Source organism: Bos mutus, chromosome 1, assembly GCF_027580195.1.
Source record: "Bos mutus isolate GX-2022 chromosome 1, NWIPB_WYAK_1.1, whole genome shotgun sequence".
NCBI classification, from domain to species: domain Eukaryota; kingdom Metazoa; phylum Chordata; class Mammalia; order Artiodactyla; family Bovidae; genus Bos; species Bos mutus.
The window spans coordinates 141,968,279-142,038,731 of NC_091617.1; the positions used below are offsets into that span (position 1 = coordinate 141,968,279).

General features: G+C 50.9%; 2 protein-coding genes across 3 annotated transcripts in view; one reads left to right on the forward strand and one right to left on the reverse strand.

Annotated features, from left to right (window-relative positions):
* Positions 1-1,651: 1,651 nt before the first annotated feature.
* On the forward strand, positions 1,652-46,103 carry PKNOX1 (PBX/knotted 1 homeobox 1). Its single transcript, XM_070376715.1, is given in 13 exon segments — positions 1,652-1,818; positions 22,470-22,538; positions 23,471-23,577; positions 25,716-25,843; positions 27,858-28,029; positions 29,710-29,880; positions 33,416-33,515; positions 34,505-34,602; positions 35,907-36,035; positions 39,954-40,030; positions 42,106-42,278; positions 43,004-43,072; positions 43,075-46,103. Coding segments are annotated over 11 exon segments (1,308 nt in total). The 5' UTR covers positions 1,652-1,818; positions 22,470-22,538; positions 23,471-23,526; the 3' UTR covers positions 43,215-46,103.
* A 14,730-nt stretch (positions 46,104-60,833) lies between these two features.
* Positions 60,834-70,453, reverse strand: part of CBS (cystathionine beta-synthase) — a 22,224-nt gene continuing 12,604 nt past the window's right edge. For both annotated transcript variants that reach the window (XM_005907571.2, XM_070376733.1), the window contains exons 9-16: positions 69,757-69,882; positions 69,040-69,124; positions 68,629-68,734; positions 66,794-66,871; positions 66,492-66,626; positions 65,572-65,680; positions 63,530-63,614; positions 60,834-61,673 (exon numbers count right to left, since the gene is read on the reverse strand). In XM_005907571.2, coding sequence (XP_005907633.1) covers positions 61,516-61,673; positions 63,530-63,614; positions 65,572-65,680; positions 66,492-66,626; positions 66,794-66,871; positions 68,629-68,734; positions 69,040-69,124; positions 69,757-69,882 — 882 coding nt within the window. In that variant the 3' untranslated portion in view covers positions 60,834-61,515. The remainder of the gene's footprint in view (positions 61,674-63,529; positions 63,615-65,571; positions 65,681-66,491; positions 66,627-66,793; positions 66,872-68,628; positions 68,735-69,039; positions 69,125-69,756; positions 69,883-70,453) is intronic.

Genomic DNA, 70,453 nt, shown 5'->3' on the forward strand with positions numbered 1-70,453 from the left:
GGGGAGGCCATGGGTGGAGGCAGAGGAAAGCAAAGGCCCCACTTCTACCTCATTTTCATTTACTTTTCCTAAAGAGGGCTCCCAGATGTGTGAGCCTCTGGGCCAGTGTCACTGACGATGCTTCCAGCCCTTTCTCCTCTGGAGCTGGCCCCGTGAAGAGAAGGAAAGGAAGGGCAGGCAGATCATGGGGGGCCCGGGTAGAGGAGGCCAGGCGCAGAGGCCAGACAGGGGTGCAGGGCCTGGGTCTCAACTGCCTTGGGACTTGTTTCAGGTCATCAGGGGACAGCACACTCCCGGGTTCTCCTGGACAGAGACCTCTGCCGCCTCACACACTTGATGGGAACCAGGTGAAAGCTTCAGTCCCAGGTGGGGAGAGGGTGAGGCCAGCCAGGCCAGGGCTGCTTCATGGTGCCTGTGAGCAGTGCCATCAGTTGGGGCCCCAGCCGGGTATAACCTCCTGTCCCTGCCTTAAAATTCTTAGCGACTCTTGAACAAGGGACCGTTCATTCCGACTTTGCACTGGGCCCTGCAAACACAGGTAGCTGGTCTGCACCACTGAATTGTGGGGGTCCCTTCCCTCCAACTCTCCACTGGTCAGTGGCTCACTGCACCCTAGCCCAGGTGCTGCTATCACAGCCTTCTCTCTGGAAAACGGAGCATTTCTGCAGGACCACGAAGAGTGGTGGAGTCCTGAAGACTTAGCAGGGAGGTCCTTCCTGGTGGCTCCTGACTGACTCCCTCCTGAATCACCAGGCATCCTCCACGAGTTCCAGTCCTGGGTCCCGGGGCAGTGCGCGAGCCCTTCTCCAGACAGAGATCCCACCGAGGAACGTTTCTGTAGAAATGGACAGCCGTTCGGGCCCCATGCCTCTGCGGTAGGAAAGGCCTTGCTGGGACCCGCGGGCCTGCTGCAGCACCGTGTCTGAAAGTCCACCTTGAGATACACCATACTTTCCGCGTCTTCCTAAGGGGTGCCACTTCACTGGCAGATGGGGCCTGCGTGGGCCACCGGGGGACAGGTGCCTGACGGCAGAGCGCGGTACCAGAGGCGAGCCTGCAGCGGTGGCTGGAGCCCAGACCGCGGCTGAGAGCGCCGGGGGTCAGGCTGGTGGCTGGCCACTGCCGCCGCTCTCGGGGCGCACGTGTGCAACCTCCGGGAAGAAATCAGGGGACTGCCTCGGACCTGCACACCAAGGGGGCGCCGCGCAGAGTAGGGGCCTGGGCGCCAGACGCCCGCACGGCCCGGCCTCCGAGGACAGCCCGGGGCTGGCCTGCCCTGCATCTCCCGGGCGCGCATTCAGGACTCCTCCCGCGGATGGTACAGCCCGCCCTCCCCGCCTGACCGTCGCGGGTGGTTTCGCCCACCCAAGCCCGCTCCACACACTTCCCCCGGTCTCTGAGGAAAGAGCGGAGGGGGCGTGACGGTAGTAGGCCACGCCCTCAGCTGCATACTAGTGAGGCGGGGCTCGCGGCCTGCGGGGCGGGACGCTCTTCGCGCCGCGGCGCAGCGTCTGGGGGCGGGTCCCGACTGCTAGGCGGGGGCGGGGCCGGCCGCCGCCCGCCCCCGGCTCACTCTCCGCCCCCGGCGCCCAGGCCCCGCCTCCAGCCGCCGCAGCGCAAGGACGGGGCGGGGCCCGGGACCCTCAGGCCCCGCCCTCACTGTGAATATTGATGCGGCGCGCGTCGGCGTCGCCCTCCTCCCATTGAGCGAGACTGTGTCGCGTGGCCCAGCGTCGGCGTGACGGTTGGACGCGGGCGCGGCACTGCGGGTCCCGATTGCTGCAGCCGCTTGTCAGTGTGATGAAGATTGGCACCCAGGTAAGCTGTCACTCAACCGCTCCGCCGCCGCCGCCGCTCCGCCGCCCCGTCCCTATCAATCACGCCGGCCCGCCGGCGCCGCGGCCGCCGCCCCGCCGCCGCCAGCCGGGTCTCCGCGGGCCGCCGCCGCCCGGGAGGGCCGCGCCGGACCTGCCGCCCGGGGCAGGGGGCGGGGAGGGGGCGCGGGTGGGGGAGGGGAGCAGCGGCCGCGGGGAGGGGCGCTGAGGGCCGGGCCGGCGCGGGGGCGCGCCCTGCTTGTTTTTCGGTGTGGGCTTAGGGACGCGGAAATTTCTGGAAGGCTCCGCCGCCGCTGCCGCGCGGGGCCCGCGGCGAAGCGCGCGCTCCTAACCGTCCCTCTCGGAGCGCGGCGCGCGCCCCTGCGCGGGCGGGGCGGGGGGCGCGGGGCGCGCGGCGGGGGCGGGGCCGGGCTGAGGGTTCGCGCGGGGCGGGGCGGGGCGGGGCCGGCGTCCGGGGCGCGGGGGCGGGGCCGCGCGGGGGCGCGCGGGGCGGACGTTCGCGTGGCGGCGGCGGGGGTGCTCGGCGGCCGTGAGGCGGGGGCGTCGCGCTCCTCGGGCTTCCGGGGTCCCAGAGGCCGGGCGGTGGCCGGCGGGTCCCGGGTTGTTAGGGAGCCCGGGGTGCGCGGTGTCTGGAACGAGTGACACAGGCGTCGCGGGTGGTAAACAGCCGACTAGAACTAGAGGACGGCGGTGTGGGGCCCGGCCCGGCCGCCCGCTGGCTCCCACATTCCTTGAGGGAGAGGTCGTGAGTCACCTCAGGAGAGGCAGGGAAAGAGGAGTCTGCTTTATTTCAGCGCAGAGGCTGCTGGGACGCGGCGTCCTTAGTGGTTCAGAGGCTGGGCCCGTTAGGCTTTCCTTTGTGATGCATGACTCCTGAATCCGTCTTAGTGCGTGCTGCCCGGGTCGGAGTCCCGGGGTGAGGGCGGAAGGCGGATGCTGGGGAGGGGGAGGGGAGTACCTGTACTGACGCGAATGTGCAGTCGGTAACTTTGATCGCAGACCTGCACCATCCAGATTTAGGTAGATTTGCCGTTTGTAAGGAGGTTGTGATTAACAATTTTGATCCTAAGACTTAGTTTTCAGTAGAAGCTACTGGTAGGGATACTTCCCGCTTTATGCTAAATGAAACCCTCAGCTTTCGTTGGATATACTTGGATGATTTCTCCTGACATATTAAGAAAGGGCTTATGTACTTGCATAATGTTTTATGCAGTGTTTTCTGAATACTGTGTGGAAAAATCGAAGTGAAATGTGAAAATTCTGCCAGTACAGTTGCTGGTGATGCTCTCAAATCTAGGTGTACGTGGATTTGGAAGGTGGCCCACTGACTCCAATTTGCCTTTCATCGGTTTTTTCCTTCACTTTCCCAGCGTGGACAGAGTCGTGCGTTTCGTTCAGCACGGTTGTGGAATAGAGTTGTAGGACATAGGGCTTTCCGAAGGACCCTTCCTACTTCAGAGATTTACAAGTGGGGATTAGAGTTGGTGAAATATCGTATGAGGTTAAGACTGGAAAGGTGAACATCCCGTGCTAACAATCTAAGTGCGGACACTAGCGATACTGGGTGTTAACGCTGTCCTCTAGGGCACAGATATTTACATGTCTGTTTCAGTGTGGTAACTTTAGGAAAGTACCACTTAGGATCAATGAAAGGTACTGGGCAAATAGTAACATTCTAGCGTAACTCTTCCACTTTTGTTGCAACTAATTGAAACTGTTCAGAAGAACACTTTGAAACCTCTCAGTTCAGTTCAGTCGCTCATCATGCGCCCCAGGGGGCCTTTCCTGCCCTCCCCAGATCTCTGGTCTCCTCCTCCTCCTGGCACAAACGTTTTTAAAAAAACAAAATAGGATCAGGAAGAGAACCTATTATACTGAAATACAGTTATCAAAAATATTGAACTAAACTTGTGATGAATTTCCTGACCTGCTTTTTATTAGCTCACGTAGTAACAGATGGAACACCAAATCTAATTCTTTTTGAGTATTGATGAGTATAAGCGTCAGTTTGGGATTTTTGTACAGTGCTAATGTTTTGTGAAAATATCTGTGGTTTCTGTTGGTGAAGAAGTCACAGGTGCTGTGCAAATTCCAGGATTTTGTGACTACCTGTGGAATTGAATGAGTGCTAAATTTCAGCCAGACGTTATAAAGATGTGATTTTTTTCTCATTCAGGTTCACAGAGACTAAGAGCCTCTGCACTAGCAGTCAATTTGCTCCCAGTGCATCCTTTACTAGGAATATGTATGTACCCCCCTTTTTCTTCCTCATAGTGCTTGTGCTGAGGGCAAGGGCGCTGAGGGCAAGGGCGATGAGGAAGTAGAAACAGCACAACTCAGGGAACCAGAGCTGAACTGTCTGGGGTCACAGCAGGGTGAGTCATTGGAGTAACTGTCTGACACCAGTAGTGATGACTCACATGTGGGATGGGTTACAGTTCTGTCTTGTACAAGTTGTTTAGGAAGGTGGAGTATAGTGTTGAAAGGGTTCAGTTGAGAAATTGTTGGAGTCAACATTCAGGGACTGGGAGGCAGGGGCATTTGGTTGGAAAGACCTGGCTGTAGAGACTGTCAAATAAGGCCCCTCTGGCTCTATTGCACACCTGGCCAGCGAATGGTCAGAGTACCCTGCTGCTGGGTGCCCTTGGCTGGCAACTGTCCTCGTCTTGGTGTGTCAGCCTCACTGGTCTCCTCACTGTTTCTGGGAGGTTTGCAGACTGTGCCGGATGCTGGCCCAGCCAACTCTTTGTGTGACGAGGTGGTTTCAGACTCTGGATGTGGAAGCTCTGTGGCTCTGAGGTCACTTCTGGGGACCTGCGGAAGGGACAGAGTGGCTGCTTCATTCCATCTCAGCTTCCTTGGGGGAAAGTCCTCCAGCTCTTCTAGAATCTTGAAAAGCGCTGATCAGTCAGGTTTTGGGACTGAGGGCCTGTGCATTGGTGAACGTTTTCAGTTCCCATTGTCTTGAGCCTTCTCTTCAGTGTTAGGATGCACTCATCAGGACAGGTCCAGCCAGCAGCCCCCCAGCCCTCCCTTCCCCTCAGGGTGGTCTGCCCAGTGTGGGGTCATGCACTCCTGTCTGGGGATTATTCTACTCAGGGTGACCCTGCCACCCCACAGGTGTCTGTCATTTGGCGCAGCCTCCAGCCTTGTTGGGGAGAGGTCGCAGGGCATGTGGTGGGAAATGCCTCTGGTGTTTGCATCTTTAACGCCCGGCTGCCTTACTCAGGCCCTGGGGTGGCAGGCCGCAGGCTGACTTCACCGGCAGGTCACGCAGGAATAAGGGAGAAAGGAACCTAGTGGAGTCCAGTGACCCAGGTAGTGCTGGGCCTGGGGGTGGATGGAGTTGCAGCTTGGGGCCTGGCGGGATCTGGCTGCCACCCCGGCCTTGACCTTCCCGGCTTGCTCTTCCCTTGTTGATCTCGACCGTCTGCTGCTCCTGCACACTCTGCTCCTCAACTCTGCCTGCTTTATCCTCTTCTGTTCTCCTCACACACCCTGCCCACCCCAGAGACAGGGTGACGATTGTCTCGGCCTCCACCATGTCCCCCAGGTGCCCACCTGGTCCCCAAGCTCTCCCCAAGGAGGGGTGGGCTTTTGCCAGCTCACAGCCACTGCAGTGGGATGGGTCACTTGGAAGGGACTGTAGGTGGTAGGAACTGTGATTGCAGTTTCCTCAACAGTCTCGTTGGATTTGCAGAAAGTACCTTTATGAGAGCTTGGCAAGCCCTCAGTATATGCTATACTATAGCTGAGACATTTTATCAAGGTTTTTAATTTTTTTTTGCTTTAAAAAATCAGGAATTTAATTTTGTGTTATTATAAATTCAGTTATGTGTTTATACGAAGTATCTTTTTAAAAACAAGATAACAGTTTATTGCTGTATAAATGAAACACCCCTGTGATCCTCTGGGGCAGGGGTTCAAAGCTGGGCCCCTGTTGACTTTTGGGGCTGGGTACTTCTTGTCTTGTGCATTGTAGGATTTTAGCAGATGCCAGCGGGACCCCCACCAACAAGTGTAACAACCAAAAATGTCTTCAGATAGTGCCAAGCATTTGCTGGGGGACAAAAATTCCCCCTGGTTGAGAAGTAATGCCCTGGAACAGCATTTTCCAAACCACCTTGTGTGGAACCCAAGTTTAATGGGATAGGTGTAAGTTTTTACATATTCATCAGTGCAGCTATTTTAAGTTGTATTTTTAGTCAGTGTTATGTGTAGTTTCATGTTTTACATAATTGACGTGTTTCACATTTTCAGCATTTATCTATGGTCTTAATACAGTTCTGTGATTCTGGTTTCGTGTGTGTGGCTGTCCCTGCTGGTGTAGATGGAGCCTTTCAAGCACGTGGGTCTTGTTGTTTCCTGTGTTTATTTGATCATCCTCTGGCCTGCCAGGCTGAACGCCAGCCGGATCAGGGCAGGGACGAGGCTGCCAGGCCCAGGTCCACAGTGTTCTGTCGCTGAGCTCAGATGGTGCCCTTGGGAGAAAGATGGTACCATGATATAACCCTTGCCTTGAAGGGTTGGGGTTCCTATTGAACCTAAAACATACTCATTGACCATTAATAGCAAGTATATCATGAAAGTTTTAAATGTCAGTTTTTAATGATGAGAGTGGTAGTCATGGTTTTAAAAACAAAGCTGTGATTTGAGTTTAAATTCTACCACCTGTGATAGGCCTTCCAGCTCAGAATTTACTGAAATGGATTCTGAAACCATTAAACACCTTTGTTGTTGGAATTTTGCTGTGTCTCTCTTGAACATATGTGGTTGGCTTTTGGGGGCTAGATTTTGTTTTGACAGGATTTAACACCTGTGATTTTATTCGAATATTATGTTAAACTTCAAGTGGTGCCTCTCAAAACCTTGCTTGAAAAATAAAGTGATCTCTTGACAAACATTTCTCCTCAGAATGAGTTCTTGACTGACCATCTCACAGAGAGGGACCTGAAGGCAGATGGAAGGCGAGGGAGGAGGGGGCGCCCGGCGGGGTGGGAGGGGGGCAGGTGGCTGGTTCTCTGGCCACAGTCACAGCCCTTCCCATACAGGAATGAAGACTGATGGCGCTGTAGTGACCTACAGCTGCTATCCTCCAAGGGCATTGGAAAAGGTCTCTTGTTTTGAATATAGAATTTTGACAGTTTTCTTGGGGTCCTTAACAGCTGTCTCAGCTTTATTAATGCACCAGTTTGGTTTAGAGGAGGATCATCAATTCCGCATCCCCCCACCCCCAGTCTAAAGGTGTAGTTTGTACTGTCTTTCCATCGTCTTCTGGCTTCATTACCAGTTCTCACAGCCACTAAAACTGAAATTACCCCATAATTTCCTGCATTTCTGTGTGGATGGAATTGATCCTGCTCATAGAGCAATTTCCGAGAGTGGCTTGAGGACCCTCCCTGCTGGGAGACCTGAGCCTCTGTTGGGTGGGCCTGGCAACCAGGAAGGGAGGGAGCTGCCGGACACCTCAGCATGTGTGTGGATTAAATGAAAAATGCAAGAGACTGCGTCACTGAGGCTGAGTTAGAGCACGTTGTAGCTGGGGTTTGTGGCCCTTTTTGTGCAGTCCTGGAACCATCCTTGGTATACTGCAGAGGAAAAGAAGACGTGGTACATGCTGTGTGTGGCCGCAAAGCCGCACACGGTGACCAGAGGGCCCTCTTCAGGAGGAGTGCTGGCCGACTCAGCAGCTCCCCTGAAACCAGTAGGTCTGGATCTAGCTGGATCAAACAGTGTAACTGCTGGGGAAATATGACTAATAAAAGGGGAAGGGTAGGGTATTTTCTCTCAGTTCAGTTCAGTTGCTCAGTTGTGTCCGACTCTTTGCGACCCCATGAATCGCAGCATGCCAGGCCTCCCTGTCCATCACCAACTCCCGGAGTTCACTCAGACTCACGTCCATCGAGTCAGTGATGCCATCCAGCCATCTCATCCTCTGTCGTCCCCTTCTCCTCCTGCCCCCAATCCCTCCCAGCATCAGAGTCTTTTCCAATGAGTCAACTCTTCGCATGAGGTGGCCAAAGTACTGGAGTTTCAGCTTTAGCATCATTCCTTCCAAAGAAATCCCAGGGCTGATCTCCTTCAGAATGGACTGGGTGGATCTCCTTGCAGTCCAAGGGACTCTCAAGAGTCTTCTCCAACACCACAGTTCAAAAGCATCAATTCTTTGGTGCTCAGCCTTCTTCACAGTCCAACTCTCACATCCATACATGACCACTGGAAAAACCATAGCCTTGATTATACAGAACTTTGTTGGTAAAGTACTGTCTGTGCTTTTCAATATGCTATCTAGGTTGGTCATAACTTTTCTTCCAAGGAGTAAGTGTCTTTTAATTTCATGGCTGCAGTCACCATCTGCAGTGATTTTAGAGCCCCCAAAATAAAGTCTGACACTGTTTCCACTGTTTCCCCATCTATTTCCCATGAAGTGATGGGACCGGATGCCATGATCTTCATTTTCTGAATGTTGAGCTTTAAGCCAACTTTTTCACTCTCCCCTTTCACTTTGATCAAGAGGCTTTTTAGTTCCTCTTCACTTTCTACCATAAGGGTGGTGTTATCTGCATATCTGAGGTTATTGATATTTCTCCCAGCAATCTTGATTCCAGCTTGTGTTTCTTCCAGTCCAGTATTTTTCATGATGTACTTTGCATATAAGTTAAATAAGCAGGGTGATAATATACAGCCTTGACATACTCCTTTTCCTATTTGGAACCAGTCTGTTGTTCCATGTCCAGTTGTGATGACCAGTATGTAGTGTGATGGGTATCAACACAGCCTATGTAAATAGCTCTTAACTCTTAGATTCTAAAGGGATCCATGGGAATAAATGCTGGAAGCCTAAATCTAGAAACTTCTGTTCCAGTGGGTAGTTCCCAATGCCTCCTTGCTCTTTGATTTTTTTCTGTCATCTGAGCACCAAAAATCCATGCTCTCCAATGGAGTCAGTGTAGAGTGTCGAATTCTCTCTCATGCGTGCCCCTGCCTTGCCCAGAACCCCCTGTTCTGAGACCCTAGATGCCAGAGGCCTCTACATTGCCAGCTCCGGAGCTCCTGGCTGGAGAGCAGGCCAGCTAAGCTCCTGAGTGCCTGGAACCCAGGCTAGGGAAAGGACCGGAGCCTCATTCATGGCCTCTTTTTTTCTTTCTAGAATCTTTTTTTTTTTTTCCCTTGATCTTCATATCTCTTTGGGTGATTCTTATGTGAAAGGAATGAAAACAGGAGATGGAATAATTCTCAACTCTTTTTGAGTACTTTTCTGAGATTTGCTTTCTTATGGACCCTTTTGACTTGATAATGTTTATTTTTTTATTTTTTGGCCATGCTGCGTGGCACGTGGGATCTTAGTTCCCAGACCAGAGATCAAACCCCATGCCCCTGCAGTGAAAGTTCGAAGTCTTAATCACTGGACCACCAGGAAGGTCCCCTGGCGGGGGACTTAATGTTTAGTTAACTTGCCTGAGGACATACTTACTTTACCTATTGTTTATTTAGATGTTTATTTCTCATTTTTTTTTAAGCTTATTTATTTGGTTGCATTGGGTCTTAGTTGTAGCATGGGGGATCTTTGTTGCACGGACTCTCTAGTTGAGGAACAGGGCTTAAGTTGCTCCAGGGCATGTGGGTATTAGTTCCCTGACCAGTGATTGGACCTGCATCCCCTGCATTGCAAGGCGGATTCTTAACCACTGGACCACCTGGGAAGTCCCTATTACTCAGTTTCAATTTTAATGTTAGTCCAGTATATCCTGGGACTTTCTTGGTGGCTCAGATGGTAAAGAATCTGGTAAAGAAGGACCCAGGTTGGATCCCTGGGTTGGGGACATCCCTGGAGAAGAGAATGGCTACCCACTCCAGTATTCTTGCTTGGAGAATTCTGTGTACAGAGGAGCCTGCCGGGCTACAGTCCATGGGGTTGCAAAGAGTCAGACACAGCTAAGCGACTAACACTTTCACTTTCCGGTATATCCCAAGACTATAACCTGTAACTATTTTAAACTTTAAAAATCTCTCCATCTTTATGTATGTTATTTTTCCTGTTTTTTTTTGTTTTAAAGATTTTCTACGTGAATTCCAAGTGGAGAAATCAACTGTTGAATTTGATACATGGAGTGAAATACATATTATGGAATATTCCCAGTATTTCTGCCATCAAAACTTAAAGGAATGCTTTTCTAATGTCATTTTCTCATAAAATAAATAATATTGAAGGTGATGATTATAGTGCAGACAAAACATTTAAATATTTTCTCCTTTTAGCTAGAATGTCATTAAAATAATCTGAATTCTTGTCTAGACAAGTCAGAATAACCCACTGTTCAAAACTACTTACTGTAAGATGCTTTGCTAAGTTTGACTTGGTCCCCCATTAGAAGGAGGCAATGTTGTTAGCTCTGTGTTGCTGAACAAATTGAATATCAAATATACGTGTGCATGGGTATAAATGATATTAGACAGGTTACATACATGTCATTCATGAGAATGAAGCATTCAGTTCAGTTCAGTCGCTCAGTTGTGTCTGACTCTTTGTGACCCCATGAATCGCAGCACGCCAGGCCTCCCTGTCCATCACCAACTCCCGGAGTTCACTCAGACTCACGTCCATCGAGTCAGTGATGCCATCCAGCCATCTCATCCTCTGTCATCCCCTTCTCCTCCTGCCCCCAATCCCTCCCAGCATCAGAGTCTTTTCCAATGAGTCAACTCTGCATGAGGTGGCCAAAGTACTGGAGTTTCAGCTTTAGCATCATTCCTTCCAAAGAAATCCCAGGGCTGATCTCCTTCAGAATGGACTGGGTGGATCTCCTTGCAGTCCAAGGGACTCTCAAGAGTCTTCTCCAACACCACAGTTCAAAAGCATCAATTCTTTGGTGCTCAGCTTTCTTCACAGTCCAACTCTCACATCCATACATGACCACTGGAAAAACCATAGCTTTGACTACACAGACCTTTATTGGCAAAGTACTGTCTCTGCTTTTCAATATGCTATCTAGGTTGGTCATAACTTTTCTTCCAAGGAGTAAGCGTCTTTTAATTTCATGGCTGCAGTCACCATCTGCAGTGATTTTGGAGCCCAAAAAAATAAAGTCTGACACTGTTTCCCCATCTATTTCCCATGAAGTGATGGGACCAGATGCCATGATCTTCGTTTTCTGAATGTTGAGCTTTAAGCCAACTTTTTCACTCTCCCCTTTCACTTTGATCAAGAGGCTTTTTAGTTCCTCTTCGCTTTCTGCCATAAGGGTTGTGTCATCTGCATATCTGAGGTTATTTATATTTCTCCCGGCAATCTTGATTCCAGCTTGTGCTTCTTCCAGCCCAGTGTTTCTCATGATGTACTCTGCATATAAGTTAAATAAGCAGGGTAACAATATACAGCCTTGACGTACTCCTTTTCCTATTTGGAACCAGTCTGTTGTTCCATGTCCAGTTCTAACTGTTACTTCCTGACCTGCATATAGGTTTCTCAAGAGGCAGATCAGGTGGTCTGGTATTCCCATCTCTTTCAGAATTTTCCACAGTTTATTGTGATCCACACAGTCAAAGGCTTTGGCATAGTCAATAAAGCAGAAATAGATGTTTTTCTGGAACTCTCTTGCTTTTTCCATGATTCAGCAGATGTTGGCAAGTTGATCTGTGGTTCCTCTGCCTTTTCTAAAACCAGCTTGAACATTTGGAAGTTCACGGTTCACGTATTGCTGAAGCCTGGCTTGGAGAATTTTGAGCATTACTTTACTAGCATTATAGTCAGATAAACCCCAGATTATAAGTGTAACCTTTAAATGCCCTGAAGTTCATTTTAAAGGTTTAAAAAAATATCCTGAAATGGTCCTAGACACATTTGCCTTCGCAGATTGCTGTGTGCTCACTGCCAGCGCTGAGTCCCTGCTGCTAAGGAGCACAGATTCAAGTGTGAAATGATAATGCAGGTTGACGTTTTGTCGATGGAGCAAGGCTTGTTCTAGAAGCAGATTGGGATGTAGGTGTTAGTGTTGAGGTGGTGTGAGGTAACCAGTAGGAGACTGAAGGTAGAATATGTGACTCCCAGGTACCTGAGGGGAGAGTGGAGCAAAGAAGAGTTTCGTCATCTCAATAAAAAGGAATTCAGAAAAAAGAGGAGAATGAGGTTTGCTTGGTGTGTTAAAAACCAAACAATGTAAGATGGCATGAACAAGCCCAGAGACACCAAATAATGTAAAAGGGTTAGCTCTCCCAAGTGATAAAAACTCCAGATTTAGTAGAAAAATGAAATCTAGCTGATGCGGTATGTGAGCGACCTAAACAAGCGACCTTGTTTTATCTAAAGCTAAAACAAGAAGGTGGGAAACAAGGGATAGAAAACTGTTGTCAGCCCTACAGAAAGAAAGGTTTAGCAATACCAGTGTCAACTGAACTCAGGGCAAAAGCATGAGAAGAGCAGTTCTTTCTATCATAAGCTAATGTATCAGTAATGTAGCAATGTATCAACAATGTATCAAAATGTAGAAAAATTGGAAGGTTGATCCAAGTGGGAGAAGTTGACAGAGGGGCCCTCTGCTGCTGCTAAGTCGCTTCAGTCGTGTCCGACTCTGTGTGACCCCATAGACGTCAACCCACCAGGCTCTCCTGCCCCTGGGATTCTCCAGGCAAGAACACTGGAGTGGGTTGCCATTTCCTTCTCCAATGCATGAAAGTGAAAAAGTGAAAGTGAAGTCCCTCAGTCATGTCCGACTCTTAGCGACCCCATGGACTGCAGCCTACCAGGCTCCTCCATCCATGGGATTTTCCAGGCAAGAGTACTGGAGTGGGGTGCCATTGAGCAAGCCACAAAGCAGGTTAGACCAGAGAGAAGAGAAGGTGTGGAGGGCTTCTTAACTCAGTGCCACTGGCACCTTTGTGGGCGCTGTCCCATGCACTGTGGTAGGGTGAGCAGCGTCCCCAGCCGCTACCCACTGTGATAAGCAGAATGTTAATTGAAGTTGCCAAACGTCTCTTGGGGGCCAGAATCACCCCCAGTAGAGAACCGCTGATAGAAAGGATTCAAACGCTAGAACTGATGGATGTGCAGAAATTTGTGCCCAACAAACCTAAAGTATAGATTCTCAATTACACAGAACATTGAACAAAAACCAGCCACATATTAGGCCACAAAGAAAAATCCCGTTTCGAAAAGTCAATTCTATAGACCAGATTCTCAGACCACAGTGCAACCTGGACAGAACCTAAGAGTGAAAAGACAGCTAAAATATCCACCGGAAAACGCTAGGGCCCCGTTCTTTATAATGCTGGTTGAAGAGCTCAGCGTTCATTCTGTGAATGAAAGAAGACTGCCGAACACTATCCACGGGATGAAGCGAAACCAGCTCTCAGGAGGAACAAAGTGTGTAGACTCACCCATTTATTAGAGAACAAGAAAAAGAAATAAATTCAGCTTTCAACTCAAGAAACCAGGAAAATAAAGTTAAGGCAAATCTATTTTTGCTTTTTGCGAATCTGATTATGAGGAAATGAGAACACAGTATTTTAAAAGGGATGTGGCTATGGATATGAAAATTTTACAAATAATAACATGCATGTACAATTTGATGGTGGTAAATTTGAAGTGAAGTTGCTCAGTTGTGTCCAACTCTTTTGCGACCCCATGGACTGTAGCCTACCAGGTTCCTGGTAGGGATTTTCCAAGCAAGAGTACTGGAGTGGGGTGCCATTTCCTTCTCCAGAGCAGATGATAAAAAGACCAAGTATCTGATGTGAGTCGTTTATGAAGAAGGCATAAATGACCAGAATTGGCCTTGGAGGTAGAAAACTTGCACAGACCAGTAACTTTAGATGAGATGGAGAAGGAAGTCAAGATTTATCTTTTTGGACTCTTTGGTGGTCCAGTGGTTAAGAATCTGCTTGCCAATGCAGGGGACTCAGGATCGTCCCTGGTCTGGGAAGGTCCCACATGTGGCAAAACCACTGAGCCCATGCGCCATAGCTACTAAGTCTGCACCCTAGACCCTGTGCTCCACAAGAAGAAGCCTGCCCACCATAACTGGAAAGTAGCCCCTGCTCACCACAACCAAAGTGCATGCATAGCAACAAAGAGCCAGCCAGTGCATAAATAAAATTTAAATACAAAAGTTTTTTTTAAAGAGGCACTGGGGTGAATTACAGCAAACTTTCATGAAACAGATAATTCCTGTGTTAAATGGAGCAACCATTCACTACACAAACTTATTGTGCACCTCCTGTGTACCAGACATTGTGATGGCGGTGGGGCATGTTGTTGTTTAGTCCCTCAGTCGTGTCTGACTCTTTGTGATCCCCTGGACTAGAGCCCACAAGGCTCCTCTGTTCATGGGATTTCCCAAGCAAGAATACTGGAGTGGGTTGCCATTTCCTCCTCCAGGGGGTCCTCCCAACTCAGGGATCGAACCCATATCTCTGGCATTGGCAAGCAAATTCCTCACCACCTAGGAGCCATCTGGGAAGCCCCAGGGTCTTTGTGGCCCAGTGTTTTAACTTAGATGCTCACAGGTAGTGTCAAGAGTCCTTCATGTGCTGTTAACATGGCTCCAGTATGTATTTCCTATAGGTGTTGATGAGCAGGAAGAGTCTCTTTCCTCTTCAGGAATGTGTGGTGGGTTATTCTGGAAGTGTATGACTGCACACCTTGACTGCTGCTGAGAGATGCCACTTGGAACCAGGTCACACTTTCTTCAGACTCACTAGTGTGTGCAGAGTTACATTTGTGCAGCATTGAGCATCACATAACTGAAGGTCGTGCTGTGTACCTTCTTCATCCATTCTCTTAGCATTTCCCATTTTGAATGACACAGTAATTCATAGATTGAATTGATGAAATTGATATTTGTAGGCATCAAAATTGTCAGATTGTCAAATACTCTCTTGATTTCCTTGGGAGTTCTATAGTTATCTTAGAAACACTTGCTCTAACACAGATAGACTGCCAGTTATCTTGCCAGCAAAACTGGGTTTATTCTGGATCAGCAAAGAATTGCAATTTCAGGTCTGCAACCACATGGAGCCCGGGCAAGTCCCTGGCTGGCCAGGAGAGGAGAACTCATTTTAAAAGGAGAAGGGGAGGTTGGGCGAGCTGGAGTTGAGAGAGTCCACTGGAGGAATCCAGGGTTCCTCTAGTGGCTTCGCATTGCTGGGTTGGGACACTGCCTCATTGGCTGAACTCTGGGGAAGTGGGGAGAAGAGTCTGTCCCTTTCTTGTCTGGCTGTCCCTACTGTCAGGACATGAGACTACCACTGCTGGCCTCCTGACTCTGTTTCATTGAGGTTTCTGTTTACTGATTTTCACAAAACAAAGTCTATTGTGCTCTTAGAAATAGCATGTAGAGGGAAAGGCCGGGCCTGGCAGCCAGACTCTTTCAGAGGCACTCAGCCTCATGAGCAGGAGGAGGCCAGGCAGGGCTGCAGAGAATGCCAAGTGTCCTGGTCCCTACTGGTGCGGGCACAGGATGACCTGTTCATTCTGCTCCTGGGTCTGTGGCCAGGAGTTTGGAAAGGGTGTGGTGGGAGTGACCTGTCTCTGCCCTACAGGTTGGGGTCCTCAGCTGGGAGGACCAGGAGGCCCGGGAGTGGCTTGGTGTCTGAGGGCTGGAGTCTTGGGGAGGGATTTTCTCAAATCAGAAACTTGGTGCTGGCTGTCAGTAGGGGCATGAGCTGGGCTGTGGACCTCTGTGTGGACATTCCCTGTGGCCTGGGCTTCCTCATGGCGGGGGAGGTGGGGTTCTGGTTAGTCATACTTCTTACTTGGCAGGGGTTGGGGGGACGCTCAGTGCTCTAGGATTGAGTGACCCAGTGAGAATGGTGAGAGCTGCTGCAGGCCTGGACTCACGCAGCCTCGCTTTGGATGCTGTCTCATGCCTGGTTCCCAGTGAGTCACTAGGGTCAGCTTTAAGAGGCGGGGACAAAGACCCTCTTCTTAGGAGGAAGGCATGTCAGAGTTTGGGGATGTGTTCTAAAGTGCTTGTGTGGGTCTGGACACAAGTAGACCCTAGGAAGGGGCTGCCTGCCTTGTCTTCCCTCCCACCCTCACCAGGCCCCATTGTGGTGCTGGCGGTACAATGGAGACGCTCCCTCCTGGGGCCAGTGCTCAGTGAGTCTCTGTGTTGTGTGGGTTACGTAAACAGGAGGGCGACACGGAGCTCTGACCTTGAGGGGCTTCTGCTCTGCCAGCCCAGGTCCCCTAGAGTCCACATGCCCGAGGCTGAGTGGGAGCACGTGGTTGACCACCACAGTGCCTTTGGGGAGCAGCACCAGAACCCCGGGTTCACTCGCACTTTGCAGGCAGTGATTGAGTTCAGAGAGATTTTCGTAAACACATCAAGATTCCAAAGCTCTTTGCATCTTTGGTACTTCTCCTTCCGGCCCTGGCAGGTCTGATGTCTCGTTTCTGCTGCCCCGCCGGCCTGTTTACCTGCTCTTGGGCCATCACCTCTTCTTTGTTGTTACTATGGCCTTGCAGGATAGCTTGACATTTTTTTAGTTTCTCTAAAGAAGAAAAAAACAGAAATGTTTATTGGGATTTTATCTGCATGTGCTGAGAAAAACCAGTAGACTTTTCGTAAACCATTAGAAATGTTGGTAGGCATGAGGTTAGCCTGCAGACTGGGGGCATTTCTTACCCAGCAGTCCACCAGAAAGTATAGTGACAACGAGATACTTTTGATAGTAGCAAGAAAAACGGTAAAATGTTTCAGGATTAATTAACCAGGAGTACAGAAGACCTCCACAGAGAAGAACATCAGTTAATAAAGGATGTGGGAGAGAACCACATGCTCACGGTGCTCACAGATGTCTCTTCTTCCCAAATTAATCCTGGACACTTTTTCAACATGGTTGTGAAGTTGTCTCTTGACAGCAGGGACCGTGTCTGGTTTGCTGCCCCATCCCCAGGGTTGAAAACAGAGCTTGGCTCAGAGAAGACTTTCAGTAGGTGTTTGTGGGCTACATCAGGCCCAGCCATGTGCCCAGCAGACTCGGTGCCCTGCCTTTCCTCCTGACAGCACCATGAGCCTATTGCCATGATTAACCTTCGTGTCCATGATTGATGGTCGGGACCACTGTGGATTCTCCCACTGCCCTGTGGCTGGTGTGTAGGTTCTGTTTCCATTTTTTATTAATGTGGATAAAACACATCATTTCCATCTGGCTTTTTTGCCATGAGTTGTTTTTTTTTTAATTTATTTATTTTTAAATTGAAGGATAATTGCTTTTACAGAATTTTGTTGTTTCCTGTCAAACCTCAACATGAATGAGCCATAGGTATACATATGATCCCTTCCTCTTTAACCTCCCTCCCATCTCCCTCCCCTCTAGATTGATACAGAGCCCCTGTTTGAATTTCCTGAGCCATACAGCAAATTCCCGTTGGCTATCTATTTTGCACATGGTAATGTAAGTTTCCATGTTACGCTTTCCATACATCTCGCCCTCTCCTCCCCTCTCCCCATGTCCATAAGTCTATTCTCTATGTCTGTTTCTCCACTGCTGCCCTGTAAATAAATTCTTCACTACCGTTTTTCTAGATTCCGTATGCCTGTGTTAGAATACAGTATTTATCTTTCTCTTTCTGACTTACTTCACTCTGTATAATAGGCTCTAGGTTCATCCACCTCATTAGAACTGACATTTGTGTTCCTTTTTATGGCTGAGTAATATTCCATTGTGTATATGTACCACAACTTCTTTATCCATTCCTCTGTCAATGGATATCTAGGTTGCTTCCATGTTCTAGCTATTGTAAATAGTGCTGCAATGAACAATGGGATACATTTCCAAGAGTTTTTAATGCCCTTTGAAATGAAGTTTAGAGCATAGAAGAGTTTATTTGACGGTATTTTAAAATCAGCATTTATGGACTTCCCTGGGGGCTCAGTGGTAAAGAATCCACCTGCCAATGCAGGAGACACAGATTCAATGCCTGATCCGGGAAGATACCCACATACCTTGGAACAGCTAAGCCGTGTGCTGCAGCTGCTGGGCCTGTGCTCTAGGATGGCAGCTGCTGAAGCCCAAGCACTGCAGAGCCCGTGCTCCGCAACAGGAGGAGCCACCGCAACACGAAGCCTGCACACCGCAGCTGGAGAGTAGCCCCCACTCGCTCCAACTAGAGAAAAGCCTGCACAGCAGTGAAGACACGTCACAGCCAATAAACAAAATTATTTTTAAAAATAAAAAAATAAAATCAGTGTTTATTGAGGCTACAGGCCTGTTTTTTTCTCTATGCTTTTATGTACAATTTTTATTATTCTCTTATCAGTTTAGTCAGTTTTGATCTTTCACCTACAAGACAGCCTTTGGTCAAATCAAGATGGTCAGACTGCATGTACCATTTTCACATGTACCATGCACGCATATACAACTTTAATCTCCTTATGCAGCTTGAAAACCTAGTTTTTAGTAGAGACCTTTTTCATTTTAAGCATCTTAACTATCTGACTAAATCAAACTTTCTCTAGTAGATGTAGTCACCCAAAATCACACATGTGGCAAGTCTCAAGTTACCACACTTCCCAAGCCTTCTGCCAGGAAGTGGCTTCCATGGGATGGGGAACTTGATTTTGTTTACTGCTGTACCCTTGGGACCTAGAATCGTCCCCTGGCAGTCAGCAAACTTGCATAAGGGAAGAAATGTTTGCAATCTTAGTAATTTTCTCATACCTTTTCCCTAAAAAAGAAATGTGTAAACTCAGGAACTCAGTACACCTTTTAAATTGGAACCAAAGCTGATGTCTAAGATAAAGTTGCCAAGTTTTCTTAAATACTGCCAACAACTTAAGTGGCAAATACACAGATTATTCTGTGAAGCTAAACACAATAATATCAAAATCTAAATCTCCCTGAGGGCTTAGAGACACCACTGAGGCAATAGGGAGGTCATCTCAGGCGTGTCGGGGTTGTCATCTGGGGGTTATCATGTGGGCTGGAATGTGGGGAGCTGGGGTGCTGCCAAGCCGGGGCCTCCTTTGACCCACATGCCGCACCTCTTCTTCCAGTCCCTGTGGACTGAGCCAGCTCAGACCTTCCCATCTGCTCCGAGCAGGAAGGTCTTGTCCACCTGTTGGGACTCGGCCAGGCTGTCTACCTCTGGTTCTTCCCTGATTTGTCAGTTGTCCTGGACTAGAATGCTCAGAAATGTTAAAATGCCTGTCAGATTTGGCTCACATTTCATATTTTTGTCTGCCTTCAAGGTCACAACACTAATGCTGTCTTCTTAGCTGACTTTGAGAAGATTGTAACTTTTTTTGATAGGTGACCATAGCGGGCTACAGTCTATAGTGTTGCAAACAGTCGGACATGACTAAAGTGATTTAGTATGCATACATGTGGTTGGGGCTTCCCTGGTGGCTCAGTGGTAAAGAATCTGCCTGCCAGTACAGGAGACATGGGTTCAGTCCCTGGTTCTGGAAGATCCCCTGGAGAAGGAAATGGCAACCCATGCAGCCCATCCAGTAGTCTTACTGGGAAATTTCATGGACAGAAGAGCCTAGTGGGCTACAGTCCATTGGGTCACAAAGAGTCGGTCATGAGTTAGTGATTGAGCATGCCCTTCAAATACATATGGTCAAATTGCTTTCTGACAAATTGCTGTTAGTGGGACCTGGGACTCCTTCAGAGCAGCAGGTTTCACTTCATCTTTGCTAGCAAAGTAACGCACCACTCTTTTAGATTTAATAATTGCCAGCTGAAAAAGGATGTATTGTTTTAAATTTTGTATTTTTTAAATTAGTTTTAAGATTTCTGTACATGAAGTTTGGAAAGTTGCATTTTCTTCATTTGTATTAGTCTGGCTGGACTCTTGAAAGGGTATCAAAGTGACAGTTTTCATTAATGTGTCCTTTTTTAACTGGATGGAACTTGTAGAATAAAATAAACAAAGCCCATGTCATATTGCCCTTGAACACCAGGGTGTTGTATGTCTGTTGGGCTGGTGGTTCTCCAACTTGTATGTTGGAGCCTCAGTTCAGTTCAGTTCAGTCGCTCAGTCGTGTCTGATTCTTTGCGACCCCATGAACCGCAGCACGCCAGGCCTCCCTGTCCATCACCAACTCCCGGAGTCCACCCAAACCCATGTCCATTGAGTCAGTGATGCCATCCAACCATCTCATCCTCTGTCATCCCCTTTTCCTCCTGCCCTCAATCTCTGCCAGCATCAGGGTCTTTTCAAATGAGTTGGAGCCTCACATGACAGTAAGTAGTGAGGACACTCGGAAGAAAGGGGACCTGTGGGCACTATTGGTAGGAATATAGATTGGTGCAGCCACAGTGGAGAACAGTATGGAGGTTCCTTAGAAAACTGAAATAGAGCTACGTGTGATCCAGCGATCCCACTCCTGGGCATGTATCTGAAGAAAACGAAAACACTGATTCAGATGTTCATAGCAGCACTATTTACAGTAGCGAAGATGTGGAAGCAGTCTAAGCATCCTTCAGCAGATGAGTAGGTAAAGAAGTGGTACATGTATACAATGGAATATTACTCAGCCATAAAGATTGAAAACTTGCCTTTTGAGACAATATGGGTGGACATGGGGGATATTATGCTTAGTGAAATAAGAGGCAAATACTGCATGGTTCCCTTATATGTGGAATCTAAGAAATAAACTAGTGAATATAACAAAAGAGAAGCAGATTCACAGATACAGAGATCAAACTAGTAGTTACCAGCAGGGAGAGGGGAAAGGCAAACAGAGGTAGGGGATTAAGAGACACAAACTGCTAAGTGTAAAATGGGCAAGATAGGGACTTCCCTGTCTTCGCTAAGACTCTGCTCTCCTGATGCAGGGAGCCCAGGTTTAATCCCTGGCCTGGGAACAAGATCCCACGTGCTGCAACTAAGAGTTCGTGTGCCACTACTAAAGATCCCGAATCCTGCAACTGAGGCCTGGCACAGCCAAATAAGCAATAGATGAATATTTTTTTAATAATGTAAGATTCAAGGATATCTTGCACAGCACAAGGAATATAGCCAATATTTTTAAGTAACTATAAATGGAGTATGATATTTTCCAAAAAGAAGTGAAGACACTGTTGTTTGAGTTTGAACATAATAGTAACTTACTTTTCTGTGCAATAGGGGAGGGCCTATCTGTGATCTGGGAGGGCCTGTAGCTGAGCAGCTTGGCAGAGGCCTTGACCAGAGCAGACCCTTCCTCCCATGCCCAAGCAGCTCTGCTGGCGTGAACCCCGTGAATTCCGCTGCCCGCCCGCAGGTGCCAGTCAGTGTTACTGCCCAGGTGGAGGATCGTTCTGCTGCTGCCGCCTCAGTGCCGCGGGCTGGCCTGGACCTGGACTGCCCTTTCGCGCGGACAGCGCCACCTGCTGGCTGGTCTTCCTGGCTTTCTGGGTGTCCTGTGGCAGTGTTGGTCACCTTGGCACTCTTTACCCCTTTTTTTTTTTTTTTAATTGGAGGCTAATTGCTTTACAATGTTGTGGTGGTTTTTGCCATACATTGACATGAATCAGCCATGGGTGTACATGTGTTCTCCATCCTGAAGCCCCCTCCCACTTCCCCTCCGCATCCCATCCCTCTGGGTCATCCCAGTGTACTAACCCTGAGCACCCTGGCTCATGAATCGAACCTGGACTGGCGATCTGTTTCACATATGATAATATACATGTTTCAATGCTATTCTCTCAGATCATCCCACCCTCGCCTTCTCCCACAGAGTCCAAAAGACTGTTCTATACATCTGTGTCTTTCCCCATCTTTACTCAATGAAATGTTGGTCACATGGAGTTGCTTCGCCCACCCCCACCCCCCACTTCTTCCAGTTTCTTCCATTGTAGACAGTGCAGGTATTTTCAAAACTCTTGACACAAATTTCAAAATTCTCTTTTAGAACAGTTGTACCCAGTTAGGTCCCATATTGAAGGTTTAACCAGATTTGGTAGTGAGAAGGACTACACATCTATATATTCTGTTGATAAAATTTTGACTTGTCCCTGGTATTCATTGCGGGCATTCTGAAAGCCCCCGACGTTGAAAGAGTGGAAGCGTGACCCCCACGACCTGGATCAGGCAGCAGTGGGCTTGGCTGCAGTGTGTTCCACCCCGCTGGTGGGTCCTTGAAAGAGACCTTGGAGAACTGGCTTCCCGCCGAGACCGACGTGGCTGTGGCCTTGGTAGTCTGCCTGGAACTCTCTGGGGCCTCTGCTGTGTTTCGTCCAGGTCTGCTGTAGGGAGCATGGCAGACCTGCCCAGAAGCTGTGTCAGGGGGACACCAGTCAGTGAGTGGCTCAGGCCCCTCCCGGCTCCATCCCCTGAGGACCGGCTGGCTCCAGGAGTCCTTGGCTTGTCGCAGTCACCCCAGTCTCTGCCTCCAATTCACAGGGGTTCACCTGGCTGCCCCTTAGAGCCTCTCCACTCCCCCCTTTTCAGAACACCCCTCTCGAGACCCCTAACATGATGACATCTGTGAAGACCCTGTGTCTAAGTAAGGCCCTGTGTGCAGGCCTGGGGTAGGACCTGGGCCCTCCTAGAGGACACGTCCGACCTCTGCATGTGCTGGCCACGCCATGATGGCTACTGGGCTTGTCCCTGTGGCCCAGCCTCGCTTGTTCAGGTTCCCCTGTGGATGTTGAGAAGCGTCTCAAGCTTGCAATGTCTTGTCTCTTGCTCTCTCCCCCCAGGTCATAGAACCTGCTCCCCACGGTCAGCTCCACCTCGGGACATGCGGCTCTGCTCGGCCGGTTGCTCAGGTGAGAACTGTCAACTCTCCTGACCCTTCCCACGCCCAGCTAGACCCTCTGCACAGCCTGTGCTCCCGAGGCTCTTGTGCATACACCCCCGCCCTCCTTGGCACCACAGTCATTCAGTCTGCCCTGCACACCATCAGAGGGCCTGTCCTGAGCTGAAGCCTGTGCCCTCCTGCTCACCTTCCCAGGACTTCCTGCCCCCCAGGAAGACCACCGTGTTCACCTGGACCGTGAGCCGGTGTGACCTGCTCTGTGCCCCACGGCGCACTGCCACACACCCCCCGCCCTGCTGTCCCTCTGCACACAGCACCACTGTCCTACTGCCTGTGGGTGGCATGGGCAGCTGCCCCTGCCCCCGTCATCCTCTGTCCCCACCTGGTTCCCTCATCTCCTTTACCTGAGTGTGCACTGACAGGTGGATGACAGTGTCCACCTCTGCACTGCATGTGGATGTGAGCCGGTGCCTGGCGCCGCCCCTCCAAGCCCTCCTGTGTCTTTCCTGCCTAAGACTGGCCTCCTGGCAGGCTGTGTCACACGGCCCGGGGACCCGCCAGCTGTACGCTCGCCCTCTGTCATGTTACCCTGCCCAAGTCTCCGTGTGCTGCCTGGTGTCCCTCCTGTTTGTGGTCCTGGGAAAGCCCCAGGGCCCAGGACAGTGTCCTGCACGTGTAGACTTGACTAGCTGTTGCTCGGTGAGTGAGGAAGAGACCCAAATGACTGCCAACGAGCTGACGCAGCCGGCCAGGCAGGTGCTAAGGTGTGATACCAGGCAGGTGCGGAGTGCTGCGTAGTGTTCGTCTCAGACCATAGTGAAGGGCGGTTTTTACTTTCCGTGTGGAAATAACGTATTTTAAAAGGTATATGGGCGCTATGGAGTAAGGGGACAGCAACGCTCTGACTTAGTGGCTGATGCTTCTCTGCTTTTGTTTTCCCAGACACCATTTGCGTTTGACTCAAGACGATCTGATGTTTTATAAGGAATTCATTCACCATGATGGCGACACAGACACTGAGCATAGACAGCTATCCAGATGGGCAACAAGTGAGTGCTGCACCCTGCCCCACACCCTGAGCAGCCCACCGACCTGGCGCTGGAACACCAGCAGTGCCTGTGTGTTCACACACGTCTCCCTGCGGGCAGGTTCAATGTTAAACGCTCGATGCATTTATTCATCTTGGTGCCCTGAAGGATTAGCTGTAGAATTGTTCAAGTTGTTTCCTAAATAACACCAAGATTCAGTAATTGTGAGTCCCCTAAATCAGAGTTTCTTGGGAATTTACCTTTTTAATGTTAGTAAATGTCGGTTTTACAGAAAAGCTGGTTGTGGTGATGATCGCAGACTCCTGTGTTGCCCGCTTGCTGGTCCGAGTGGAGCTGGACCACCTGCTTGGTTTCTGTCCCCGGACGTGGGCGGTGGAGGGGACTCGTCTGATGACATATGGGTTCTGTCTGTACTTTTCCTATCCCTGCAGGAGGCAGTCACGATACCCGGCTCCCTGCTTGAGGGTTTAGGGAGCACCCAAGCCTGGGGCACCTCACCCACCTGTCACTCCCCATGTGGTGAGATTTGGAGGCTGTGCCCCTCCCTTTCCAAGTTAGGTCTTTTCTTGATGGACAGTTTTGTGCCATTCTTGGGATGTTTCCCGTTGCAGCAACTTTGTTGACTTTTTAAATTAAGTGTTTTTACTTCTCAGAGATAGGGAATTCTGTTTCAGGCTGCTGTCTTCACCAGAAGTCCTCTGCTGTTTCCAAGCGATCTTGTTTCTCAGAGGCACATCTAATGGTGTCCCTGTGGCCGCTTCTTGGGGCTCTGTGCCCTGGGGACCCTGGACCCTCACGTGTTCTCACCTCTGCTGCCCTGCAGCTGACCCCCGCCCTGAGGCAGTGAGTCCAGGGAGGGCTGGGCCCGTGCTTGTAATAGCTCCGCACCTCCCAGGATGTGGAAAACCGTTGTGAGTGTTCCTTCCAGTTAGCATTTGATTTTCTACAATATAGACCGACCACGTCTACTTAGACAGCCCTCTGAGGGCGAGCAGTTAGATTGCTCTTTTTTCACAATCATTTTTAAAAATCCTGAAATAAATCTTAAGCTTTTTAAAAAATAATCCTGTCAGACTTCTCTCCAGAAATACTGTGTTTGATTGGGCTTTTTTAGTCAGTTGCTTTCGGTTTTGGTTTATTTTTTAAGAGAGAAACTATTCCCAAGTATGCCGTTTCATCCAGAGGCATCATGGAGTGACCTGCTGGCTCTGTTCTGTCGGAGAGATGAGAACAAAGCCCAAGCCAGGCTGCAGGGCTGTGGCCCCGAGCGCCAGGCTGCCCTCCTGGCAGGACTCAGGTTCTTCTATCGACTGAGGATGAGCCCCCCCACCCAGGCTCCACCAAGAGTCTACCTCCTTGAGGGGCAAGGGGTAGCAGCTGGGGGCGGGGCAGGTAGATCCCAGACACCCCTGCCCTGAAGAAGCCAGGGCACCGATCTGCTCAGGGATAAGAGAAGTTAATGGAGTGATTTTGTTTTATTTGTAAATTGATTTCTTTTATGTTTAGGGATTTAAATATTCTTCATCTAAGTTCCAAATAGCACAGCCAGCCAAAGCAATTTCAATGATAATAGCTTTAAGACTTCCTCTTATGTTTAAAACTGTTTCTTTAAACACAGCTAGTCTTTGCTTTCTAGATGCAGTGACTTTCCTTAAAGTTTTATACCTTGTGTATTCCTGAGTTTAAGGCCTGGTAAGGGAGAATTCCAGCCCTGTCACACATATGGAGTGTCTTGGGCTTGAGTTGTTTTTGTGACAAGATAAGAGAGCGTGGACTGTTTGTTTATCCTTCTCCACCCACAGCATTACCCACTGTGAGGATGTTACAGCAAGGAGAGGTGGACGGGTCAGATCTCATGTGCACTGGTTCCCTTCAGAGGTTTTGAAAATAATAAGTGTTTCACACATCAGTCCTCTCAATTTTTAAATGGTTTGGAAATCTGACCTTTTATTTTTTTTTAGCCATTTAAAAGCATATTATTAGTACATTCGAAGGAGCTTTGCTGGTGATATTCCTTACCTACTGCTGCCAGTTATATAACCACCTGGCAGTTTGCCATTCCACTGCTTTGAGAATAGAATACTTAGCAGCAAGTTCCTTTGTTTTTGGTAACAAAAATACTCTCCCTCCTCTCACAGATGCAGGTAGTCACAGAGTTAAAAACGGAGCAAGACCCCAACTGCTCTGAACCAGATGTGGAAGGAGTGAGCCCTCCCCCAGTGGGGTCCCAGACGCCGATGGATGCAGACAAGCAGGCCATTTATAGGTAGCGGTGAGATGTGAAGTGTGTGGGTGTTCATTCAGAGGAGTGATGAGGATGGAGGCCTGTTAAACCGAAAGTGAGCTGTTGGATGGGCAGAGCAGTGGGCTGGAATGTAATAATGCTGGGGTGAAAGTTTTCTCAGGTTACCATGTTATTGCTAATATACTTTTTAAAAAAAAGTTTTGGAATATAAGTCTACATTTTAGTCAACCTTACAAAAAGCAGTCTTTAAGCCCAGCTGGTTGTACTAGAGATTTCTGCCACAAAGAAGGAAAAACAGCAAATCTACCCAGTTTCTCCCAGTAAACAGAAGACGGGGTGCTTCTGAGCTCACCTTATGAATGGAGAATCAACTCTGCTACCAAAGCCAGACAAAGACAATACAGAAAAAGAAAAGTGAAGACCAGTCAGTATGCTTCATGAACTTTGGCATAAAAATCATTAGTAAAATATTAACAAAATCAAGCAGCATGGAAAGAGAAGAATATTAGTGACCAGGTGGAGTTTATCCCAGGAAGCAAGACTGGTTCATCATTCAGAGATCAACCAGTGAGCCATATGACATGATCATATCAAGTGATGCCCAGAAGCATTTGATGGAAGTCAACAGCCAGTTATAACTAAAACCCATCAGTGCAGCAGTCACAGAGGGGAGCTTTCTTAACCTGATGTAGGGAAACTACAAAAAAACCTATAGCTCACATCATACTTAATGGTGGAAGATGGAATGTTTTCCCCAAGTCTGGGGACAAGGCAGAGGTGTCCACCCTGACTCCTGTTCATCTCTGTGACAGAAGTTTAGCCAGTTCAGTGAGGCAAGACAAAGAAAAGACATATCCAGTTAGAAAGGCAGAAATTAAATTGGCTTTATGCACAAATGACGTGATTGTCTATGTATAGAAAATCCCCCCCCCCAAAAAAAATCCCCAAATTTACCAAAGAACTTCCAGAATGAAACAATTGAGTTTAATAAGGTCACAGGTTGCAACAGCAACACATAGAAACCAGTCCTATTTTTATACCAATAGTGTACAATTGAAAACTGAAGTTTAAAAGATAATACCGTTATGAGAGCTCCAAAAAATTTTTGGTGTAAATCTGACAAAACACATGCAGAAACTTTGTGCTGAAAACTGTAAACGCCCATGCAAGCAATCAGAGAAATCCTTAATAAAAGAGCATGCTGTGTTCATGGATTGGAAGAGTCAACATAGTAAAGATGTCCTAAAATTGATCTTTAGCTCTGCAGCAGTTCCAATGAAAATCTTAGCAAGATGTATTTATACATATAGACAAGTTGATTGTAAATTTTATATGGAAGTCAAAGAACTAGACCTGCTGAAACAATTTTGAGAAAGAAGAATGAAGTTGGAAGAATTTGTCTACTTGATTTTCTCAGTGGAGGAGAGGTAGACTCTCCAACAAATGGCGCTGGAGCAGCTGGACGCGATGAGCAGAGAGAAGACCCTTGCCCTAAGCTCACATCCGACACAAAAATCTACTCAAAATGGAATATAGATCTAATGTAAACTCTGGAGTTAGCAACTGGTGTTAACCATACAGTGGAATATTATGTGGCCAGAAAAAACAACGAGGTACTGACCGATAATATTCCAACACTGACAAGCCTTGAGGACATCATGCTAAGTGAAAGAAGTCAGACACTGAAGGTTGCATAATATATGACTGCATTTGTATAAAGTGTCTAGAACTGGCAAATCTGTAAGACAGCAGATTAGTGCTGACCTGGGGCTGGGGTTTGGTGGAGAAGGGAGAGTGACTACAAACAGCTACAGGGTTTCCTGGGGGGGGTGAACATATTATAAAATTGCCTATGGTGGTGGTTGCACAACTCTGTGAATATATGAAAATCCACTGAGTTATAAACTGTAAGTGGGTGAATTGTGTGGCATGTGAGTTGTATCTCAGCAGAGCTCTTATATAGAACAGTGCGTATATACATACTAAAGTGTTTTCATGATAATGTAGAACACATATTTTAACATTTTTCCCCCAGGCATCCACTGTTTCCATTATTAGCTTTGTTGTTTGAAAAATGTGAACAGTCTACACAGGGCTCAGAAGGCACGACTTCTGCCAGTTTCGATGTGGACATTGAGAACTTTGTGAGGAAGCAGGAGAAGGAGGGAAAGCCCTTCTTCTGTGAAGATCCAGAAACTGACAATTTAGTAAGTGAAATTTGCGGTTTTCATTTTTATTTCTTCTAAATTTAACCTGTTCAATAAAATGTACATTTCTAATTAGAACTTTGGATTGTTTTTGGTTTTGCTGAAGAGGGGAATTTTCTATTTCTTGAGATCAGCCAGGTCTTGAGCATTCTCCGGTGACCCCTTCTGTAGTAATGCAGCCAGATGGCTTGAGCCTGTGACTTGAGTGGGCCAGGAGTTCAGTCCCTCCCGAGTGTTTGGGAAGGTCCTCTGGGATCGTCGTGCCCCCTGCCTTGCTTCCCAGGCATTGTGTCTGAGCCCAGCTTCAGCTCTCAGCTCTTCCCTCATTGTGGAGCCTGGCTTTGCTCTGGAGGCCAGCACTGGTGGTGGGTGAGACTGTGTGAAGACCTGGGGCTGAGCGGGCCAGGGCATGAGCACAGAGCAGGGGCCGGCTTAACAGAGCCTCTGGCGCCCCTCATGGCCTCCTTGGCCTTTCTGTCCGAGCCAGCCTGGCTCATGAGGGCACCTTCCTCCCAGGTGCAGTGCTCCCAAGCTCTGGGTTCTTTGTGCTTTCTGAAGGCCGCGGAGACTTCCTTGGGGTGACATCTCTGCAGTGCCCCAGGGGAGCGGTGCCCTCCAGCGCTGGCAGCTCTGGCAGCCTGTGTCTGGGACGTGTTCCTCCACTAGATCCTCCCTGGAGTCAGCCAGCTCTCAGACCACAGCCCGAGGGCCCTCATCAGCAGGGAAGGGCTTTTGGAAAACTTCGCTGGATAAACTGCACTGGTCTTAGGTGTAGTTTTTAACTTCTCAGTATGTATTCACCCTTACAGCTAGATAGATTTTCTAGATGAGGTGTCTGACTTTGAGTCTGAGTCCTCATCTTGGAACCAACAGCACCCGCCCTCTGGGGATGAAGGCCATGTGTGCTCCCTGCCTCTGGCCCTCCATGTGCTGCCATCAGTGAGGAGGGAGCAGGAGTGCCAGTGTGGGCCAGGCTGGCAGGGCCCGGGGCCCTCCTGCTGGATGCCCCACACAGGTCCAGCAGGGCTGGCACACGGTCACTCTTGGCATCAGCTGGCTGGCTGGCTCGTTCCTCGGAGATGCCTGAACCGCTGCCACCAAGGTCACGGGAGGGAGCTGAGTTTTAGGTTGTGGGTTCACAGGAAGTGGTGTTTGTGGTACTGCTTCATCACTAGTGTCCACGTTATGTACTACTGGGAGGCGAATTACTCCCAAACTTAGTGCCTTTGTATAATACTGAAGATTTTTTTAGGAAAACTGTAAGAGAGAATCTTTAGGATCTGGGGCTAATCTAGGGCCAGGCAGAGAGTTCTTAGACTTGACACCAAAAGCAGAATCCATTGCAAGCAGAGTTGGTAAGTTGAACTTCTTCAAAATTAAGAAGCGCCTGGGAGGTGGGCACAGGTTCCTCCTCGTTTACAGATGAAGGAACAGGAGCAGACTGAGGGTGAGTCACCAAGGGGACCGAGGTTGAGCCCGGCAGCTCCCAGCCTGCGCCTGCTGTCTCCCCTACTACGCTGAGCCTGACACCAAGCCGCGGGGCAGCTCTGATGTCTTCCTCTTCCTGGTCCTGGCAGCCCAGGCGGCCGTGTCTGTACAGGAGACTTGTGTGGTGATGATGGCCGCTTACCCTCGTGCTCCCTGGTTCTTGACTGAAAGTTTCGATTTTCTTGCCTCTAGATGGTAAAAGCCATCCAGGTTCTGCGTATTCATCTTCTTGAGCTGGAAAAGGTTAATGAACTCTGCAAAGATTTCTGCAGTCGCTATATTGCTTGTCTAAAAACGAAGATGAACAGCGAGACTCTCCTGAGTGGGGAACCCGGCAGCCCATACTCCCCCGTCCAGTCCCAGGTATTTACGTCAGGGCTGCACGCCTGTTGGGGCACTGCGGTGTTGGCAGGGGTGAAGCATATCCAAGGCCACTAGCCCTGTCAAGATCGGGGTGGGTGGGGGCTGTACTTGGCTATCCTGCTCTGAGGAGCCCCCAGGTCTCCAAACATGGCCTGTGCTGGGAACACACACGGCCCCTCAGGCCAGAGAGACCTCCCGCCTGGGCTCCACGCCGTGAACCAAGTGGGCCTGACTGCGTCCTACCCCAGAGCCCAAGGTGGAGCACCAGTCATTTCTTTGTTTCTCTTTTTGTAAATGAATGTATTAAATTGTGGTAAAGCACACAACACAGAATTGACCACCTTGACCATTTTAGAGTGCACAGCTCGGGCATTAGGCAGCCTCACAGGGTTCTGCAGCCATCCTCACCATCATCTCCAGAACGTGCCATCTTCCCAGCCTGAAGCCCCGTCCCCGTGAAACTGACCCCTCACCCTCCCCTCCCAGCCTGAAGCCCCGTCCCCTCCCAGCCTGAAGCCCCGTCCCCGTGAAACTGACTCCTCGCCGTCCCTGCCCAGCCTGAAGCCCCGTCCCCGTGAAGCTGACCCCTCGCCCTCCCCGCCCGCAGCCCCTGGCCCCTCCATCCTGCTTTATGTCTCCAGGAACTTGAATGATCTAGGTGCCTTGTGTGGGGGCAGTCATGCCGCGTGTTTCCTTCTGTGTATTTTACTTACCATAATGTCCTCTAGAGTTCATCCACGTTGAGGCACTGTTGTATTTAGTCACTGAAAGGGTGTGCTAACATTTCATTGTGGTTGTCTTTCGCATTAACCATCAGGGAGACAACAGCCATCTTTTCATATGCTGATTTCCATCTGTGTATCCTCTTTGGTAGAATGTCTACTCACGTCTTTTGCCTATTTTCCAATTGGATTTTTTAAAAATTGTTCACCTTTGAACGTTCTAGATCCAAGTCCTTCATTAGATATATTGTTTGCCAATATTTTCTCCAAGTCTGTAGCTTATCTTGCATCCTTTTAATAGGGTCTTTTGCAGAGCAAGCCTTTTAAATTTTGATAAAGTCCTATTTATCGAATCTCCTTTTATGAGTCACACTTTCAGTGCCAAGTCTAAAAACTCTTTGTCTAACCCTAGATTCCAAAGATTTTTTTCTCTTACTTTTTTTTTACTAAAAATTTTATATTTTACATTTAAACCTGTGACCCATTTTGAGGTCTGTTTTTATGCCGATGTTTGTCCATTCACTCCAGCGCCATTTGTTGAAAAGGCTGTACTTACTCCATGGAATTACCTGTGCATTATTGTCAAAACTTAGTCGGGTATATTAGTAGGGCCCATTTCTGTGTTCTCTGTTGTGTGTATCTAGACTGTCTAGTCTTGATTCCTGCTGCTATATGTGTCTCAAAACTGGGTAGGTCGATTTCTCCTAGTTTATTCTTTCTCAAAATTATTTTTGGTATTCTAGTTCCTTTGCCTTTCCGTATAAATTTTATAATTGTTGTTGTTCAATTGTTAAGTCGTGTCTGACTCTTTTCAACTCCATGGACTGCAGTATTCCAGGCTTCCCTGTTCTTCACTATCTCCTGGGGTTTGCTCAGACTCATGTCCATTGAATCAATGATGCCATCCAACCACCCCAGCCTCTGTCGCCCCCTTCTCCTCCTACCCTCAGTATTTCCCAACATCAGGGTCCTTTCTAGTTAGTTGACTCTTCCCATCAGGTGGCCAAAGTGTTGAAGCTTCAGCTTTAGTATCAGACCTTCCAGTGAGTGTTCAGGGTTGATTTCCTTTAAGATTGACTGGTTTGATCTCCTTGCAGTCCAAGGGACTCTCAAGAGTCCTCTCCAACACCACAGTTCAAAAGCTTCAGTTCTTCAGTGTTCAGGTTTCTTTATGGTCCAACTCTCACATCCATACATGACTACTGGAAAAACCATAGCTTTGACTAGACAGAGCAAGTGTCTTTTAATTTTGTGGCTGTGGTCACCATCTGCAGTGATTTTGGAGCCCAGGAAAAGTCTGTCACTGCTTCCATTTTTCCCCCTTCTATTTGCCATTAAGTGATGGGACAGGAAGCCATGATCTTAGTTTTAGTTATCTTTTTTGGTACAGTCTGGCTAACTTTGGTATCAAATGAATTGGAGAGTATTCCCTCCTCTTCTGTTTTCTGGAAGAGATGTAGAACTGGTGTTAATTCTTCTTTAAATGCTTGACAGAATTCTCCAGTGACACTACCTAGACCTGGAGATTTCTTTTTGGGGAGTTTTAAAATTACTAATTCAGTTTCATTAGTTATAGGGCTATTCAGATTATCTGTTTCATGCTGCACTTTGCACTTTGCAGATGTCAAATTTATGTGTGTTGAGTTGTTTACAGTAGTATTCCTTTTTCATCTTTTGATGTCTTTAGGGTCTTTTTAGGCCCTGTTTCATTCCCAATATTGGTAATTTGTTTTTTCTGTCTCTCTCTTTTTTTTTTCTGTCAGTCTTACTAGGGATTTGTCAGTGTATTGATCTTTGCAAAGAACCAGCTCTTATCTCTGCTTTGTCTGTTTTTCTATTTTCAATTTCATTGTTTCTGTTTTCATCTTTATTGTTTCCTTCCTTCTGCTTGCTTTGGTCTCATTTGGCTCCTCTTTTTCTGTGTTCCTGATGTGGGAGCTTAGATGACTGACTTAGATGGCTTTATATTTATGTAGCAAACTTGATGTAGACTGACCAGAGCTTTTATGTTCAAATCGATGCGATGGCACACAGAGGAATTATCTCTGAAGGATATCCACATAGGCTGTTCAACCCCTCAAATGTCTGGGTGCCTTCTCTGTGCCAAACCAGTGCTGGAAGCCAGGTGCAAAGAGCCTGTCCTCTGTCAACTCCCAGGGAAGCCATCACAGAAAATGGATAAATTAGCCCATTTGGATCTGACTTCAGATGAGTAGATCCTCCAGTGTGGTGTTACAGATATTTGCATGGCTCTTGCAGTCGGCCAGGTGCAGACCCAGCACCCCACACACCTGAACCCTGGGGGCTCTGATGTGCTCTGCGCAGTGGGAAGGGCAGGTACAGACTCTGCTGCCCCAGGGTGCGCCCCCACCCTCCACCCCCTGCCACAGCCCCAGCCTGTGGCATCGTCTTCTGAATAGTTCATCTTGTCCAGGAGGCTTTGATTCTTGGAAAACTCTGAGCTAAGTTGAATGGAAAAGGTGTGTCATGAGATCAGGTAATTTTTGTCTTCCTAATTATATCTCCAGGGCCATAGGATGTATTTAGTATGCTGATGAGGTGAAAGATAATCTTTGGAAGCTAAATTGAAAGTCCTGTCTCAGTATTGATCATCATATTTAACAGTCAGTTTTGCATCTCTTGGTTTCCAGATACGGATGTAGCACTTGCCTTGTGAAGACGTCATCTGATGATGCTCTTTGCTCGAGCATCTTTCCCTTATTAATGATGCCTTTATGCCACTTGCTGTGAAGTGTTAACCATAGGTTTTCTGATTTCTGATAACCTCTTCACTGTGTGTTTCTGACTTGCAGCAGATTCAAAGTGCCATCACAGGCACTCTTAGCCCCCAAGGAATCGTGGTGCCAGCATCCGCTTTGCAGCAGGGGAATGTCACCATGGCAACAGTGGCAGGTATGATGATAGAGAAAGAGACACTTTCCTTGAGCTTTTGCAGAAGAAAGTCCTTCATATTAGAATGAAGCAGCACATAACCAAGGTTTCTAATTAATGCCAGTTCCCAGTACAGGACCACCAGCATCTCTATCTCTTTGAATGTCTGGTTCTTGTTAATTCTCAGTAACAAATATATTATGCAAACTGTGTTTCCCTGTCAAAAAATATGGGAAGGAAAGGTTTTATGTAGAAGTTGAAAATACATAGCAAAACCACCTGAAATTTTTAAATAGCACAGTTTTCAGTTGTCCTCCTAGCAGCACCTGGAAAATCTTAAGTTGTTGAGTTTTCCAAATTTGCTGGCATATTGAGTGCAACACTTTCATGGCATCATCTTTTAGGATTTATCTTTTAGGAAATATCTCAGCTGGAATTCCATAAGTCGTATTATTAATTGATGACAAGGAGTGAAAATGCAGTCTTAATGTTGGGATTACCTGTTCTTGATACACCAAGGAACTGTAGACTCTGTCCTCCTTCCTGTGATGGTTTTTAGTAGACGTTGCACATCAGAACCATCATGAAAAGGGCAAGCGCGCTGAAGGAGGGAGTGAAATTGATGCTGAACCCCCCACATAATCGCACAAAAGGAAACCTCCCCAGGAAGATGAAAGCACACTGGATGAAAGAAACAACTAGAGTAAAAAGAAATGTGATCTCAGACCTTTGCTTGAGTCCTTTAAGACGTGCCAGGAAATAGAGGCAAGCCAAGGAAGGGGCTCACGGACTCCCCACCTCCCCCAGCCACCCCCCACACTGTCTCATGAGGAGCCCTGGCTGCCCTCCGCCCCACCCTGGAAGTGACAGGTCCACTAGCAAGGTGCTGGTGACTGTCTGAAATGATTTTCAAAGCCCGTAAGCTACGACTTTATTCTTCTATGAGTACGTTGAGGCATGGTGTTCACTGTTGAGGCTTGGGGTGATTTAACTTCTCTTGTCCTTTCCAGGGGGTACAGTCTATCAGCCTGTCACAGTTGTCACTCCCCAAGGCCAAGTGGTGACACAGGCATTGTCGCCTGGCACCATCCGGATCCAGAACTCCCAGGTGCGTGGAAGGGGCTGGGCGGGGTGCGGGTGAGTGCGTGTTCACAGTGCAGGGGGCGGGTGGGGCGCGTGTTCCCAGTGTGGGGGCACAGGTGGAGCTGGGCTCAAGCTCTGCCCTCTGCGTGAAGGTCACTGTCCCAGACCTGCTTCCTCAGGTACTTCCCAGTTAATCTGAATGTCCATGTTGCCTGTCTTTTTCACTTTTCATCTGCCTTATTGTTGCAAAGTTCAGAGAAGCATAAGGAGGAAAAGGTCGCCCAGGACCCCTCCCCACCACGTGGGCTGTGCAGCTGTCTCCACTGCTGGAGATTGGAGGCTGTGTAGACGCATCCTTCCCAGACCCCTGGAGGTTCACGGCAGACTGCAGGCTTCTAGCTAAGGGTGTGGGGCTGGGCTTGCAGTAGTGACGGTGCTAAAATGCTGTGGTGTGCCCACCTTGAAGTCCTCCCGCCCTCTCTGTGCCTTTGTGGTGAAATAAGGCCAGTCTCCTTTCTATTCTAGACACACACGCAGTTGTTCCCCGCCCCCCCCCCCAACTTTGCTGGGTTTACATCAGAAGCAGTGTTTCTGTTATCAGTACTTATTTCAGACCATTGTTTACATTAGTTCTCTTTGGCCTGCATGGATGTCTTCTACATCCTTATTGGCCACTTTGAGGCCCAGCCCTAGGCATGTCAACGTTTTCCTAACTCAGAAGCAGGTATGAGAAGGCCTGGGCAAGGGGCCTGCTGGGCCCACGGGCCCACGACACGAGTGGCTGCCCAGGCCCAGCAGTGGGGAGGGTGGGGCTAGGCCCCTAGAGCCCTTCCTCCACCGCCCCGCCACGAGCCTGCTTTCCCTGAAGCTTTCCATTTACAGCGGCTCTGAACATAGAGCTGGCTTGCAGAGCATTTCCTAGCATCATAGCGAAGAATTAGAGGAAGCGCACTCTTAAATCACGTGCTTATTTGTTTTGTAGAGGTTCATTCGTGCTGTCAATTAAGGGAGAATATGAATTTTCCTCTGGTTTACAGAGCAGACGTGCAGAGTGTGGGTTGGGTCAGTGGAGCCCCTTCTAACATGCAGCATGGCTGACGAGCGAACCCCCTCTGCCCTAGTCCTGGCCAGCCCCACAGGCCCTCCCCCGCCCTTGTCCCCTCCCTGCCATGTCCCGGGTGTCTGCCACTTCCAGGGCATCAGGGCTAGGAGCAGAGAAACAAGCCCCGTGGGGTTTCTCACAGAAGAGTAAATAGAGTTGACGGGGGCCCTGGTGGGGTGTGCTGAGATTAACTATGCTGTCTAACGTTATTTTCAATTGTTTAAAAGCTTCAGTTACAGTTAAACCAAGATCTCAGCATCTTGCATCAAGATGACGGCTCATCTAAGAACAAGAGGGGGGTCCTGCCAAAGCACGCCACCAACGTGATGCGGTCCTGGCTCTTTCAGCACATTGGGGTGAGAACAGATGTGACTGCCCCGTTAGCACAGCTTCGAGATGCTTTCTTTCTGCTTATTGTCTAGGAAACATTGACTTACATGGGCTGGTAGGCCAGGTTGTAAGAATCGGTGTTTTACTGACTGCCCATAGTGCATAGACCATGAGACAGAAGTGGGGCTACCCAGAATTGGAGGAAAGGCTTCAGGAAACGGAAATCAACCAGGGATACCACTAGTGAGAGGGAATCCCTGAGTTCAGCCGACATTAACAGTGCCTGAGCCTGAGAGAACTGCCTGGGGAACGTACCTGGGGGAGGGGAGGCTGATTAGAGAAGCGGGCAGAGAAATGGTGCTCTCAGGCAAAACCTTGCAAAATAGTTATGTTTTATGTATGTTATGGGCTTCCCTGGTGGCTCAGACTGTAAAGAATGCCTGCAATGTGGGAGACCCAGGTTCGATCCCTGGATTAGGAAGATCCGCTGGAGAAGAAAATGGCAACCCACTCCAGTATTCCTGACTGGAGAATTCCATGGGCAGAGTTACAGTCCATGGGGGTCACAAAGAGTCAGACACGACTGAGCAATTAACACTTTCAACACTTTATGTATGTTGGATTTGAAAGGGAGGTGGGGAGTTGAGCTTGTGGGCAGAGTGATTGGCAGATGGGCTATTGACTGTGAAGCAGAGCTTGGTCTGTTGATTTCACAGGAAGACTCGCTCATGACCCACCCAAGCTGCAGTCCTCACACCCCTGACTCAGGAGAGGGGGTGACCCTGAGTAGTTTTCAGGGATGACAGTGGTCTAGCTGCTGGGTCGGGAAGGACAGGCTGACCTTTGGGGGGTGGGGGTAGGTTGAAGGGGGTGGGGGTAGGAAAGTGCTCACCCACTAAGTTACAGCCTGTCCAGGTGGAGGAATGGGGCAGGGGGGCTTGTGGGCAGATGCGGAGGCTGCCTCTGGCATCCAGAGGGGCGGGAGGCCAGGAAGGCTGGCAGGAAGCCCCTCTCCACCAGGCATTTCCGTCCACGAGGTTTTCCTTCCAGGGTCCTGCCCGGGGCTGCTCCTGAGCTGAGCCGGTGGGCCCAGACCTGCCCCTCGGCATCACGACAGTCATCACCCCTGCAGCCGCATCCTCACTGCCCCCGCCTCCTTGCCTCTGCCCAGTGCGCCTTGGTGCCCTCAGGTCTCTACAGTCCCCCTCACCCCCCAGAGGTGCCCGCCGCCTGGGCTAAGGCCAAGGTTGTTCCTCGGCGTCTTCTTTGTCCTCCCTTGACTGGGAGCCCCAAGGCCAGCGCCCGATTGTCGCCTTGTGTCCCCCTGGGGCTTGGCCCTGGTCCCTGCTAAGCCTCTTTCCTCTGCCTGGGTCAGGCTCTGCGCCCTGGGCCCCGGTGGGAGGGCGCAGCTCACGCACTCGTGTGGAAGGAGAACACTGCTGTTTGCTGCAGTACAGCCTCATGGGGAAGTTGGTCTTAGAAAGAGTCAGAAGGAAATGGAGATTTCATGGCTGAGTGTCACAGTGATGTTCATTATAATAATGGGGAATGAGGTGGTGTGTGAATCAGGACCCATAGATTTGATGGAAGGTTGTGCAGCTAGTTAACACGGTGAATGAGGGCCCAAAGCACCAGAAGCTTAGGTACCTGGTGAGAAAGCAGATCGAATGTGTTTCTAATACACTGGTTATTAGAGCTGGTGAGTACGTCTGTAATGTAGTGATTGGACTATTACACACAGAATGGAATTGGGTTTTTTCCTATTGTTTCCTTTAATGTATTAATCATTTCTAAAATAGACCTTGCTCATAGGTTCATTTTAAAATGCCAGTGTAAACATTTTCTATGTCTTCTTTCCCTCATTGCCTGTAAATATTATCCTCCCTTTGTGGTTTTTCCTCACACTCTAGGCAGAAGTTGTTACTTTTTTTTTTTCCTGGTTTGTGTACTTGCTTCCTGTCACCTTTTTATTTTATGAGCTTTTTAGAGGACAAGAATGATATTTCTGTTTCCAGAAGCTCTCAGTTGGCTCCGTGTGTGCTCCTGTGGAATGAAAGTGAGTTACTATCAGTCAGTGTGAGGCATGGAGCGCTGCTGAGATGAATCTGCTGCTGTTCTGTTGTCCCCAGGATACACAGTTACTTTTCCAACACAGGATGCTCACTTAAGAACTGAAACACACTCCCACCTCCTTCTTTGTTGGCGCTGTCCACTCTCTGAGGTCCTGGTTGGTGGAAAATGAGGGACTTGAGTGCATGTAGGTTTTAGAGTAGGTGTCTCTCTGGTCCCCCATGCGGGCAATAGTCACCTCTGGACATGTTATTCCTGTAGATAGAAATTACCTTCCTTTGGTGCTTCTGTGAATTTTGATACAAGCATATCACACTTCTCAGATGTCGTGATTTTTGCGAGTTGAAGGTTTGTGGCAGCTCAGCGTGAATCAGATCTGTTGGTGCTGTTCCTGACAGCACGTGGTCCCTCTGTGTCTCTGGATCATGTTTTGGTCATTCTCGCAATATTTACTTCAAACTCTTTCATCGTTATTATATTTGTTATGGTGGTCTGTGCTCAATCATTTTTGATGTGACTGTTGTGAAAAGGCAACGGCACCCACTCCAGTACTCTTGCCTGGAAAATCCCATGGATGGAGGAGCCTGGTAGGCTGCAGTCCATGGGGTCGCTAAGAGTCGGACACAACTGAGCGACTTCACTTTCACTTTTTCACTTTCATGCATTGGAGAAGGAAATGGCAACCCACTCCAGTGTTCTTGCCTGGAGAATCCCAGGGACAAGGGAGCCTGGTGGGCTGATGTCTATGGGGTCGCACAGAGTCGGACATGACTGAAGTGACTTAGCAGTTGTGAAAAGATCATGACTCGCTGACGATTCACATGATGGTTAGTGATTTTTAGCAATAAAGTTTCTTCTAATTAAGGTGTGTACTTTTTTTTGGACAAAAATGCTTATTACACACTTACTGGACTACAGTATAGTGTAAACACAACTTACATACATTTTTGGAAGCAGAACAATTTGTGGCCCACTTTATCGCAATGCTCGATTTAATGAGGTAGTGTGGAACTGAACCTGCAGTATTTCCTAGGTGTGTCTGTATTTACTTCTGGTTTAATTCTGTTTTTTCTAAGTGACATATCTCAGTCATCCATGAAAGAAAGAGGAAATAGCAGACACCCCTTCCCCAGCCCCGAGCTGAGCTCTCTGCCGACAGCGCTCGTTAGCCTAGCAGACGCTGTTAGGTGACTGCAGTTTATCCCGGTCCACTTCATGCTCACAGTTCCCGTGACAGAACGTGTCACCTGGACGTGATGGCCCGGGGCAGTCTGTCCGGGCCTCTTCCTGCCGCCTCCTGTTCCACCAGCCCAGGATGGGGAGGGTGTGCCCTGCCCTGCTTGGGTTCCTCGTCTGTGAGTGTGCAGAATCAGTGGATTCCTATGTAGGATGTACACAGGTGATCACATTATCTGTTGTGCTGTGGGTCAGAACACAGCCATTTATCTGCTTTAAATGGATACAGTTTATGGTTCTGAAATGACAGCTGTGAAGCTGATAGAAGAACCGCAGGTTGTATCGGGGGCTTAGAACAGCACCTGGCAGAGCCCCCGGAGTCCCTCTACTTCCAGTGCTCTTACCTTCATCTCTTACCTTCCCCGCGGCCTTTGAGCCAGACTCCCGTCTGGACGACAGCTCTGCCTGGGCTTCCACCAGCTGTGCAGGCCCTGTGTTCTTGGGCAGCTGGGAAAAAGGCTTCATTCTGTTTTAGGCATTTCTGGAAACAAATATAAGACTAAAGTTAAGTTTTAGCTAAAAGCACTGTTCATACCAGTTTTTACTAACAATTATTTGTGTGCTTCTGTTTCACCAGGATGGTCTTGAATTCCTTTTTAAACACTAAAGTTCACGGTGACACTCCTTTTTATTTTCAGCATCCATACCCGACAGAAGATGAGAAAAAACAGATTGCTGCTCAGACAAACTTGACACTACTCCAAGTTAACAACTGGTAAGACGCGCCCACTTTCTGAGACTCTGCTGTCAACAGCACACCTGGAAATCCTGACACCAGTGAATAGTACAGTCTGGGTGAATTACACAAGCATTCCTCTGTTATCAGAGTCTGGGATTGGCAGCAGGACACTTAAGCATAAATCGCACACACTTTCACCTAAGTTTTGTGACCGATGCCCAAGGACTTTTCACTATGATGTATTCGCTCAATCAGAAACGCGTTTCTCCAGGGCCTCCCCCGACCCCCCTTAAACCGTGATGTTTTGTGGACGAGTTTCCATGGGCCATGAACAGCCGAGGTGAGTTCACCTGATCACTGGTAGCCCCCACCCCCCGCTTTTGAGACCCTGTATCCTTTGTTCAGCAGTGATGTGGGGAGGCAGCCCCCGAGCTGGCTGGCCACAGTGGCCCTGTCCCAGCAGGCCTAAGGGGTCCTGAGAAGGAAACGTGTACTTTCTACAGGAAGCACCCTGTTGTGGCTCTGGCGTCACGCGTCACTGTGGACACTTGGATCCTGACCGCTTCCCCTTAAATTAGAGGCACTGATGTCACTAAGTGGCGGTGGGCTCTGAACGTGCGCTTGCATTGCGCTTTTAGTCGTTGGCCTCTTTTTTTACTATTTTACTCATCAGTCAGACGTAGGAAATGATTTCAGCTTAATAGCATTGGCATGCGTAAAAGAAGACACAGCTTCTACCACTTATTAACATTGCTGTATTTTCATTTTAACTGTTAAAATTTAAATTTGAAGATCAGGTAGATTCCAGTGTAAACAATAAAAATTTTCCATTTTGCGCAGTTATACATGCGGGAGGTATGCTTTGGCACTGTATTAAGTACTTCTCCTATCTTGCCTTTGAGCTATTATTTTTGACTTAAGTGGCAACTATAAACCATGGTGTTGGATTATTTCCTGTTGGATCTTTTAAACAGAGCATTAACAAGAGTTGAAAGGCTTTGAGTGTTTCGTTGCTGTGAGTTTTGAGTCTTTCTCTGTCACAGTCTCCGCTGTCTTCATGGCATCCCATTTAGAAACTGCGTTTTGGTTCAGTGACTGACGGATGGGTGACGGACAGAGGACAGAGCGATGTCTCTGGATGTGCTGATGGTTGGCGGCTTGTCAGCCTCTTCACCTGTGGGCCCCTGCTGTTCCTAACTTGCTCCTCTGTGCTGTTAACAGAATTGTCTTTTCTAGAAGTTTTGACCTCAGCTTTTCATTTTAAAATTAATAACAATTTGATACATGTCTTTTATAAATTCTAAAATTTCTAAAGTCTTCTAGTGGCTATTTTTTACCTTTTATGACTTTCCTTTTATATTTGCAAAAATTGTGTTTTGGAGTGAATTTGGACACACCCATCATTAGCTCACGCCTGTGCCTTGTAGAAGCTTTGACGGAGAAGGACGGACAGACGTAGAGATGGCAGCAGGCTTCTCTCCCAGGTCATGCTAGGGTCTGTGGTGTGCTGAGGGGCTGTTGTGACCCTTCAGTCCGGCTCACACTCAGCCGCAGGGACCAGCGACAGTCTCTGAACGGAGCTCTGTAGTATCAGCCTGTTCATATCTATTATTAGAATATGTCCTTGGGCAATTGGAGATTTTTTGAATCTTAGTATTTCACAATTAGACAGCCTCCGAGCCGGACATCTGTCCACACTCAGGGCCTAACAGGGTGGGCGCTCGGAGATGCACCGCCTGCGGGCCTCGGGTCGGAGGCTGCAGGGTGCCTGGTTCTGCTGCTCTACCCTGCCACTTCCTTAGAGAAGGGCATGTCACATCCACAGTTTGAACAGCATCCTCTGTGTCATCGTGAATACCCAGTTCACAGAGGTGGATAAATCAGAGTGGAGAAAAGACGCTGTGGGGCAGTCTGTCTTTATTCAAGTGAATTACTCTAAAAACAGCCCTACTCTCTGGAAGTTTAGATGAGATGCTTGGCGTTACTCTTAAGCACTTCTTACAGCAGGGAATACGTGGTCACATTCATGTGGTTTGTGAAGCACCTGGCCTGTCATTGAGGCCACAGGGCCTTGGAAAGGCCATTTTGACATGAGTATTTCCTTCACGCAGGTTCATCAACGCAAGAAGACGAATCCTACAGCCAATGTTGGATTCTAGTTGCTCAGAAACTCCAAAAACAAAGAAAAAGACTGCTCAGAACAGACCCGTCCAGAGGTTTTGGCCTGACTCCATTGCCTCGGGAGCGGCACAGCCAGCTGCCAGTGAGCTGACTGTGTCTGAAGGTGGGCACCGGGCTGGGCGACCCTGTCCTGCAGGTGCGGGTGAGGCGGTAAACCAGGGGCAAGCAGCAGTCTTGCTGCATCTGACCGTGGGGACAGTGCTGGTCCAGGTGCCCGTCAGCAGTGCAGGTGTGCCCAGGAGAGCGGAGTGCGCGGCCAGACGCCCAAGGCCGCTCCTGTCTCTCTCTGCCCCTCCTGCTTCAGTGCAGGGTGTGTGTGTGTGTCATGCGCCCACTGCCTGGTATTTCACCCTGTGTCCCCCCAGGCTTCATCCAGCTGTGCGATTTCCTGGCGCAGAGCCTTCACGGCCTAGCATCTCTAGTCTGCGTCCCGCTCACGGGTACCTAGTGGTTCCCACTCCCCGCTGTTGGGCTGGAGCACAGGAGCATGTGTCTCGGGTGTCCACTTTCCCTCGCAGACTGGCCTGCCGTCCTCTGACCTCAGTCCCCCCACCCCTGCCTGTCCTCTGAGGCCTCTCCCCTGTGTCCTGGGTCCCTTCTCCTCTGTGTGACGCTTGCTTTCCACCCCAGGCGTCTGTCCCCTTTACCATCCTGACCCTCAGACCCTCTCTAAACAGAGAGCTTAGCTTTGCAGGGTCTGGGACGATCCTAGTAGAGACATTCCTTAAATCCCTGTGGATGGTCCCAGAAACACAGCCAGGGGAAGCCAGGCTGCGCAGCCCAGCGGGCTGAACCCCGATGGCACGGTGACGCCGCTTTGTGCCACAGGGGCCGTCGTGACCATCACCGCGCCCGTGAGCATGAACGTGGACAGCCTGCAGTCCCTGTCATCGGACGGGCCACGCTGGCGGTGCAGCAGGTGATGATGGCCGAGCAGAGCGAGGACGACTCCGTGGACAGCACGGGGGACGGCGGGGCGGCACTGGCGCCCAGCCACCTGGGCGGGCTGGTCCTGGAGAACAGCGACTCCCTGCAGTAGGGCCCGGCCGCCGGCGCCCCTTTTTATAGTTTGCACAGCAAACATTTTACACAGTTTTATTTCTAATATGTTTTATATGTAGGCATAGAAGAGTGCACTTTTGTATTTCATAGTAAGCTTCCAGGGCGTCTTTGCCGGTGCAGCGACTTCTTTCAAGGTGTGTGTGCGTGTGTGTGCATGTGTGTGTGTGTGCGTGTGTGCGTGAGTTTTTAAGGAAATTCTTTAAAGGTTTAACGCTAAAAATGTGATGAATGACAAACACCTCCGCCCCCCCATGAGCCCCTGATTAGGTTAAGGACTAGTGCTTCCATTTTCTGAGCGATTACGCAGTTTTAATTTCGTTCTGTGGGTAAGGCAGGCCTCAGGGGGCTGGTTTACTTGTCAGCCCCGGGATTAGGAAGAAGCCTCTGCACCTGGAGACCGCCCGTGCGAGGCGGGTGACAGCACAATAAACCGCGTGTGACCTGTGGTGGATGTTTGGCGACTCAGATGTGGTTCCGTTCTCATGTTCCGTGAGCCTGTGTCATTTGCTATATATGAAAAGAAACTCCTATTTTTACCTTGCTGGAATTATTGGATAAAAAGCTATTTTTATAAATTCCGTATGAATTGGATTATGACTATGTCAAGGGTAAATTCTAGAGGAGAAACAGTACACACTTATTGACTGTCTCAATTTGGAATGTTCTGAATTGGCCAAATTTGATGAACCTGCCCCCAGTTAGCTAGTATTCTGGTTCTCTGCTCTCCCAGGGTATTAATTCACATTTTCTACTATAAAAGAAACATCTATTTAATGAAATTTTGATATCTTCAAATTTTAGTCAATATGTTGCTCAGATTGCAATTTACACTTTATCTAAACGTGCGTCTCAAGGTATTTGCTAAGTAGGGCTTAGCTAAGTTAAGTGGTAGCCGGTGGTCAGTTAAAAGCTTTTGCTGACTGTTTCCGTCTGATTTAAGTCTGACCACGGTTGAGTGGTGATGTGCCGTGTTAGCTGGGCGTTGTCTTAGGAGCTTTCGGTCAGCGTATGTTATGCATAGAACGTGTGTCATAAACTACTATAAAGTGTCCATCCTGTTGGCTCAGAGCAGGCAAAGAGCAGACCCTTGGCTTTGTTACACGATTAGTGCATGTCCACTGCAGGATGGACAGGAACCGGCAGGGCCTGGGGGTGGGGTGCCGGCGGCTCGTCATCACTCGGTCGGTGGTTCTTCCTCTGACTTGATCACATCACATCTGGATAACGGTGGGACTTCGGCTCCTGGTGACCAGATGGACCACAGAGCAGACTGGGTTTGTTTCTCTGGGTTTGGATTTGCATCTGCCAGTTTACTTTCAAGTGAGGCTTTTTCTCAGAGAGGAAGCAGGACCTGGTTTCACAGAAGACGTCTCTGCGTCACCATCAGTGGGACACCGGAAGCCCTGAAGGACAGTCTAATGGTCATCAGCTCCTGAAAAGCAGCGACAGTAGTTGGCTGTGGACCAAGGCTATCCAGAAGTGTTCTGAGCAAGTGCAGATTTTTTTTCTGGAACTGACTTTTTCTTCCCAAATTATTAATAATTAAAGTTAGTCATAGGAGAGTACTTCCTGGATAACTTAGAAGGAAGCAAGAAATACAGAGGAATTTCTTTTAAAATATTTCAGGAGATTTAAAAGAAAAACTTGACTCTCTTTTGGGGGAGAGAATAACATTTTTAAGCAGCTATTGTGTTCCTTTTAAACAATTTTATGTTTTAAGTCACATCTTTTAAACTATAGCAGTTTGAAAAATTGTTTTAAGTCCAACAAAGTTAGGATTTAAGACTAGACCCTGTGGAAGCTGGCCAGCCACCTTCTCCCTCCCTCGCCTCCCTCTGTCCCTCTGACCTCAGGTTCAGGTTGGTGGTCACTCCTGGTCAGTTTCCCCAAGCAGAAATCCTGTTCCCTGGAGCCGGGGTAGAGGGCTCGGGCTGCACAGGCTGCAGCAGCGTGGACATGGGGCCACATCAGGGCCATGTTGGGGTCTGGCAGTCGGTGCCTGGGGTCGCAGTCCCTGCTCCCTGCAGCTGGAGTCTGCATCCTGGTCGCTACATTCAGAGGACTAGGATAAAGATCATTCGAGAGGGGGCATTTCAAGCTCTTCCCATGAGTAACTAATGGGATCTTAACCCAACAGGCAGACTGTTTTGGTTCATAAGCCACTGTCTGGGGCATTGGTAGTTAGCTGGCACCTAATAAAGACCCATTTTCCAGCCCCTGGGATTTTAAGAGCATCTGTGAGAGCACAACCCTGCTGAGCTCTCATCTTAAAGGAATTTGCTCTTGTTAAATTCTTTTCCCTGAAGGATGGTTTTGACTGTGTCTTGCAACCCAGGTTGAACGTGTCGAGTTACCTGCTGTTCAGCTCTTGAGTGGGTAGCAGATAGCTGGGCCATGTCCAGCCACACTCCAGCTGCTGCAGTAATGCAGCTTTCGTGTTTTGATTCCAGAAATAAAACAGTGTAAGTGTTTGTCCAGCGTGCAATGTACGGTGGGCCACAGCCCCAGCTCGCTCGAAGACCACAGGGCCCTGATGCTGGAGCCGCCGTGGCCCGAGTCCCAGAGTCTTCTCCACATAACCTGCCCACGACCTGACCTGACTCTGACTGGGGCGATAAAGTGGGGGAGCACCTTTTCTTTTAGACAAGCTCAGACATCCCGGGAAAGTGAGAACGGCCCGCCTCTGGTAGTTAGGGACAGAAAAAAAACCCCGCCACCCTCCCCTAATTTAGTTCTGTCTGGTCTGTGAACTGACAATCTTTAAATGTGAATGCTGTAACAATGTTTTCTTGGATTGTTGTCTTTGAAAGGGATTTTTGTGAAGCAACTGATTTATCAAAGCAAAAAAATTAAAAACAGAAACATGCTTCATGGACGTTTTATTTTCTAAAACTCATGTCACCACAGATGCTTTTCCATTTTAAGGACATTCAACATTCAGATGTTGACATGTTTGCTGGTGACACTTGGGGTTTGTCGTGACCCCCACAGATTCTAAAAAATCAGGATTGCACCACCCTGGAGCACTCAGGCCCATTTGCATCTTCAAGAATGTTTTCTAAGTTTCTTGAGGTAGTCACTGGTTTTCCAGGAAAAAAAAAAATGGAAAGCTTCAGTTTGTTTTTTATTGTAGTTCACCGTAAATCTAATTATTCTGATAGTAATGAGAAGAAAATTCATCAGTAAGATATTACCTTTTGTAGTTCATAATGTGAAATTTCCTGCCAGTAAATTTCCAGTTGCGCTGAAGAGTCCATTAAACCACTGTCAGAGAGTTTTAGCTGCCAAACTGTTTATACGTAGAGGCTAACGTTTGTACATAGAGGCTTGAGTCTGCAGACTAAAGTATTGTTTTTAAGTGCATGTAAAATTGTGGACTTGGCTGGAGTGAGGAATGACCGTGGTGAAGTGTGTTGTTTTAAGACACGCTTCTCATGGGTTTGGCAGAAGACAGTCACCTTGTTCTGTCTCCAACTCCTTCAGGTCAGAGGCGAGAGGGTGGGCGTGAAATTTTACCCAGTGAGACCTTGGCCCAGCCTTCAGCCCCTAAGTGCTTCCTTCATATCAAGAAGAAGTTGGTTTACAAGATTTAGTGTAGCTCAAAGTAATACTTGACTAATAATATTCTCTAAAAAGAAAAATGAGTAAATAACAATCTGGGGGTTGCCCCAGTGGTCCAGTGGTTAAGGATCCGCCTGCCAATGCAGGGGATCTGGGATGGATCCCTGGTTCAGGAAGATTGCGCATAGCGAGGAGCAGCTAAGCCCGTGTGCCCAGGGCCCATGCTGCAACAGGACCCACTATAATGAGAAACCTGTGCACCACAGCTGTTACTAGAGAAAGCCCGAGCGCAGCAACAAAGACCCAGCATGGCCAAAAATAAACAACATTTTTAAAAAGCAGTGACCTGGCAAATCCTAAAAATAACTGTACTTGGGCCAAATATTCAGTGTTTTGCATTCTGTTGCATTATGCAGATGTCCTAAATAATGTACATTATGTTTAGCCCACATGCTGTGCTCTATACCCTCTAAGAAGAAATTCTTTGCACAAATTATTTTTGCCATTTTACGGACAGACCCTCTTATTTTCACTAAGACCTAAGATCTCTGTACCATTTTTAAACTAAAATTCGTTAAACAGTAGAGCTATTGCTTAATGACAATGAATGCCGGCTTAGGGGACAGGCGTCTCAACCTACGGCCAGCCTCCAGTGACCACTCTGAGCATCACGCTGACCCCCAGGCCCAGGGCCGGCCTCAGCAAAGCAGGGCCCAGGTCTGTCTCATCTCTAATTGGTCTAAAAATAACTAGTTAGTGTTTCTTAACTAAATGATTTGGTGAAAAATTTACACACAAATGGTATTGAGGCATTGTCTCATACAAGTGCTCCCACTTTTTATGTCTCTGTTGAAACAACCCAGAACTGGGCCCTGGGCGGAACCCCTGGGGGTCCGGTGGTTAGGATTCAGTGCTTTCACTGCCCGGGGTCCAGACTCCATCCCTGGTCAGGGAACCAAAATCGCACAGGCCACACCAGGTGAAGCCAAAAAATTAAATAAATGGAGGAGAAAAGAGACATTTTTTTAAAAATGCAATCTGTAAAAGCCAATGATGGGTTTAATATATAGGGATAAAGCAGGAATTCTTTGATTGCAGTATTTCTGAAAAGGAACATTTTAATGAAATTAGTGGCTTTAGTTGCTTACACATCTTTAGAAAATGGTTGGTAGAAAAAAATCGGGTATATTTTAAACATATTTTGCTTCACGTTCACTCAGTTTCCTTCCAATATTAACACCACGATCAGTCCGTGTCAGAGATGAGAGGTGAAGCCCTCAGTAGTGTATGCTCTGTGAGTGTGGACCTGAGTTTTCCAGCCAGAGAGTTCTGTTGGCAGGAGGACAGCCATAGAGCTGGAGGAAATGTTGCAGGAAGTGAAGCCAGAGGGGAAAGTTTAGAGGAGGAGCTGAGTGTGGAGGACACTGGATGGGAACCAGGGCGGCTTTGATCAGAGCAGCGTCACGGCAGCGGGGCCATGGCCAAGCCAGATGCAGGGGTCCTGGAGTGGGGGTGTGAAGCCAGCAGAAGGTAACGTGGGAGCTGATCATAGCTGCTGCTGCTAAGTCACTTCAGTCGCGTCCAACTCTGTGCAACCCCGCAGACAGCAGCCCACCAGGCTCTGCCGTCCCTGGGATTTTCCACGCAAGAACACTGGAGTGGGTTGCCATTTCCTTCTCCAGTGCATGAAAGTGAAAAGTGAAAGTGAAGCCACTCAGTCGTGTCCGACTCTTAGCGACCCCATGGACTGTAGCCTAACAAGCTCCTCCCATGGGATCTTCCAGGCAAGAGTACTGGAGTGGGGTGCCATTGCCTTCTCCTGATCATAGCTACTCAGGGTGAAGAAGACCTATGAGACACGTGTGAGTCATCGGTGGAGGCCCTGGGAGATGCAGCCACATCAGGAGGAGAGCCTTGACTATGAACAGGCGACCATCGGGGAGGAAGCCTTCTCCCTCTCTCTCTTTTTTAATGCTAAAGCTGGCAAGGAATTCATATTTAGGGTTAAGGGAGAATTGTTGGAAATCAGGAGAAAATGGCAGAGGATCTTAATAGCTCCCTGAAAAGAAAAGCCACGCGGCCAACAAGTGCATGAAGATGTTCTGGGCCTCGGCCTCATCAGAGACACATGCTTGGAGACCCGTGAGATGGCAGTTTATCTGGCCCTGCTGTTAATGGGTGGCCCTACTGCTGGTTGCTGCTGGTGGGAGCATTGCTGGGGCGGTTGTCATGGAACCTAGCGGTCCCCAAGGAGATGAAGCTGGACTCTGTGGTCCTACAGGCTTCACCAGAAGGCTCCTACAGGGTCACACGGGACCTACGGCGATGCACGTGGGTGCTATCTGTGGCAGCGAGAGTCACAGAAGCACCCTGGGGTCCCTGCCGAGTGGAGCAGCCGTGCAGTTGATGGAGAATGGGTGGCAGGCAGATACTCTCAGGTCTGGTTCTGAGGATGGGTGGTTTTCTCTTCGCTGTATCTCCTGACTCCTGACCAAATGCCGGATGCTTTCTATAGAACAACAGAGACCAAAGCCAAGAGTCCTGGGCCCCGGAAGTGGACGCACCGTCCAGTTGGCCCGCAGTGTGGGGCTGAGTCCGTCTGCTGAGCTGGCAAGCTGGGTGTGGGGTTTAGTGGCTTTCATGGCCTTCAGATTCCTCCTGCCAGAAGGTCTCCCTCCGTGTTCCTGCCCCGCTTCCAGCTTTCAGTTGGCCCAGTGCACCTGTCCCCACCCTGGGGTGGGCAGTGTCTCTGCTCTCGTCCCCCGACCCTGGGTGGAGGAAGATGTTCTGATCTTGAGCAAGTCCTGTGTCCTGGGTCTCCAGGGTCAGCCTAGCCAGCAGTCTGGTCTCTCATGCGTCTGCCGCAGCCCCTGTCGTGTATCGGGGTGGGGGCCTGGGGCCGAAAGGTTACACACTTCTACCCAGAAGCAGCAGTCTTCACCCAGGTTGCCTGGGGTGGGGGGCCAGTTTCCTCCCCCATTAAATTAAGGTTTTTGCTTCAAAGGAGGGAAGGGTGGGGGTGGTGGGTGGGGTTTCATGCCGGCTCACCCTGGGGGTTGAGGGGTCTCTCCAGTCCCATCCTGCACGCCTGTGAGATGATGTGGGGGATGGTCCTCAAAGGCCGGGCTACCTCCTTTGTATCTGCCCCCTCCTGAGTCTGTGCCCTACCCCCACCTGACTTGGAGGGGCTTGTCCCTCTTCAGAATTCAGTCACCTGGTCGCCTCGCAGCCTCAGCTCTCTGAGTTCAAGAATAGTTAAAGATCTTGTAGATCCTCCACTTTTCCTTGTTGATAGGCTGTGAGTAGTGTTCTCATGGCTTCTACATCCAAAATGGAAGTGAGCCTCAAAACATGTACTGAAAACAAGATTTTAAGATCAGTTTGAGTGGAGCAAAAGGAAGTAGAACCAGACCCATTTCACCATCCCATTTAGGTAAATGAGGAATGTAGAAAACGCTATTTTTCAAGGATTGTGCCTTTCCAAAGGCACACACCCAGGAAGGATGCCCAGGAGGGAGGGCATTAGGAGTGAGTAGGTCCCGAGGACCAGCCAGTCTCAGATGAGGTGGGGCCTTGTCCAAATTGAGGGTGGTGGGCGGCACGCACAGCGAGCTCTTTGCACCAGAGGCCAGGAATTAAATGTGAGAATCGAGAAGGGGAAAAACTGTGCTAGAAATCATTTTTATTCAGTGTTGAAGGGCCTATCTGATGATCTCCCCCTTACTGTTGAGTGACTGAAAGCCGTTAGATCCTGGCTCTTTGCACTGGGATGTTACTCTTTGCAGCTGGGGGGTCTCAGTGGGTGAGTTTCCCAGTGGACACAATGGTATTTCCAGGTCCTGATGCTCTTCTAGAACTTCGTCCTCCAAGCAGGTCACCCTCTCTGGGAACCGGGTGAGGTCTGGTGCCGTCTTGACGTCAGGACAGGAGGCAACGGTTGTGTCGCTGGGGTCCGAGGTCAGAACAAACGTGGCCTTCGTCGTCCTGGAAATCTGCCTCTCAGGACATGCGCCCTTGGGTCCCAGCCACCATGTGTAAGGAAGCCCAGGCCACCTGCAGTGGTTCCAGGCACAGCATCCGCCTCCCAGCACACATGGGCGGGTGACACTGCAGACGCTGGGAGCTGCGCCCTGAGGCAGGGTGGCTGCTGCACGTGGGCAGTGTGAGCAGATGGACACCCCCATTGCCTGGTGCTGCCGGGGGGACCCCCTGAGTGGCCTCCCCCTGTGCTCCGCCGTGCTGTGCCCTCACGGGGCCTCCTCTCCTCCACCTTGGCAGGCACCATGGACCCAGGAGAAGAGTGAGTCACATTAATTTTAATGCTGGTTCTGGATCCAGCCACTAGCCTTCCCCCATGTTGGTGTTGGGCCCCAGAAAAGCACCGAAAGGGCTGAGGTGCCCATGACCTGTCTTGCCAGGGACCTCGCTCCTCCAGCAGACACCTGCCTCATCCAGGGTGTGAAGCTTACCTTTGACCCTGCGGTGCTGTCTTGAGCCTGACTAGGCCACGAGGGACGTGCCACGAGGGACGTGCCACAAGGTGGCTCTGCCTCCCGCCCCCTCTCCCTCCAGACTAGGTAACTCACCCCCAGCCTGTTAAGAGCGCACCCGGCCAAACACTGCCTTTGCTGAGGCCGCAGGAGGCCCTGCCCTGCCTGAGATGCTGGTGATCTGACGGAGGCGGCAGATGGGCAGGGGACTTCCACCCCGGCCATCTGGACAGCATGGTGATGGAGGCTGGGTGTGCTACGCAGAGCAGGGAAAGTATGCTCCTGCAGGAGACACTGTGCTGAGCACCTCCACGGAGGGACCACCCTCGGACTCAGCTCTGAACCTGGTCCCCTGGCCCCTCCCCTGACTCGGAGAGCTTCTCCCACCCCAGGGCCTTTGCACGGCTGTGCCTTCGGCCTGCTGTGCTCTTCCCTTGCCACCTGCTGGGCAGTCCCGCCTGTCTGTTGGGATATGTGGCCATTCTGCCCCTGGGGCTCTTCAACCCTTTCCTTGATTTTCCTTTCTTTGTGAAATTGTGGTAAAGTACACATATCATAACATTTACCATGAGTGCACAGTTTATTTCATTTCCCATCACCCCGACTCTGCCCCTGGCCCCCACCATTCTCACTTCCTGTCTCTGGGAAGCTGACTCCTCCAGGGGCCTCTGTGAGTGGGACCATTCAATGTTTATCCTTCTATGACCAGCTTACTTCCCTCGGCATCACGTCCTGTAGGTTCATCCACGTGTCAGGATGTTCAAGTCTGAATTCTCATCCGTGGGTACACACTGTACTTTTTATCTGTCCTCTGTTGGTCTCTAGCCCTCTCCAGGTGTTTATTTCCTATATGACTCCTCCCCCGAGCAAGGAAGCCCCAGTACCTGATCCCTGGTGGGAGCTCAGTGCTACCTGGTGAGGGAGGGAGGGAGGGAACATTTTAAGGCCCTTGCTGTCAGGCCACCTTCCCCAGGATTGTCCAAGTTTGGTTTCCCCCGGTCTGGAGCTGGCAGAGGCCCACTTCCCGGGAAGGGGGCAAGGATGCCCAGCACCCCTCACTGCTTCTTCTTCTCTTGATGCTGACCAATTTGGAGGATAAACCATGTTAGCCTGCATGCCTCTGCGTCCATGTGGAGGCGTGTGCCACACCAGTATTCTAATGAATGAAGTACGCAGACAGTTGTTCAGTTGCTCAGTCATGTCCGACTCCTTGCGACGCCATGGACAGCAGCACACCAGGCTTCCCTGTCCATCACTATGTCCCAGAGTTTGCTCAAACTCATGTCCACTGAATTGATGATGGCATCCAACCATCTCATCCTCTGTCATCCCCTTTTCTTCCTGCCTTCAATCTTTCCCATCAGGGTCTCTTCCAATGGGTTGGCTCTTTGCATCAGGTGGCCCAAGTACTGGCACTTCAGCTTCAGCATCAGTCCTTCCGATGAATATTTGCGAAGGTATTTCTGCTGAAGATAATATTTCTGTGTTAATAGGGGCAGGAGTCCTCCCAGCCCCTCCCAGACTGACATGGAGGACAGCTGCTTCCTTCTCCGACTGGCTTGGCTCCAGGAAGTGTGCGTTCTCCTGGAACTCACCCTGCACTCAGCTGTGACGCAGAACGTGGGCAGGATGGAAACCCAGCCATCCTTGGTAGTGGTGGTGGAGGGGACGCGCCACCTCAGGGCTCCTGCCGTGACCCACACAGCCCGGGCCTTGTTCAGAAGGGGGACCACCTGGGGGCCTGACTGACAGACAGGAAGCTGGAGGCAGGCTCAGACTGGCCCCCCACCCACAGCTGGTCACACCAGGGATGGGGAGGCAGCCATGCTGCTGCCACCAGCGGGTGGGGCAGCACTGCCCTCTGCCTGCCAGCCAGACCCTGTGGAGAAGCTCCACATCCCCCTCCCTCCTGGTGGCCCAGGCCCTGGTCCTGGTCTCTTCCTCCAAGTGTCTTGGGGCCTGCATCCCAGCTGCCTGGGTTGATGGGGGAGTGACTGCTGCTCTGGTCTAGAGGTTGGGAGGTGGGCTTGGATTCCCCCCAGGATGTGAGTCATGAGATGAGGCAACCACAGCCCAGGAAGACCCCTTCCTGCTGGGTACTGCCAAGCATAACCCATGTCCACCGCCCCAGCAGGGAAGGTTCATCAGCTGTGTGGAACAACCATGGATTTGGACCCAAGGTACTCCACCAGCTTGCCCTTTGGGATCCCAGTGTCCTGAGCCAGCTGTCTGTCATTTGGGGTTTCATTTTAAAGGGTTCCTTGGGTGAGGGTGTGGCAGAGACTCAAACCAGCACCCTACTTTTTTCTTCCTTAGGACTTCTTTGGAACAACACCCCTATTTTAAGCTGAGCCTGTGGCCACTGAATAAAGATTGCACTTCCCAGCCTCCCTTGCAGCTAAGATTGGCTGTGTTCCCATATTCAGGTCAGGGGGCAGGGCAGCCTCCCGTGCTGACTAATGCCAGCTGTGCCCAGTGTGAGAGTTTGGAGCAGAGATGGTGGGCCTAGAGAACATACCCTCTGCTTAACCTAGAAGGTCTCCAGCACCAGGCTGTGTCCCAGGTCTGCCTCGAGAAAGGATAGTGATGGGCTAATTCACCATTTTTCCAGTTTGCACAAAGGCAGTGTGGCCTTGTCAAGCTGTGTGTCCTTCTGTGTCTGGTAGAGGAATTGCCTTTTTCAAATTCCCCCAAAGTTGCACTGTTGTGTTGGCAGATGGATCAACCAATAGGCCCCAAGTGGAAGTGTGACAAAGGGAAGAGGGCACCCTTCTTTATCCCCTTCTCCCTGCTCACTGGAACCTACACATAATGGCTGGTGCATCAGCAGCCCTCTGGGATCACGAGGTAGAAGCCTGTGTTGAGAAGGCAAGAGCGACAAGTTAGAAAGGTGTTAGGTTTCGGCTGATGATGGAACTGCTGGCCTCTGCACTGTGATTCAGTGAGAAAGAAATAAACTCCTCTAACTTGAATGGAGCCATTGTCATCTGGGGTTTCCATCACTTGCAGGAGAACTGAATTATAGCTGATACAGAGTCTTGAACCAGCTTCCTTGTGGCTCAGACAGTAAAGAATCTGCCTACAATGTGGGAGACCTGGGTTTGATCCCTGGGTCGGGAAGATCCCCTGGAGAGGGGAATGCAACCCACTCCAGTATTCTTGCCTGGAGAATCCCATGGATTGTAGCCTGCCAGGCTCCTCTGTCCATGGATAGAGTTGGACATAAACGAGCAACTAACTTTTTCACTTTCACAGAGAGTCTTGATGCTCATTAGCATACTAAAGGCTCTGAGAAGTCCTGCAGAAAGAAACTTAACTATTTCCCCAGTGCTAGCAAACAGTCAGCCACAGAGCTCTCTCATCAGCCAGCTCTTCACCCCTGAGGAGTCCCTTCACTCAGAGGAACAGTGGTAGGAGGTGACACTCCACACAAATGATTGCTCTTAGTAATCATGTCAAAGCATGCTTTCTAAAGAACTTAATCCATGCTGATTGGTTGGAGACCTTCTGGGTTCCTGGGGTCCCATTTGTCAATAATGGGTGGAAGAGGGAAATAGATAGTCTCAGGAATAGATACAGGGAGGATCAGGCTCTCAACTGAGTTTTAAAAATCTGTTCTCAAATAACTAGGTTTTGGAACTGCTCCCAGAAGAGTCTGGATTCAGCCCCATTGCACACCAACGGGTTGATGTAAGTCTCAAGAGTGTGCAAGTCCTGGGAAATGAGTGCATGTGAGCACGGAGCCGTGTCCCATGAGGCAGAGCCCAGAGGAGGGGGAGACAGGGAAGAGGGTCAAGAGAGAGGGGTGGTGCTAATACCATGCTGAGACTTACCAGACAGTGGGGGGGCCTGATCGCATTTGACTTGATTCCATACCTGGAGTGTTGATCTCATCTCCTTCTTGTAGACTGGAAATCAGGGCAACCTGCCCAAGGACCCTGCAGTCAGAATTCCAACCCAGCCTGAATTGGGTCCTGACTCTGCTTTCTGTAGGACGCAGTGCTCGTCAGGGTGGAGCTGTCCCAACACTGGGAGGCTGTGTCAGGGGCTGACTGATTCCCCTCCAAATCCACACTGAAGTCCTAACCCAGCACCTCAGAATGTAACCTTATCTGGAATAAGGTTGTTCTGCTGCTGCTGCTAAGTCGCTTCAGTCGTGTCCAACTCTGTGTGACCCCGTAGACAGCAGCCCACCAGGCTCTGCCGTCCCTGGGATTCTCCAGGCAAGAACACTGGAGTGGGTTGCCATTTCCTTCTCCAATGCATGAAAGTGAAAAGTGAAAGTGAAGTCAATCAGTCGTGTCCGACCCTTAGCGACTCCATGGACTGCAGCCTACCAGGCTCCTCTGTCCATGGGATTTTCCAGGCAAGAGTACTGGAGTGGGGTGCCATTGCCTTCTCCGAAGGCTGTTCTAGATGCAGTTAATTAAGATGAGGTCATTAGATTAGCCCTAACACAATGACCTGGCTCCTTATAAAATACGGTGACATGGAAAGAGACACATATGGAGAGAGGACACTGTGAAGATGGAGGCAGAGGTCAAAGTGATGTTTCTACACCCCAAGAAACCTCAAGAATTGCCAGCAGACCTCCAGAAGCTAGGACAGCCTGGGACAGACCCTCCCCTCAGCCTCCAGAAGGTACCTGCTGCCCAACCCCAGCCTTGGCCCCCTTCCTCCGGAGCTGCCCCCTCCTCCTGCCTAAGTACCCCTGTGAGCAGCCCACACCCAGAGTACCAGCGGCTCACATAACAGAGGGGTGAGTTTCTTTCTAGTCACGAGACCTAAACTGAATGAATACAGATGAAATGCCGAGAACAGTGGCCAGTTCACAACAGTGATCTGTAAGGATCAGCCTCTGTGTTCAGAAATGTTCGTGTCTGGGCTTCCCTGGAGGCTCAGGTGGTAAAGAATCCGCCTGCCAACGTGGGAGACACGAATTTGATCCCGATCCGGGAAGATCCCACATGCCATGGAGCAACTCAGTCCACATGTTGCGACTACTGAGCCTGAGCCCTAGAGCCCGGGAGCCGCAACTGCTGAAGCCCGTGATCTAGAGGCCTAGAGGCTGTGCTCTGCACCAGGAGGAGCCGGCACAGTGAGAGGCCTGCACACCACAACTAGAGAGGAACCCTGACAGCAGCGAAGACCCAGCACAGCCAAAAATAAATACAATTGTTTTTTTTAAAAGTTTGTGGCAGCACCAATGGTCACAACAAAGTACTGGAGACAAAAGTCCATCAGTGCGGGCGTGCAAAGCCGCCTGATGGAAAACGACAGGGATGCGGATGAGCCGGTGCAGCCCCTGTCCACACAGCCGATCTCGGAAGTGCAGAGCTGAGCGGGGAAGGATGGCTGTATCAAGATACACGTGACGCTCTAGGGACATACACGTGTGCCATGAGAGGACACAGGCAGGCTCCAACTCCCTCTGTGAGGGTTTCTCTCTTCAGTGGGGTAGGTATTCTTTCCACCTTTTTGTATGTCTGATATATTTTATTAAAATCAGCAGAATATTGGGGACCTTCCTGGTGGTCCAGTGGCTAAGACTCCCCGCTCCCAATGCAGGGTGCCCGGGTTCAATCCCTGGTCAGGAAACTAGATCTCACATGCTGTGACTAAGGCCTGGTACAGCTAAAAAAAAATTTTTTTAACTATTTTTTAAAAAACTCAACATTCAGAAAAGGAAGATCATGGCATCTGGTCCCATCACTTCATGGCAAATAGATAGGGAAACAATGAAACAGTGAGAGACTTTATTTTGGGAGGCTCCAAAATCACTGCAGATGTGACTATAGCCATGAAATTAAAAGACGCTTACTCCTTGGAGGAAAAGTTATGACCAACCTAGACAGCATATTAAAAAGCAGAGATATTACTTTGCCAACAAAGGTCCATCTAGTTAAGGTTATGGTTTTTCCAGTAGTCATGTATGGATGTGAGAGTTGGACTATAAAGAAAGCTGAGCACCAAAGAATTGATGCTTTTGAACTGTGGTGCTGGAGAAGACTCTTGAGAGTCCCTTGGACTGCAAGAATATCAAACCAGTCAGTCCTAAAGGAAATCAGTCCTGAATATACATTGGAAGGACTGATGCTGAAGCTGAAGCTGAAGCTCCAATACTTTGGCCACCTGATGTGAAGAACTGACTTCTTGGAAAAGACCCTGATGCTGGGAAAGACTGAAGGCGGGAGGAGAAGGGGACGACAGAGGATGAGATGGATGGCATCACTGACTCGATGGACATGAGTTTGAATAAACTCTGTGAGTTGGTGACGGACAGGGAGGCCTGGCATGCTGCAGTCCATGGGGCTGCAAAGAGTCAGATACGACTGAGCGACTGAACTGAACTGATTTGTTAAAAAAGGGACTTTCTTGAGGGTCCAGTGGTTAAGAACATGCCTTGCAATGAAGGGGACACAGGTTTGATCCCTGGTGGGAGAGCTAACAAGCTCTCATGCTGAGAAGCAACTAAGTCTGGGCTACTAAGTCCACAACTTAGTGGCAACTAAGCAGCTAGGTCCACAGCTGCTGAGCCTGCACGCCGCAAGTAGAAAGTCTGAGTGCGGCAATGAATAATCCTGCATGATGGAACCTAGATCCTACATGCCGTAACAAAGACTTAACGCAGCCAAATACATAAATAAATCTTAAAAATCAGCAGAATATTGTGCTGAGAGAAAGAAGTGAAACACAAGAGCATCATCTGATGATTCCACTGACAGGAACCTGCACTCGTCTTGGGACTGCTGAAACGAAGGATCACTGATGGGGACATAAAGCAACAGACTGTCATCCCCCCGAAGCCAGGAAGCCAGCAGTCAGGGTATCACAGGGCTGTGCTCCCTGGAAAGACACTGGGCGTGGGGCCTCCTGCCTCTCCCAGCTTCCCAGGTCCCTGGCGGTGTTCCTTGGCGTGTGGCCGCGTCCTCCTCCTGTCCATGTCTCAGACCTCCCCTTGCTTCTCCCGTAGCTGGACCCTTGTTTCTCCATATGTGAGGGCGTTTAGGCCTGTCTGGGTGATCTGGGATTGTCACGCACCTCGAGCCTCAATCACTTCGCATCTGCAAACACTTCCACCCGGGAACATCCTCGGGTTCCAGGATTGGGACCTTGCATCTCTGGGGCACATTATTTGTCCTACCCGTTCTGTTGAAAAACACTTTTTAAAAATATTTTGCTGTTCTCAGTCAAATCATCCATGAGCCACCCCCAAGGTTGGAATTCATTTCCAGCCAGCTCTGTGTGGTCCCAGGGCCTGGTTGGGAAAACCTCCACCTGCCGGCTTGTCTCTGGGCCCGAACAGCCTTGGGGAGAATGGTGGTGTGACCTTCTTGTGGCTCCAGGGGACCCCAGGCTGCAGGACACCTGGTCCTCTAGTCTTGGAGACGAGTAGTTGACGACCAAGGGACCAGCCATTCCCACAAGGCACACCCCGCTGTACCCGGGATCCTCCCTGAGGAGCAAAGCCATGTCCACAACAGGAAGCCTTTCCCAGAAAACATGCTGCTCCAAGAGGCAGCCCCCCAGGGATGCGGGGAGGAAGGAAGGCAGCTGGCGTGGGGCGGGGAGCGGGGCACCTGTGAGCCCCCACCACAAAATTCCTGAGGGACAATGGCATCACCCACCAGGCTGTGCCCTCAGTAAGGAAGAGTGTTTCTTCACCAAAAGAAAAGCCACACAAAAGAAGGAAGCTGGATCCCAGACTCCCTCAAGGTACAACAATTAATTCAAGGTGGACCAACGAACTAAAGGTACAAGCTACAATGGTCAACTCTTAGAAGAAAATACGACCTCAGATTTGGCAGCGGGTTCTCAGATATAATACGAAAGCCAAAAAGATAAATTGGACTTCATCACAAAACACTGTTGGAACTTCCCTGGGAGTCCAGTGGTTAAGACTCCAGGCTTCCAATGCAGGGGTCATGGGTTCAATCCCTGGTCAGGGAACTGAAATCCCTCATGCCGCAGGGGGAGGCCAAATAAACCAAAAACAAACAGAACAAGAAAATCCTGTTGTGCACCAAAGGTCACTATCAAGAAAGGGGAAAAGACACATCGTAGAATGGGAGGCAGTGTTTGCAAATCACAGGTCTGAGAAGGGCCTGGTATACAGAACAGGTGAAGAACTTCTACAACCGAACAGAAGACAACCCAACTTGGAAGTGGACAAGGGACTTGAACAGACACTCCTCCAAAGACGATACACAAATGACCAAAAAAGCATGTGAAAAGATGCTCAACATCTGTTAGTCATTGCTATGCTATTCTATGCTAAGTCACTTCAGTTGTGTCCGACTCTGCACAACCCCATAGACGGCAGCCCACCAGGCTCCCCCGTCCCTGGGGTTCTCCAGACAAGAACACTGGAGTGGGTTGCCATTTCCTTCTCCAATGCATGAAAGTAAAAAGTGAAAGTGAAGCCACTCAGTCGTGTCCGACTCTTAGCGATCGCATGGACTGCAGCCCACCAGGCTCCTCTGTCCATGGGATTTTCCAGGCAAGAGTACTGGAGTGGGTGCCATTGCCTTCTCCGCTGTTAGTCATTAAGGAAATGCAAATCAAAACCAGGGTGAGTTACCACGAGCAGGGAATGGCAACCCACTCCAGGATTCTTGCCTGGAGAATTCCACAGACCAAGGAGCCTGTAGAGTCCTCTGTAGACTATGGCTACAGTCCATAGGGTCGCAAAGAGTCGGACACGACTGGGCGACTAACATACACATCACACCCACTACCATGGCTGTAAAAACCAAAAGCCAGGGACTTCCCTGGTAATCCCGTGGCTGGAATTCCATGTTCCCCATACAGGGGGCATGGGTTTGATCCCTGGTTGGGGAACTGGATCCCACAGGCTGGAGATCGTGCATGCCACAATGAAAAGATCCCGCATGCTGCAACTGAGACCTGGTGCAGCCAAATAGATAGATATATATATAAGCCAGAAAATAAAAGTGTTGGCAAAGACATGGAGCACCTGGAGTCTTTTTGCGCTGCTGGTGGGATGTAAAACGGTGTGGCTGCGGAACACAATCTGGTGGTCCCTCAAAAAAAAAAAGCTGAAACATACAATGGTCACATGCCCAGCAATTCCAGTCCTGGGCATACAACCAAAAGAACTGAAAGGAGGTGTTCAAATAACCTATCCACGAACGTTCACCGCACTGCTAGTCACAATAGCCCGAGATTGGAAACAACTCAAATACCTACCAACTGGTCTACCCATGTAAGGAATACCACTCAGCCACACAAAAGAAATTTTCCCTGGTGGCTCAGATGGTAAAGAGTCTGCCTGCAATGCAGGAGACCCAGGTTCAATGCCAAGGTCAGGAAGATCCTCTGGAGAAGGAAATGGCAACCCACCCCAGTATTCTTGCCTGCAGAATCCCATGGACAGAGGAGGCTGGCGGGTTACAGCCCCTGGGGTCACAAAGAGTCGGATAGGACTGACCAACGCACAAAAAGGAATGAAGTACTGATTCCCGCTACAGTGTGAATGAACCCCCAAAACATAATGTAAAATAAAATAAGCCAGACATGAGAGGTCACAGTATGATTCTCTTTATATGAAATATCCAGAGCAGGTAAATCCATGGACAGAAAGCAGAGTGGTAACTGCCAGGCGAAGTGGGGAGACAGGAGTGACAGTTTGAGAGGCGGATGAAAGGTTTTGGAATTTGACAGAGGTGGTGGCTGGACAACCTCTGGTAAACACTACTGAATTACACATCTAAAAATCAATCATTTTAGGTTACGGGAATTTCACCTCAATTAAAAAACCCCAAGCACTCCAGCCACTCCAACTGGCCCAGCTCCAAGTGGACTGTTGCCCCGACCCACACTTCCTGGGACCCATTCTGCTGCTCCCCGCTCTGGACTCCTTGGCGAGGCCCTCTCGCCTCCGCCTTCAGTCTCCCTACCCTGGTCATTCAGGGGTCTATCTGCCTGGCTGGGTTCTCTTTTGATAGATTTGCTTGCTGAAACATTTTAAAAGAAAGTTAAAGAAAAACACATCTAATGGAATAAACCATAAATAGATTCATTTAGGGAGACAAGTGTTATAGACGAGGAAACGACAAGATCTCTGCCGGCCCCGGGCTAAGCTATAAGCAGTCTTGCTACTGGTCTGGACAGAGTGACACCCAGCACCAGGAGGCTAAAAATCACCCGTTTGCTTGGTATTTACAAAAGCAAAAGAGAACAACCAAGCAGGCTCGCAGTGAGAAGTCAGAGCTGGGCCTCAGCCCCCGCGCCTCCAAGCTTCAAAGCACTTTCTGGTTTCGTCCTCTGGTTCCGCTCCCGGGTGGCCACGAAGTTCAGCAAGTCGATGGCAGTGACGACCCCGAACACCATCTGCCTCTTACTGGACTCCCCGTGGCAGCGGTCTGAGGAGGGACAAGGCCAAAGGTTCAGAGGGGCCTCTGCCCATCGCAGAGCTGAGGCCACTGAGCTCATCCCCAGGCACGGGCAGGTGGGCCAGCCCTGAGGCTGCCCCATGTCCACGGGCACCTGTGTGTCTGACCACAAGTGCCCTCTTCTCCCAAGAGTATCCACACAGGTGAGGCTGCAGAGAGCAGGGCCTGACCCCTCTGAGTCACACCCATGGGGAGATGCCCGAGGGTCAAAGTCATTGGAGCAGCTGGTGCCCAAGGTCTGAGTCTTGGCCTGAAATCCCAGTCCCACTCACACCCACCACCACCAGCTCGCATCTCTGGCTTACAATTCTGTGCTCAAACCCATGCCTTTCTCTTAGGTTTAGAATGAACTCGGGCCCCCTGCCCTGCAGCCCAAGGGTAGAAAGGGTGGCTGAGATGGTTAATTCGACATTTCAACCCAACTGGGCCATGGAGTGCCCCTACGCTGGGTCAAACGTCATTCCGGGTGTCTTTGGATGTGAACAACTCTTGACTGGATGGACCTAGTAAAACAGATCGCCCTGCCCAGTGTGGGTGGGCCTTGTCCAACCAGTTGAAGGCCCCAAATAGAACAGAAGAGCTGACCCTCCACGAGCAAGAGGAAAGAGTCCTGCCTTTGGATTTGGGAACATTGGATATGGGGTCTCAGGCCTGCCCGCTCGCCCTGCAGGTCTTCTTGGGGCATGCCAGCCTGTAAGCCGATTATACCTTACAGGGAATCTCTATATGCACATGTCCTGCTAGTTCTTTCTCGGGAGAATGCTGACTGACAGCTGTGGAGAAGCCCACGGAGGGTGGGGCAGAGCTGAGCAGTGGGTGGGAAATGACCAGGGTGCATCCCATTCCACCAGCTCCCACCTCCGTCTGTCCCTGACAACCTTGAGGGCAGAGGTCGACAGGGTGGGGGTGGGGAGGCATGGAGGTGCCAGCTTGGAGCATCTCAGAAAAAAGCACAGGGACCCAGAAGAGACTGGGGGCTTTAGGCAAAGGGGCAGCTTTGGAGGAGCACTGAGCCCTCAGGGGAGGGCAGTCGGGGTGGCCTCAGGCCCCCTGGGGACACCGTCCAACACCAGGTCTTTCAAGTTCCTGTAAAGGGCTGTTGGGTGTCTGTTGCGGCCACTCAGCTCTGCCAACACAGCACAAAAGCATCTATGGCAGTGCTTCCAGGTAGGGCTGCGTCCACGGAAACTACTCACAGACCCTGAAGCTGGATCCCTGGTCAGGGTGTGCAGGTGTTCAAACATGAGAATATGGTCAACACAGAGGAGGGCCCTCCCAGCCGGGCTCAGGGTCCAGGGCTGGACGCCCTCCCCTGCACTCGGAGGCTGCGGTACTGACCGCAGCGCCACTTCCGAGGTCCAGGGGTGGGCAGGGCGTACATACCTGCCGGCCCCCCCACCTCTCCCGACAAGGCCAGGTCCCGCGCTGTGGAGCCAAGGACGGGAGAGGGGTTAGAGTTGGCGCCCAGGCTCCTGGACCAACCCTCAGCGGGAAAGTGGTTGGGGGCCTTGGAGCCCACCACCAATTCTTGGGATTTCTACAACCTTGTTGTAGCCTAGAACCTGAAGGACACCACTGGCCTCTGGAGACGCAGCAAGGAGGCCTGGATTATAAAGCGCCCTAGCTCACTGGTAGCCAGCACCCAGGCCTGGCCCACAGCGGGGTCCCTCTGGGATCTGCATCCAAGGCCGGGGGTCAGTACCTCTGGCTCCCAGATGCCCTGGAGCTCAAAGCAGGAAAGCTCAGGGGTCGGGGGCTGGGCAGCCAGCATCCCACAGAGCTCCTGCTCCGGCACCCCCCCCCAGGCCCCAGGGGACCCAGCTTACACTGGATCTGCTCGTGGACCACCAGGGCGAAGTGGTCCATCTCCAGGATGTGCGAGAGCTTGCCCAGCGGGTCCGTCAGATAGATCTGGAAGAGAAGCTGTGGTCAGTGCTCGCTGGCCGGAGCCCAAGGAAAGGAGCGGCAGAGAGGCTGGCATCCCCAAGGGGCTTTTCTGGAGCCTCCTGCTGACCCAAGAGACTGAACGGGACTCGACACTCATAAAAGAACACCTGGGAGAACTGGAAGAATTGATGCTTTCGAACTGTGGTGCTGGAGGATACCCTTGAGAGTCCCTTGGACAACAAGGAGATCAAACCCACCAATCCAGATCAAACCAGTCAATCCTAGAGAAAATCAAGCCTGAATATTCATTGGAAGCACTGATGCTGAAACTGAAGCTCTAATACTTTGGCCACCTGATGCGAAGAACTGACTCATCAGAAAAGACCCCTGGGAAAGACTGAAGGCAGGAGGCGAAGGGGACGACAGGATGAGACAGCTGAATGGCATCAATGGTCATGAGTTTGAGCAAGCTCCGGGAGCTGGTGATGGACGGGAAGCCTGGCGTGCTGCAGTCCATGGCGTCGCAGAGTCGGACATGACTGAGCAACTGAACAACATAACTGCAGAACTCAACGACTGGACCCTCGGTGAACTAGGGCCTTCAGTTATGAACAACGCAGTATTCACGTCCATTGGAACGAATCCCACGTGAGGACAAGACATAGTACTGCAGGGCACAGGGAGGGCAAGGGAGCATGGGGCCCTCCGTTCCATCTGCTCGACAGACACATGGTGAGAGCTTCCAAGAGAAAGAAGGAGGCACACTTAGGGTCCATTTCTCAACCCCTAGGGTGATCTCCAAAGCAGTGAGCCCCGGGGAAACCCCACTGGGTATGCTTAAACTCCAGTAACGGAGGCAGGCTCCCTGGGAGAAGATGCGAGCTCCAGGGCGGGAGGAAATACATCAGCGGGCCTTCAGCTGTGTGAGGAGGGTCGGGCCCACCTGCCCGTGGGTGCGCGTGCATGCTGAGGGGTACCCAACACAGCCGTGCTGGGCTGCAGGAGCAACTTCCCCAGTGCTTGTCTTCATGAGGTCAGATGCTGGACGTAGTCAGACCATGGGAGTCAGGATTCCTCCTCCCCTCTGGGAGAGCCAGAGCTCCACGGGGACCTCTTCATGCTGCTCAGTGACAGCAGCCAGCCCGCTGAGGTGGTGGCGGTGAGAAGGGGCAGCCCTGGGCAGGGAAGGTGTGCCCAGGAGATGGAACCCGCCTGGGTTTCCACAGTGCTGCATTCTTCTTGGGACATTCTCTGGACAGGGATGGGGATGCGTGGGGCCACACTGAAGGACCTCCTGAGTCTGCCTGCACCCCCCCAGCACCTCAGTGGCAAGGCATTGAGACCCCCGAGGATCTCGGTGGCACTCAAGCCCAAGGGACCGGGACTCAGCTACCCCCTGGAGGAAGGGTGTGGCTGCAGGCCAGCCTGGGACCCTAAGGGAGGGGGACTTAGAGGCTCGGCTCTTCCCTGAGGGATGGGAGGGCCATACACACACCGAAGAATCCACAGGAAACGCCAGAGACACAACAGAACTGGACTCAGGCACGGAAGGGTGGACAGTGTGCACGCACACTTCCGAGGGACCCTGAAACACTACTGTGTCAAAGCAGCCAGACAAGGGCACACACACTGGGGCTGCGTGTGCACACGAGCCTGGGGAGGGCACACACGGTGGGGCTGTGTGCACACACGAGCCTGGGGAGCGTGCACCATCTGCGGGACAGGGTGCACACCAGCGGGCCGGGAGGGGAGGGGTGAGGAAGCCTTCGGGTGTCGGTGAAACGTGGGTGAGACCTCGCCGATGCTGGCCTCTCCCCACCCGGGGCTTCTCACTTTGTGAAGCCAGGGCAAAGCCTCCGATTTATGGATCTGATGAGCTGAGCATTAGGGACCCGGCACCCTAGAGAGAGGGACTCCCCCCCCGCCTTCCAGAACAGAGCTGGTCTCGGCACTGCCTGCTTGGGTCATGTGGGGCACGTACCTGTTTGAACTGCTTGTAGATGACTTTGCAAACCTGGTCCGATGGCTGAACCTTCCCTGCGAGCAGGGACGACAGCATGTTCCCCAGGGTCACCATCCCTAGGATCACCCTGGGGAAGTGGACACAGGGCAGTGGTCAGCGCTGGCGCCTCTCCTACCATATGGCAGAATTCAGCACAGCCGCCCTTACGGCCAAACCCAAACTCCTCTTGGAATCAACCACTATCTGGTCTGGTGGCTCAGAGGATAAAGAATCCGCCTGCAATGTGAGAGACCCAGGTTCGATCCTTGGGTCAGGAAGATCCCCTGGAGAAGGAAATGACAACCCACTCCAGTGTTCTTGCCTGGAGAATCCCATGGACAGAGAAGCCTGGCGGGCTGCAGTCCATGGGGATGCAAAGAGCTGGACACGACTGAGCGTCTAACACACTAACACTGTCTGCCCGGGGTCTCTGTGTGGCACAGCAGTGACCCGATGCCCCACCCTGGGAGCTGACTGTCCGGTGCGGGCAGAGAGCAAACCAGTGGGTGAGTCCTTTGGGCATTTCCATTCTGACAAGTGTCAAGGGTCACCAACTGGCCAGGGTCCTGGGATGTGGGCCTTTTGGTGTTAGACCTGGAATAGTCCTGATGGAGGCCCGTCACCACAGCACGTCTGCCATGGTCTTCCAGGGAGGCACATGCTCCTGTGCACACACTGGGTGCGGGGGGTGGGAAGGGTTAATACGACCAGGCCCCACCCCGGCCAGGGCTCAGGGACCAGCCGTCCAACGCTCTGAGCATCTGGATGAAAAGTGACCGAGGTCAGCCGGCCAGCTGTGGGGTCGGCTGGGCCACCCTGCCCAGCAGTGCAGGCACGGAGCAGAGGGGCACACAGGCAGGGCCGGTAGGGCAGAGCACTGGACGGAGGCTGAGACTGACCCCGACTCGTCCACCACGGGCGCCTGGTCGAAGCCCTTCTCCCGGAGGATCTCGATGGTGTGCTCACAGGTGACGGTGGGCAGCACGGTCAGTGGGGCCGAGAGGCTCAGCTCCTGAACCTGGAGGTGCCACCACCTGAGGGAAGAGGGCAGGCCAGGGAGTCCGTGAACCGAGAGACGAGTGAGAACAGGGAGCCCTCGGGGGGCGTCCAGCCAGGTGAGGGACTGCACATGTGCCGCTGGGGACCTGGCACGCGAGTCCTGAGCCCCGCACATGTGGTCTCTGCCCAGAGGTGTCCTCACCATGGCCTCTTCACCGAGATCTCCTCCTCCTTCATGAAGCCCTTTTGCAGCATCCACTTGTCGCTCAGGAACTTGGACCTACAGCATCAGAAGCCACAGGGCTGGGCGGAGGGTCTCAACACCACCCCTGCCCCCAAAGAGGGCAGAGGGCCTCAGAGTAAGCCCAGACCCCACCTTCCCAGACCCCACAGTCCAGCAGAGACCCCAAGGGGCTGGCTGGAGGCTCCAAGAAGAGATCTGAGGGCTGGATGCCAGAAAGACCTCCTAGGGGATGGTGGTCAGTATGGGTATCTGGCCAACCAGAACTGAATATGCCCAGAGCACAGCAGAAGGTTCTGTGATGGGCTGGGACCCTGGGACTCGGGACCCTTCGCTGCAATGCCTGCACCTGGACAAACATCTCCTCCAGCAACAGATACCAGGAAACGAGAAGGGACTAGAAGTAACCACATGCGGATGCGACAAACTGTGGACAAGATGCTAAAGGACCCAAACCCGACCACCGCTTCCGAGGTGTCAGGAGCAGAGGCAGGGTCTTGCTCATGCCCCCTGCACACACCACCACCCAGCGGTGGGCAGGCCACCCTCTGGCCCGACCCCTGGACCCACCGCATGTCAGGACCCAGCTCACCACCCCCCACACTCAGGGAACAAGCCAGGGAACCCGTTATTAATATTTGTTTTTGCTCCCATTGCTGCAGCACAAGTCCCGGTAAAGCCCTGCCTGAACTTCCCGTCTGGCCTCGGATCCATTTCTACTGATCAAAGGGTCCAAGACCCCGGTCAGTAACAGTTCTGTCCCGAATCTCGTGTAGTCACAGCCCCTCAGGGCTTCTGGCAGGGGGAGCCTGTCCCACCAGGGGTCAGAGGACACCAGGCCAGGCTTCAGGGGCTGCCAGGGACCTGCCCCAAAAGGCAGATGAGGGCCAAAAAAGTGGGGGCCGAGGCCCCCCAGCCCCTAGCCCAGACGTCCATGCTGAGGACACGATCACTCACTCACTCCACCCTCTCTCACGCACACATAGGCACACGTGCGTGCCCACACAGCAGGCCAGCCAAGCACATGGGGAGATGGCCATTCTCATGCACTGTGTAGTGTGGGTGGGTAGCCAGGCTCAGGGCAACTTGGCAGTGGACGCCCAGAGGTGACTCACCCCCAGCTGGAGTCCCGGTTACGGAATGGCCCCCCTGGGGGAAGCTGAGCTCACTCGAGGTGTGTAACTCTTGGGTCACTCTTGGGTCAGGGAGGACACCAGAGGGTACACGCATCCATGGAGGAGGGCATTAGCCCCCTGTGACCTCGGCCCACACTCCAACCTTGGCTCTTTCGGCCAGTGACCCCAGGCAGGGCCATGAGCCCAGAGGAGCCAGAGAGCTCCAGGTGCACAGACACTCAGAACCACTGGACTCGAAGGGGCCTCGGGGGCCACTGACCCCAGCCTGGGTCCCCCCAGTTCAGGGCCAGACTGTGAGTGAGCAAAGGATCCAGTGGGCGGGGGTGGGGAGCTGCTCTCAGGGTGGCCACGTCCTTGTCCTCACCCTCCATGGCTGAACAGGAGGCCCTGAGAGCTCGAAGGAGTGAGGGGACACACGGGGTCCCTTCCCTGGGGAGTCCCGCCAGGCCCCCAAGTGCTGCCACGATGAACGTGCACAGACTTCCAAAGGCATCTGGGAGACCCAAGCTGGGGACAAGCCGGCCGAGAACGCGTGAACTCCAGGGACACGGAGCGGGGCCGCAGACCCCAGGCTCCCTGGGCCCTGCCGTAGGATCTGGGGGAATGGCCGGGAGCAGAGACAGCGCAGGCACTGGAGGCCGGGGAGGACGGAGGCCTCACATGTAGTTCCGCACCGAGTCCGGCAGGATCACCACACAGCGCTGGCCTTCCTGCAGCTCCTGGGCAGCCTTCACGGCCACGGACATGGCACTGCCAGAGCTGCCACCTGCCGAGAGGGCAGGAGGGGTCAGACACACCAGGGGGGCGGGGGGCTGCATGTGCACCCAAGTGTGGGCACGCCCACACCTGCTCTGGAGAGATCCTTGGTGGATGAGCTGGGTGTGGGGTGCTGGGGGACCCCACTTTTCACTATCCGTCCACACCCTGCTCCGTCTCCCATCTGCTCAGCACTGCACCACCAAAGCCTCCCGCGGAACTCAGAGCCCCGGGCAGGTGGCCGGGCGGCCAGAGCGAGGGTGTCCCTCACACGCTGGACGGAAGCTGGCAGGGCAGAGTGCGGCATCCACTCACCACACAACAGCCCCTCCTGAGCGATCAGCATGCGGGCGAAGGCAAAGGCCTCCTCATCGTTGCTCTTGAACCACTTGTCCACCACCTGCGGGAAGCCAAGGACAACGGTCAGCCCGGGCAGCGCCCAGCACTCAGCAATCAGGTGGGGGGGTGGGGGTGGGCGTGGGGCCCACGGCCCAGTTTGCAATCTCGCAGACGACGGTGGTCCAGGTGGCCATGACCTCCAGGGATGCAGCCCAGCCTCTGCTGGGATCCAACACTCACTCTGCAGACCTAGATCGTCCCCCCTCCCCCTGCCCAAGGGTCCACAGTGTGCCCATGGCACCTAAACTGCCTGCCAGCCCTGCAGCGTGGCCACACTGTAGCCTAGGTCTCTCTGCCTGAAGCTTCCTTTATGGTCCTTAAAAGCAGCCTTCTCTGTGCTCCTCACATCTCCCTCCTTGGCCTGCTCACCTGCCCCAGCCGCCCAGCTCCCTCGCTCTGCAGGAAGGTTTGTACACAGACAGGACGTGCCACACCCCTACCCATGGCCTCTGTGTCCGTGGCAGGAGCTCACTGACCACAGTACCGTGAGTCACCACGTGAGACCTCTGGGACAGCACCTCGTCTACCACCATCTACACAGCTCGGAACTCATTTCTCTGCTCCTGCTGGGCCGGTCACCCGTGCCCCGCTGGACAAGGCTGAGGCTGGCCCCGCCACTGCTGCCCCGCCTACCGTGCGGTCCAGCACCGTGGGGATGAAGTCATAGCCGATCCCTTCCACCTCATAGGCCGTCTGCTCCGTCTGGTTCAGCTCCTCAGGCTCTGCGAGGATGGAGCCTTCGGGATCCACGCCAACAATCTGTGGAGTGGGCGTCCTTAGGGCTCCAGTCTCACCTGGACATGCCCGGCTGGCATCAGGGTGCAGCCCCGCTCCCAGGTCTCAAGACTCAAAACCAGAAGCCCAGGCCCAGGTGCTGGAAGATCACATGTTAAATGTCCAGCTCGGGGCACTCGGGGTGGGGCAGTGGGAGGCTGGGGGAAGTGGATTTCCGGCAAACTCCTCCCGTGCAGGGCACCTAGGACAACCCTGGAGAGATGCCAATGGACAGTGGGAGCCTGGGGCGAGGGGCAGAGCTGGGATGACCTCTCCTGGACATCAGAGAAACAGGCAGCAAGAGAGGATATGCGGGTACCACCAGTGGGGTCTTTCTGAGCCCCTCCCCAGGCCCAAGTGCCCCCCCCAGATCTCAGAGCCCAGGGCCTGAGCGCTTACAGCTCTGGGACAATCCTGGGAGGCCCCCCAGCTGGACTCTCCCACCCCAGTCCATCTAGGCACCCGGGTCATGCACTGCTGTCCTTTATCACCTGGCAGGGCAGGTCCACACACCCTACAAGATGCAAGGCTGTCGGGGCAGAAGTGTCGGGAGCTA